The 72089-nt window shown below is 39.6% G+C and overlaps 1 protein-coding gene across 1 annotated transcript; it reads left to right on the top strand.

The window, feature by feature from the left end:
* The first annotated feature begins 49587 nt into the window (after positions 1-49587).
* On the top strand, positions 49588-69253 carry LOC148026916 (ras-related protein RIC1). Its single transcript, XM_087691438.1, has 8 exons — positions 49588-49752; positions 51954-52026; positions 52108-52155; positions 52276-52323; positions 68200-68271; positions 68352-68507; positions 68592-68695; positions 68778-69253. Exons 1-8 carry the CDS (start codon positions 49739-49741, stop codon positions 68869-68871), a joined length of 609 nt encoding a protein of 202 aa, XP_087547564.1. The 5' UTR covers positions 49588-49738; the 3' UTR covers positions 68872-69253.
* The last annotated feature ends 2836 nt before the right edge of the window (positions 69254-72089 follow it).

Raw genomic sequence — 72089 nt, 5'->3', positions numbered from 1 at the left:
AATTATTAGTTTAATAAGAAAATAATATTTCTATTGGTTTTACATATTAAATAATTAATTTTATATTTAATATGAAATAAGTAACTTAAAATATATTTTTAAAAATTTTAGTTTAATAAATGATTGATTATTTATTTAATATTATGTTGTTGTACCCTATAGATTTTCTTTCAAAGTATGGAATGGACAAATAAGGCTAAGTAGATTCATAAGTAGAAATTGTGGTTTGCTAATATTTATGCACCAATTAGCTATGTGTCACTAAATTGATTGCTTATTATGCATTCTCTCTTTAATAAATTCATGTCAATAAATTAATGGCTCGCTTTTCTTTAAGTATTGATGATGATCTAGCATGGCCATGAGACCATTTAGAGACCAATATTCCTAGTGCATGACTTAATGGGGTGATCAGAGCACTGTGACGGGGATATCTGGTACAGGCAGTACAAGTTATGAAGGGGAAAAGAAGTGTCTGCCAAGTGTAAGAGTGTACACAAGAGTTACACATAAAAGAAGATGGATTAAGTTCTAAGAAGAGGAAGTGCATTAGCATTGTGTGTATGTATTTATGTGTGCACACGGGGACACCTGGGAACGTTTACTTGTGTGTAATGAGCATTGCATTCATTTGGAGTCATCCTCTCTCTTACAAGTTAAGGTTTAAGCTCTTTTCTTTCATTAAGAAAGACAAGAGAGGTAATTCTCTCACTAAGAAAGACAAGAGACATGATCCTCTAAAAGTGAGGAGAGAAGTGATTTTCTCTTTCTAAGGTCTAAAAAGACACAAGCTTTTGTGTGGAAGCCAATCTTAAGGTTGAGGCCCAAGACAATTTAATGAACTCTCCTTAAGGTGGTTGCATGGACCACAAGTTAAGAGTACAGTTTGAGAAGCTGTTATTTTTAAAAGAGACAATGGGCCATGCGGGTTATTGGAAACAATGAGATATACAACTTTCGTGTTGGACATTTTTTCATCCGAACAACGCACAGAGAGATATCTCGAAATTAGTGCTCTAGAATAGGTCCTAGAACAACCACATCTTGCATGAAGATCAACTCAAGTCTCTCTCCAAGAAGAGAAGCTCTTGAAAGCCTATAAAAGAGGAAGCTCTCCTTGGGTGTGAGGGAGGTAAAGGAAGCATCACTTTGCATGCATCTAAGAGGAGAAGCGAAGGTGCAAGTCTTGCGGAAGCTCTGCTGAAATCAAGTTCCAAGAGGAGAAGAGAAGGTGCAAGTGCTGCAGAAGCTCTACTAAAATCAAGTGCCAAGAGGAGAAGAGAAGGTGCAAGTGATGTGGAAGCTCTGTTGAAATCAAACACTAAGAGGAGAGCCCTACACATATTGTGTAGGAGAGAAGGAGACTCAAAAAGGATCAAAAGGTGTCAACTTCCACGTTGTGCAAGTGTTAGCCGGTTGTATACCGTGCAAGGAACCGTGATCTTGTTTCCAAGATCTACAAGTAAGAACTGGCTTATGTGTAATGGAGGAGCTTGCTCCTTGTCAATAATATAACCCCACAAGGGGGGAGACTGGCCCATCTTCCAATCCCTAGTGTGTTGCCAATTTCTCTACCTCTCTCTCTCTCTACATCTTTATTTTCTCTCATCTATTCTCCCTCTGTGCCAGCATAATATTCGCCATATATATTTTGAGTATATAGGAAAGTCTAGCATGTATCTCAGATCTTATAATAGTGGTATTAGAGCAAGTCTATTTTCTTTTCTCAAAGTAAAGGTGATCCTTGCAATAAGAAGGTAAACATGGCAACTGATGAAGTGCCTACAAGTGAGCAATTACAGGCTCAATTGACAGAGTATCGTAGCTTGTTGAATTCCCGAAGTATGTCACTTGATTGCCAGCTTAAGGTCAAGGGAAGAAGCTACTTATCAAGGACCGAATCCTCCAAAAGATGGTGATACTGGAAGAAACACCATTGCACCAATTGATGGTGAAGGTGCAAAGCATCCAATTGTTGAGAAGCTTCCTAGAAGGAAGAAGGACTCTCGGGTCAATAAGAGTAAAAAGATCTCACCTCGAGTGAGGCAGATAAGAATGGAGTCATCTCCCTCAGCAACCAGATACTCCCCTAATTACTCAAGTTCCTCCTCCTCCTCATCAACTTCTAGTTCATACTCTCTTGGTTCTAAGTCTCGTATAATCCACAAATGGACAAAGAGGGACCATAAGAGGAGCAAGCTTAAGAAGACTAAGACTTTCAAGTCTGGGGATAAGGACATAAAGTTTGACTCTTACTCCAGTAAGAGAGATCCTCCTAAGGTGTTAGCCTTTATCAGGAAATTTGAAGTTGTTTTTTCTAATGGTAATTTCTCAAAAAAGTCCAAGCTAAGGCATGTAGGCATGTACTTGAAAGACACCGCTAGCAATTGGTAGTTGACTCTCATTTTGGAGGGAAGGAAACCCATGACTTGGGAAAAGTTCAAGAAGAAGTTTTATGCTTAGTTCTTGCCTCTTGAATTTGAGAATGATGTCAAGAAGGAGTGGAATTGGCTAGGCCAGAAAAAGCATGAGAAGGTCACTAGTTATGTGGACAAGTTTTGGTCTACTTTTCTCAAGGTTACTCCTTTCATGGAGATCAGCGATGAAGAGAAGAAAAGGAAGTTTGAAGCTGGCCTACTCCCTCATTTACACAGAACCGTGAAGGTGTATCCACATGAAACCTTATCTCGCATGATGGAGCCTGCCATCGTAGCTGAAAGTTTGCATACACTTGGTACATCTCAAAAGTTGGAGATGAGTTCTTATAAAGCTAGACAAGAGCAGCTCTATGATCAACCAAGAGATAGGACTAATCAAAGAAGACCTACCTTTACCCATGACTAATCTTCAAAGCTAGAGGGTAACAAGAAGAAGCGCAAGTATCTCTCACCCTCTGAGATACAAAAGTACAAAGAGGAAGGAAGGTGCTTTCTTTGTGGTGAGTTAGGGCATATGAAGCCTGATTATTCTCACAAAAGGAAGGAAGCAAATGTGGTTAAAGATCCTCCTCTGCCATCCTCAAATTCTATTCTAGATGTGCAAGCTATCACTCATTCAAATGAGAAGAAAAGACAACTCTTAAAGGGTTGGGAGACCCTCAACAATCAATGAGTTTTGATACTCTTTGATCTAGGTTCCATAGATAATTTTGTGACGGATAGTGTTGAAAGGCTACAAATTCCACCCGATCGATTGGGAACACCAATTGGATCAGGTTCGGCATTTGAAGGACTTACAACCAATTCTACTCCTATCCAACAGAAGTTGAATCGTAGAATTGGGGTTTACCGCTGTCATGCCACTACGTGCACACTGTGTAAAAAAATATAGAGTGTGGCTTCCTTTTAGATTTAGAGAGCCAATGCCATTTTAGACATTAGTGTTAGTGTCCATGGTTCAAAAATATTAGATTTTAGTCAATTTTTGATATTCTAGATATTATCTCTTGTAAAAAATTCCATAAAACTATAGACAACTTCTAGATTAGGATGACATGTAAAAGAAAGCATGTAGCTTTCAGCTAATTTGAGAGGATTTTATGTAAAAAGAGAGATTAGCAAAATCGCGCGACACGCGATCGCTGTTTTCAAGCAGTGAACAGCACTCCGAAAATGGGAGATGAAGGAGTGATCTGGCACGATTCTGGCCAGGTTTCCTGGTATTTAACCCCCCTTTCGGAGCCATTGGAAGCATCAGATTAGCGATCTGAGCAGCATAGAGGAAGGTATTATTTTGTACACATTTTTGTCTATTAGAGTTATATTTTCTCATAATGCTGATAGAAACTGACAGGCTTCATCTCTATCAGTATTCTTATATATTTTCTAATTCTTTTTGGGAGTATTATTCTACATCTTCAATCTCTTTGAACCCCTTCTCTTCTGTCTACTCCTCTCTCTTGAATCTACCTACACCCTACTGTCTCTTATCTTCAAGAACTTGGCTTGAAACCTTCAACCCTTCTCTTATCTCTACCATCTCCGAAGTCTAAGCTCTTGAACCCCCATATATTCTTTTCTTGCCAAACCCCTGTGGAGACCTTCAACCCTACACGCTGCAACATTGGTGAACCCGACGTGAAGGTTGGTGTAAGAGAACTCCAAGATGGGGGATTCTTCAGGAGATACTCTACAACAATTGGTGCGCATACTGCAGTAGAATCAGCAACAACAAATCCAAATGTTACAACAACAACAACAAAGGCAAGTCGAAGAGAAGATTGATTTCACAGCTATCAAGGCCCTAGAGAAATTTGGGTGTGAATTAAAACAATTTAATGGTCAAAATGTCTTTGTTTTTATTCGTTTATATGTTGAAAAAATGCTCTTCTTTGGTGTACCACAATATGCATGGAGCCGTTATTTTGCCAGACTAGCTAAGCATGGTCTTCAAGAAAGAATCCATGGTCTTTTTCAACAAGATGTGGATTGGGCTGCATTCAAAAAAGCCCTACGCGAAGAATTCTTCTTAGAAGACTCTAGCCTAATGACAAAGAAAAGTTTCACTAAATGGGTTGAAAAACCAAACAAAGGTTTAGCTGCAACAGCTCTATACCATGAGTTTGAAAGTAAATTTGGACAACTTTATGCTGAAGACCAACAAAGTATGGAAGGTAAGAAGATTGAATTATTCCTTAAGGCTACAAATCCCATTCTGCAAGAGAAGCTTGATGATTGCCTAGAAGATGCTACCTCTGAATCAGGAATCAAGACTGCATGGATAGATGTTATTGATGCAGTTAACATGATTGCTCGAAGAGAGCGAATGCGACTAAGATTAGGCTCTACTTCAACTTCAACAACTCCATTGATGGAGCTTGTTCCACCTTCAAGATCCCCTATTCCTTTGACTAATCAACCAACTCTTTCTTCTTCTGTTCCTTCTAAAAATGATGTAATGGATGAACTCATTAAAAGCATGCGTGACCTTCATGTGAATCTTACAGAAATTAGTTCCAAAATAGAGAAGCTGGATGTCAAAGTTGAAGAGCGAGGATGAGCATCAACTCAAAGACCCATGAGAGAAGGATTTAAGAGGCACTGTATTTGGTGTGACAGCCAACCACATGATAAGAGGGAGTGTTTTGCCTTCCGTGTGGATGAAGCACAAAAGCTCGTCTTTTGGAAAGACAAAAAAATTCATGCGGCTGAAACTGGTCTTCCACTGGAGCCAAATTTTGGCAATGGTGGAATGAAGAAAAGATTAGAAGATTTAGCTGTAAAGAATGCCTATGCAGCAATTGATGCAGCTACCTATGGGCTGCAAATTGAGCCAATTAAATCAAGTTTGAAAGCATGTAAAGCTGATGTGAAATCTAAAGTATGGATGCAGGCACTTGATCAAATGGAACATGATAAAGCAGCCAAAGAAGATTTGGCTAACGCTAGTCAGTATATTCGAGGAATAACTGATTGGAAAGAACCGGTAGATTCTTTTTCTGCCTTTGCACAATTGAATTCTAGAAGAACGAGTCTTAGAAGAACGAGTCCTAGAAGAACGAATTCTAGGAAGCAAAATTGAATTCACCTTAGGAAAATTTCTTGGAATTGCCAAATGTGAATTCCATGATGTAATTATTAATGTGATCAAAATGAAAAGACAATATGTTGGTGATGAAGAAACAGTGCATGCTTTTTTGCAAGTTCTTCGAGTTTTTGTGCAGGATTAAGAGAAGCTAACTTCACAAGGAATTCAACTTGAAGCAATTAAAGAATTAATTGCAGCAATTGAAGCTGAAGATAAAGAAAACATGAATGCAAAAATTAAAGAAGTGAAAGCTGAAAATGTAATGGTCGGCTGGTCCAAACCAGTTGAGCAGCCCACCTCTCAAAAAAAAGGCCGTCTACAGCACATGCATGAGGAAGAAGAGGCTCGGTTCATTCCAAGCAGTCACTATTCTCGTACGCATTGGGCAAGAGCAACAATGGAGACAGTCGTCAAAATTGGAGAAAAAAAAACACCATGTGTTGCACTCTTAGACCATGGCTTGGAGATAAACGTCATGGCAAGGAGCCTCTATGAAAGTGGCGGATGGCCCATAGATGTTGATCCAGCTTGGCAAATGAGAGCTACAAACAACTCTTATGGAGAGTTATATGCTACATGTCCTAATGTGCAGGCAACTATTGGAGACATAAAAGATAATTTTCACTTTTTTGTTCAAGACTCTTGTAGTTACCCTATCATTCTTGGGCAACCTTACATTTCTGAAGCCCGCTTGGAAACAAAAGCTCTTGATGATGGTTCTTCCTATGCTCAAATCCAAAGCAAGGATAATGAACAAGCTATCCAATTTCTTACTCTGTGCGTTAACCATCATCGAAGTAGGCTGTGTGGATCCAAATATTGTGGCTCCTATGGTCATTTTTACGGTCCCACATGTGCCTTGGAACCTCAAGCCCATTCCCGTTCCAAGGGCGCATCTACCCAAATTATTGGAACTTCTAAATGAGAAGATCAAAATGAAGATTTTAGAACCTTCTTCGGCACCTTACTCAAACCGATGGTTTACTGTGCCTAAGAAAAATGGATCTTTATGATTCATTCAAGATCTACAGCCTGTCAATCGTGTCATGATCTGAAATGTTTGTTCAGGTCCAATTGTTGATGAGTTTGCTGAAGCTTTTTCAGGTAGAGCAATTTATTCTATGGGCGACCTATATTCAGGATATGACCAATTTCAGCTTTCATTAGAAAGCCGAGACATTACCACAATGAAGACACCTCTTGGATTGGTCCGCATGTGCACTCTACCATAAGGTGCAACAAACTCCATAGCCCATATGATGAATACCATGCACAAAGTCTTAAGGGACTTTATTCCACAACTTACTCTTCCATTTCTTGATGATGTACCTATCAAGGGATGTGAAGTCAATGAAAAGAATGAGGAGCTTGACAAAGATGGTTGCGGAACATTTGTAGTTAACCATATTCATGATTGTGACAGGATTTTGACAAGGCTAGAAGAGGTACATCTTACCCTTTCTAGAGCTAAGTCGATTTTTGGAGTAGAAGACGTCCTCGTGGTCAGTCATCTATGTGGCCCCTATGGACGCAAACCTTCTCCAATCAAGATAGATGCCATCAGTAGAATGCAAGAAAAATGCACAAATGTTTCAGAGGTAAGAAGATTTCTTGGCGCATGTGTATTCTATCTCCTATGGATACCACATTTTGCTCATGTAGCCGAAAATCTTTATCAATTATTAAGAAAAGGCCAAAGATTCTCTTAGAATAAAGAGCATACCCTCACTATGCATAAATTAAAGAAGCTATTAATTTCAGCCCCCACTCTCAAAAGGGCTAACTATTCAAATGGTCAACCCATCATCCTTACTATGGATACAAGTCCCATTGGGATAGGATGGGCTATTGGCCAAGAGGATCTTGAAGGTAACAGGTATGCAATTCGTTTTGGAGCAAAAGTTCTCAATGAACGTCAAAGAAGGTATGCACAAGTAAAAAGGGAATTGTGGGGAGTTGTAACAGCATTAAAGTGTGATTGTGAATACTTTATAGGTGCTTCCATAGTGGTAGAAACTGATTGTCTTCCACTCTTGGACATGATTGCCAACTTCTCTACACCCGATATTGCTATGCTAAGATGGACTGCATATATTAAGTCTCTCAATCCCGAATTAAAGCATATTGCAGGAAAGGCGAATCTAGTTGCTGACATGCTATCATGTGCAAGATATGACAATGAAGAAGAGCTGATGGAAGAAGATGAAGCTGAAGAATCTATACTTGCTTAATTTCATTCCATGGCTATTGGAAATACATTTTCAGTTACTGCATATATTGGTCCAAAGCTGAAAACAACAGGATGGTCAACTAGAAGCCAGCATGCTCATTGCATTGCTCAAGTTCTAGTTCATTTTCTTGAAGAAGATTGGCTAAAGGTCGGCCAATATTTGAGCACAATGAAGAAGAAGGAGACTTGGACTGATGAGGAGTTCAAACATATCAAGAGGAAAGCTTATGGCTTTTTTCTTAAAGAAGGACATCTATGGAAGCACGCAAAGAAGAAGAAATGAGCACATGTCCGAGTTTTAGGTAACAAAAGATTGCAACAATAGGTAATGAAGGAATTTCATGAAAGCCTGTGGGCTGGCCATAGAGGCATATGGGGAACCTTTAGTAAAGTCAAAGAAAAATATTGGTGGAAAAACATGTATCGGGACATAGCACATTTTGTTGAAACCTATTATGTGTGTCAAATGTATTCTATGGTCAAGCATCGAGATGGGTTACAACCAACTTATCCTTTGTCTATACATTATAGATGGGTTATTGATCTTATAACCATGCCTACAGGAATATGGAATATGCGGTATTTAGTGCTTGCAAGAGAGGATCTAACCAATCAAGTTGAAGGCAAAGCCTTAACAACCAAATCCACTCAAGCTGTTTGTCATTTTTTGCTTGAAGAAGTGTTTTGTAGATATGGTTGTGTGGGTAAAGTAACTGCAGATAGAGGAGAGTTGGATGTTGATGAGGCACACAACTTATTTGCTCAATTGGGTATTAAGTTGGCTTTAACATCATCCTACAACCTTGAAGGCAATGGAAAGAGTGAGAGAGGTCATCAACCTATTCTCAAAGCTCTAGCAAAGTCTTGTAGAGAAAAGATCAAAGAATGGCCTAAAATGCTACCTTTTGCATTATGGGCTGACCAGACTACTCACAGTTCAGCTATATGCCAGCTGAACTTATGCATAGACAACAACCAATTATGCCAATTGAAGAATCTATTCTAACATGGAGTCTTCTACCTTGGGAGGAAGGCATCAATAGAGAAGAGTTGCTGACTTTGTGCATATGGCAGTTAGAAAGAAGGCTTAAAGATGTTTAAGCAGTTATTGAGAAGCTAAAGACAACAAGACTAAATAACAAAAGAAGATTTGATAAGCAACATCGACTTCGGCCAAGAGGAATTCAAGAAAATGATTGGGTTCTTGTCTATGACAGCAGCCTAGACAATCAATACAGTGCTTCTAGGAAGATGGTAAAGCATTGGTTTGGCCCATATGTGGTAAAGGTCATTCATGACAATTCCACATATTCATTGGTTGAATTGGATGGAACAAGCATGAAGATACCCATAGCTGGAAAAAGAATCAAGCTCTTCAAACGAAGAGAAAGTTCAACATATGAGCTAGAAGACTTGAATATAATTCAAGAGCATGAAGACATAGAGGAAGAAGAAGAGGCAGAAGATGAAGACATTGACATGGCAGAAGATACTTCTTCGGACACTGCAAATCCGTAAGACTTTGGCACATGCCAGAGAATGTGCAAGTTAGGATGGGGTGGATGTCATGCCACTATGTACACACCGTGTAAAAAAATCTAGAGTGTGGCTTCCTTTTAGATTTAGAGAGCCAATGCCATTTTAGACATTAGTGTTAGTGTCCATGGTTCAAAAATATTAGATTTTAGTCAATTTTTTATATTCTAGATATTATCTCTTGTAAAAAATTCCATAAAACTATAGACAACTTCTAGATTAGGATGACATGTAAAAGAAAGCATGTAGCTTTCAGCTAATTTGAGAGGATTTTATGTAAAAAGAGAGATTAGCAAAATCGTGCGACGCGCGATTGCTGTTTTCAGGTAGTGAACAGCACTCCGAAAGTGGGAGATGAAGGAGTGATCTGGCACGATTCTGGCCAGGTGTCTTGGTATTTAACCCCCCTTTCGGAGCCATTAAAAGCATTAGATTGGCGATCTGAGCAACATAGAGGAAGGTAATATTTTATACATGTTTTTGTCTATTAGAGTTATATTTTCTCATAATGTTGAAAGAAACTGACAGGCTTCATCTCTATTAGTATTCTTATATATTTTCTAATTCTTTTTGGGAGTATTCTTCTACATCTTCAATCTCTTTGAACCCCTTCTTTTCCGTCTACTCCTCTTCTTGAATCTACCTACACCCTGATGTCTCTTATCTTTAAGAACTTGGCTTGAAACCTTCAACCCTTCTCTTATCTCTACCATCTCCGAAGTCTAATCTCTTGAACCCCCATACATTCTTCACTTGCCAAACCCCTGTGGTGACCTTCAACCCTACACGTTGTGACACCGCGACCAAGAATCTTTTCTACTTGCACCCATTGGTAACTGTGATGTTATCTTAGGTATGCCTTGGCATTACAAGATTAGACCTCTTCCTAATTTTATTAAGAAGACCCTTGCAATTCAAGGGTCAGAACATAGTATGCATTGCTGATGCTGGAGATTGGCATGTGCCAATGGTTAGTCATGTTAGCATTTCTAAACAAATGAAGAAAGCTATTTCTGCATACATGATTTTTGTGAGAGAGTCAAAAGAAGCTAATGACTCAAGGGCACTTGATGCCTCTAATGAACACACAATATCAACTAATGCTTCTAAGTCTCAGACTTTAAAAGAACCCCTCCTTTTACTTGATCAAGCTAGATATGATTTTTTTAAACAATATGAAGATTGTTTTAGTGATTCACTCCCAGGAGAGTTACCTCCTAAGCGCCCAAAAGATCACACAATTGATCTTATCCCAAGCAATTCACCACCTAACCAACCGCTTACCGAGCAAGTGCAAGTCAATAAGAGGAGATCTTAAAACAAGTAAATGAACTTTTGGAAAAAGGGTTAGTTCAACCTAGCTCTTCTCCATACTACTCTCTAGTCTTACTTGTTCAAAAGAAAGATGGTTCTTTACTTATGTGCATAGACTACAGATCTTTGAACAAGATCACAATCAAGAATCATTTTCCTATCCCAAGGATAGATTATATCTTGGATAAGTTACAAGGGGCTAGTATCTTTAGTCGCATTGATCTCAAGAGCGGCTATCATCAGATACGAATAGCACCTGAAGATGTTCATAAGACAACTTTTCGTATAACATTTGGACTATACAAGTCTTTAGTCATGCCATTTGGTTTGACTAATGCACCCGCCACATTCAATCAAATGACGGAGAGAATTTTTAGACCTCACTCAAAGTTTACAAGTGTCTTCTTTGATGACATTCTAATATTTTCACGGTCTGAAGAAGAGCATAGAAAACATCTATCTACTATTTTTCAAGAGCTTCGCAAGCATATTCGCAAGCATAGACTACATGCCAATGCTAAGAAGAGTGAATTCTTCCTTTCAGAAATTCATTACTTGGGCCATATTGTTTCTCACAATTTGGTGAGAATGGATCCTAAGAAGATTTGAGCCATTGTTGAATGGCCTACACCTACTTCAATACATGAAGTTAAAGTTTCTTGGGCCTATGTTCATACTACAGGAGGTTCATACAAGCTTTTGCGTATGTTGCATCTCCTCTACATGACCTTACTAAGAAGGGAATGCCTTTTCGTTGGGGATCAAGGCAACTACAAGCCTTTGAAAGAATTAAGTTTCTTATGACTTAAGAACCACTTCTCATAGTTTTGGATCTTCAAAAACCTTTTGAAGTTCATTGCGATTCTTCTGGGGATTGCATTGGAGCTGTGCTTAACCAAGAGCATCATGTAGTAGCATTTGAGAGCCGATGCCTCAAGGATCATGAGCTACATGCTCCAATATATGAGAAAGAGTTTATGGCAGTGGTACATGCTCTTGAAGTATGGAAACACTACTTACTTAGTGCAGATTTTGTTATTAAAACAAATCACCAAAGTCTATGGCAGTGGTACATGCTCTTGAAGTATGGAAACACTACTTACTTAGTGCAGATTTTGTTATTAAAACAGATCACCAAAGCCTAAGATACTTCCTCACTCAGAAGCTCTCAGAGAAACAGATGCGCTGGGCAAATTTCTTATCTATGTTTCATTTTTGAATCCTTCATACATCTGGAACTAAGAACGTGGTAGCAGATGCTCTATCATGGCGACCTTGAGTAAATGCAATCACAACTGTTTACCATAACGAGTTCATGGATTTACCCAAAATGTATGCAATTGATTCCAACTTCTCAACCATATGGGACCAACTTAACTCAGGTCAGTCAATTACACCTTACTCAATTCAAGATGGTTATTTGTATCATCATCAAGCAATTTGTATAGCATTATCAGTGCGACACAAGGTAATGGATGAAGCACATGCATCTCCATATGCTTGACATAGGGGTATTCTGCCCACTACTCAAGCACTGGAAATATATTTCTTTTGGCCCACTCTTAGAGCTGACATTGAAAGATATGTCCGCGAGTGCAAGATATGCCAAAAAGTAAAGTATGACAAGCATAAACCACCTGGTCTACTGAAGCCATTACCTATTCCCAATGAGCCTTGGGAAAGTATAGCCATGGACTCTATCATGGAGCTTCCTCGCACACAAGCATGTGACAATGCAATCTAGACAATCATTGATAGATTCAGTAAGCAAGCTCACTTTGTACCTGTGCGAAAGACAATCAAAGCCAATCATATGGCTAAGCTATTCATTGCTCATATTTTCAAGCATCATGGCATGCCTAAGTCCATTATAAGTGATCAAGATCCCCACATGACCAACCTCTTTTGGCAAGCTATCTTCGAGAACCTCAAACAAAGTTAAATTTTTCATCCTCTTATCATCCTCAAATGGATGGGCAGAGTGAAAGTGCTAATTCTACTATTTTGGACCTTTTGAAATCCTATGTCTCTAATAATCAAAGAGAATGGGAATTCGCCTTTAATAGAGTTTGCATACAGTAATACAGTGCACTCTAGTACTGGTAAGGCACCCTTTGAGATCATCTATGGTAAGCCTCATTTACCACCCATCCTTCTTACGAAGGATAAGATCTTTGCGGCAGATGAGTTTGTTAGAGATATTGATACAGCTTTCACTCAAGTAAAAGCTGCTATCCAAAGAATACAAGAGAAGCAAAAATGTGAAGCTGATAAGCATCGTCGTAAGTTAGATCTCAATTTGGGACAACATGTTCTTCTTAAGTTTGAGAAGGCTCGCTTAAAGAAGCAGAAAGGTCAAAAGGATAAAGTGGTTAAGCTTTCTAATCACTATTATGGCCCTTTCAAGATCTCAAATAAGATAAACGATGTGACTTTTTTTTTGGATCTACCAAGTTATTGGAACATTTATAATGCTTTCCATATAAGTTTGTATGTACCTATATCGGAGAACCTCCAATGGAACCAATCAAGGAAGATTTACCTGAAATAGAAGAAAAAGAAGAGTTCCTTGTGCCTGAAAGAATTTTACACCATCAATACAATACTCTAAGGTCAAGTAAGGTATTATGAAAGTATCTTGTTCAGTTTAAGAATTATCCCCCATTGGACGCTCAATTTATGACTAAGAAAGAACTACAAGACTTTCCATATCTTCTTAAGGACTATGTATCCCCTCTACAGTTGAGGTCAACTGTTTAGAAGCTAGAGGGATATCACTAAATTGATTGCTTATTACGCATTCTCTATTTAATAAATTCATGTCAATAAATTAATGACTCACTTTTCTTTAAGTGTTGATGATGATCTAGCATGGCCATGAGACCATTTAGAGACCAATACTCCTAGTACATCACTTAATGGGGTGATCAGAGCACTGTGATGGGGATATCTAGTACAGGCAGTACAAGTTATGAAGGGGGAAAGAAGTGTCTTCCAAGTGTAAGAGTGTACACAAGAACCAAGGAGTTATACATAAATGAAGATGGATTAAGTTCTAAGAAGAGGAAATGCATTAGCATTGTGTATATGTATTTATGTGTGCATTCGGGGATGCTTGGGAACATTTACTTGTGTGTAATGAGCATTGCATTCATTTGAGGTCATCCTCTCCCTTACAAGTCAAGGTTTAAGATCTTTTCTTTCATTAAGAAAGACAAGATAGGTAATTCTCTCACTAAGAAAGACAAGAGACGTGATCCTCTGAAAGTGAGGAGAGAAGTGATTTTCTCTTTCTAAGGTCTAAAAAACACAAGCTTTTGGGTGGAAGTCAATCTTAAGGTTGAGGCCCAAGGCAGTTTAATAAACTCTCCTTAAGGTGGTTGCATGGACCACAAGTTAAGAGTACAGTTTGAGAAGCTGTTCTTTTTAAAAAAGACATGGTGAATCCATTTTTAAAATGTATTGCGATAGAAAGTCGATCTCTAAAAACAGGCCACGAGGGTTATCAAAAACAGTGAGATCTACAACTTTCATGTTGGATGTTTTTTCATATGAACAACACACACAGAGGTATCTCAAAATTAGTGCTCCAGAGTTGGCCTTGGAACAACCACATCTTTCATGAAGATCAACTCAAGTCTCTCTCCAAGAAGAGAAGCTCTTGAAAGCCTATAAAAGAGGAGACTCTCCTTGGGTGTGGGAGAGGTAAAGGAAGCATCACTTTGCATGCATCCAAGAGGAGAAGAGAAGGTGCAAGTGCTACGGAAGCTCTGCTGAAATCAAGTTCCAAGAGGAGAAGAGAAGGTGCAAGTGCTGTGGAAGCTCTGCTGAAATCAAGCACCAAGAGGAGAGTCCTACACATATTGTGTAGGAGAGAAGGAGACAAAAAGGTGGATCGAAAGGTGCCAACTTCCAAGTTGTGTAAGTGTTAGCCGGTTGTACACCATGCAAAGAGCCGTGATCTTGTTTCCAAGATCTACAAGTAAGAACTGGCTTATGTGTAATAGAGGAGCTTGCTCCTTATCAATATTATAACTCCACAAAGGGGGGGACTTGCCCATCTTCCAGTCTCTAGTGTGTTGCCAATTTCTCTATCTCTCTCTCTCTATCTACATCTTTCTTTTCTCTCATCTATTCTCCCTCTGTGCCAGCATAATATTCGCCATATACATTTTAAGTATATAAGAAAGGTGAGCATGTATCTCGGATCTTATAACACTATGTGCAATCCCTAAGGTGATCGCACTATCTCGGAGGAAAAGTTTATGGACTACATCATTACTTGTGAAGCATTCAAAGAATTTGTTTTGGTTTTTGTCAAACTATTTTAAGATATATCTTGTTGCTTTGAAAAACAAATGATTTCCTAGTTAAAGGTAGGTTTTTTTCCCCTATTCTTGTTTGAGCCTTGGAAATCCCCGAATGGGGGATAATTTTACTTATTCTAAAAGATTGTTAGATAAGGGATGGATGCACAGGTGGATCACCTCCACGATTGCACTAGGGAAATAGATGCTAATAAAGGCAAGGAACCCAAAAGGGCACTGCTACTCGAGATATAGTAGCCAAAGGTTGAGTAGTGTGAAGGCCACCCCACAGAGTGTTGGTTTGCTCCTACAGCAACTTGCAAGTTTCGAAGGATTTAGACACCCCACACTAGGCCTCGGATGGAGATGGAAAACCTCCATGGCCTAACATCTATGGACATTGGAAGACCTATTACAGATAAAGGGTGGATTATGAATTGTGTTTATGGGACTTGGACATGTGTACCAAGGTGTTTGGACACAAGTCCTAGTATAGGGGATAGAATGCTAAATTAGTGTGCACCTTGGAGAAGGTGCAGAAAAATACATTATTATTATAGGCTTCTTGCTCAACTGGTTGGCTAATCTCACTAAGTATCCAACCCTAGGGCAAAGATCATCTTTAGAAAAAGTGACAAGGAATGAGAACATGCTTGACCCTAGACCAAACTCATTATGTGATACTAGTTCTATACACCCTAGGGCATCCATGGCCCTTGGGTCAAATTGACTTGCAAACTTAGAAGCTTTTGATGAAGTTAGTCATGCACTCAAACTCTATTGATATCCAAGGCTATATGCTTGCTCCTAGCTAGAAAGAGTAACTAATTAAAAAATTATCCTTGGCCCTAGGGCCAAACTCACACTTTGATACTAGCTCTACATAACTTAGGCTCTACATGGCTCTTGGGGAAGCTGACTTGCAAATTAGAAGATTTTGAAAGAGCTAGCCCTAGGTTTCATGTTTAGCCCTATGGCCAAGCTTAGTCAATTCCCAAGGCTACAAGTTTGGTCTTTTGGCCAAGCTTAATCCTAAAGAGAGCCACTAGGAAAAAAGGGTGAATGCTCCAAAAGTAGCAAATTATGAGAATGTGGAACTCCTCACTTTGAAATTCAATCATTGTGTTAAATAAAAGGTAATAATTTGTGTAATTATTACTAAATAAAATGTCCTATGTGGTTGTGTAAACTTGCATGGTACTTTATCATTATGAAAAGTAGTTTTAGGTATGTGAATAATTGCTTGCTTATTTGGATGGCCTTTTGATTCTTGGTGTGACACCAAACACCTTGATCATGATGTTGGCCAAGATATGAACCCATCATTAGTTGCCTTTGAACAAAGTCCATACTCAAGTTACTGAAAGATGTAGGCAAAAAAGTGTGGATGTCATCTATTGCTCTTCACATATTTGCACTTTCTCTTTGAGAGGTGGAGTTGGTTTTAACAACTATTTGAGAGTGTTCATTTTTTGGATTTGAAGGGTTAATAATATGTCTAGTATGGCTTTGTTAATGAGTTAGGTAATTCCAAGCATTCTAAAAGTTTTGGATAGACTCCATATGTCTTGTAAAACACCATTGATAGATCTTTTTGTTACCACCTTGTCTAATAGTTCTCCATTCTAAGTCTACTAGTTATCTTATCATTGAGCTACTGGATGATGATGGTTTCAATTTCTCATGATGTTCCAAGCATTCAAGACTAGTTGATCATGGAGTTGGATTTCCTAGTCTACTCTTTAGTCACATCAACTGAGCATAAACTAAGAAGTTCTAGATAGCCATATGAGTCTCTTGAATCTTCTTTTACAAGGTTGACTTTCATCATACACCCTAGGGTATTCCTTTGTCTATAGTCCTTGTAGGTACATTTCATCATTATTGAACATTAGGTTGCATATGTTTTCTTTTGTGTTTTTCCTTTTGAGGCTCTAGGATATATCAATGTTTCCTTCTTGGGGTTAGTGTCTTTAAGTCTCCTCATTGATCATCACAAGTTTACATTTTAGTGTCTTCTCCTTTTATGAATTTTCATTTTCATTTCCCCATAATATGTGATCTATTGAACATAATTCTCTATGATATTCATGTGTTTGATTAATTTTGTATGCATCATGCATCTATACCAACCTCTAAATGTTCAATGACTCCTTGATTAATCTAACTTTAGTTTTCTTTGCACAATTTTGAGGAAGTCTCTTTAAGAGTTGAAAGAAATTGGTCTTGCTCGATAGTCTCGATCAACACTTTAGGTCAACCAGTGCAAGCATTGCTTGATAGAAATTTTGAATGAGTTGGTTCAATGTCAGAAGTGGTGCTAAGGTCAATTTTCTTAGTAAGTCTCAAGAGAAATGAGTGAGTAAAAATCACTTGACCTTGGTCCGAAGAGATAGCACATAAACTTAGTTGGTATACACAAAGTGAGTAGTAGCTCAATGACCTCACAAGTTCCAATCCATGAATATAATCAAGTTCAATTGACCTTCAATCAGTATGCCCCTTAGATTCTAGTCTCTAACTACTTTTGACTTTTTTGTTTCATGGCCTCAAGATATTCTCATATTGCCTTAGTGCATGACAAGAAGTCCTTAGAGACTTGGAATTTGAGTGATTGATTCAATTTTGCACCTTAATCCAACACCCACCCTTGTGGTATTTCATCCCTTTATGGGAACTTGCTGGGATTGGTGGTTTTAGCTAGTGAGAGTCACTACCTAAACCTCTATACTAGGGTGTTAGGTGCCTCCTCATGCTTTGTCATTTGGTTGGCAGTCTTCCAAGGAGCTTATCCTAAGGAACTAGCAAAAGCACAAAGGGTAGACATCAAGAGGCCATTGCATATAGCTCACCAATCCAAGAGAGGAGGAATCGATGGAGGAACTAAAAAGAAAGCTCTAGTTGGCTAGGGAAGGCCTCCAGAACACCTTGGTGCCACTTCCATAGCAACTAGAATACGAGACCTCTCGAGATGAAGTGGTTCAACAACTTGAACAAGAAGGTCTCACAAGGAATCAATTGGTAAGATTGGGCTTTGTGATTCCTAAGGATCATACTCTCCCATTAGGATGTGGAGGATGTTCTTGAACCATCCCAAACATAGTGACAACCCAAGCACTCGTTTGAGAAACCATCCTCTTCAAGTGCTCATAGAGACCCAAAGCAATGAAGGTAAAAACAATTAAGTGAGGTAGAATTAAAGTTGAGGGCCAACAACCCACAACAAGTGCCTAAGGTGACCTTTCTAAGGGAGCCTTTGGAGGTCAGCGTGCAATAGGAGGAAGAGCTTTCAACCCTAGAAAGACTAGATCCTTGGGATGCATCGATGACCTACATCTTCAACAGGATAGCTAAGCTCAAGCATGTAATACTGATGAATGTCATGAGGCAAGTGATTGAGATTGGGGTCGTGCTAGGGACATCCAAACTATCTTAGAGGAGAAGAAGCAAGATATTGGAAGAACAAGGTATTTGAAAAACCTAGACGTGCTTGGTGTTGATTCACAACCAGCTTCGAGATAGGCTATATTGGAGGAAAGTGATGAGACTTGGATGGCTTTCTATGGAGCATTACCTAAAGAATGAGGAGATATTGTGTACCTACCCTACCCACAAAGGCATGGAGTGGATTACAACCCTGAACTACATGGAAAACATCACTTTCCCTTGATATTCAATGTAAAAGCCAAAAACCCTAAGGACAACATCAAGTTCCAAGAGCAGGATCTCACTTCCTCATTCAAAAAGTTTGTAGACATATTCCAAATTTGCGTAGACCCAGCTTTTGTGGCAAAGTGTAATTATCTGAAGCTCTTGATGTTGTTGTTGAGTCAAAAGAGAGTAGTAGAGGGAGAGGGTCTATGTCCCTTATTTTTTAATGTAAATGCTAGCATAGACGAGTATGTCATGGCTAGGCTCATACTCAAAACTACTATGTTGCCTACCTTATCTTGAAACCACCCCTTCTTGCCTTTAACAATAGTGAACTCCTGTGATCTATTAAGGGATACATGATGAGTAAATTTTTCCTAGAAAAATCTATGAAACCCCTACCCCTATCAGCCCAAGATCAAACAAGGGGCAGGGAATAGTTACGTATTATTACCCCTTTAAAAAAAGAAAAGAAGAGAAAAGAAAAGAGAACCTTCACTTCCCCCACTTTTCCTCACATTCATTCAGGGTCCTCAAGGGCAAGACATCCCAAGAAATTGGCATACATGTCTTCCTAAATATCACCTCATTGCACCAAAACTTCTTATTGATTGGGTCCTCAACTATGGGACAACGGACCTAGGGAATCTCGATTCTCCTAGTGGAGTCCCATCTCCTAATCGGCATCCACCTACTAACACCACACAACCACAACTTTTCCCTATAGGTATCTTGAAGACCTACAAGCATAATCAACAACCACCCTTTCCTTTAGTAATAGGAAACCTCTTACCTCCCCATGTAGGTCCCAAGCACTTTCACTAGTACCAAGGGATTGGCACTTATCTAGGAGGGGGGTAGTGCTAACCTTTTTGCAAAGAAGCCACGAGAAGTAGGAAATAGCAAGCTATTGGAGTACACTAAGGGAAGCCAAATATTAAAAAAGAAAGACGCACAAAAGTTGAGGAGCATTCAAGAGTGATGTCCTGAAGGAATAATGATTGCATCCAATGGCAAAAATTCAAAGCCTGGAAGAAGAACGTTCATTAAGCTGGACAAAATAAAAACAAAAACAACATAAAAATGTCAGGCACTCTAGAAAAATTAGGAATGAAGAAAGAGGACCAAATAAATTTTGAAAACTCATTTTTGAGCATCGGGCTTACTCTCGTGCAAGTTGTAATTAATGTGCATGTAATGGCATGTGAGTGAGTGAGTTTGGGTAATCAGACATGACATTGGGCTCGAAGAGTGGGCATTAAGAGATTACGAGACCTTGAGATAAGAGGTCTAGACCAAGTTTAAATTCAAAGGCCACATATATATATGGTGGAAAAACTTATTGTAAATCGTTCCTACAACTAATGCAAAGCAAGCTTATCTCTTTCTCTTGCACTATCTTTGCTTCCATCTCTTTGTGTCGCCATCTCATGCTTGTAGAAGTTTTGAGAGATAGGAGAGCTTGTGAGCTTGCTCTCGGTCTTTGCTGCATTACTCCATCGCTTCCCCTTACCTTCTTGGGATCTTCCCAAATTGCAGGGTGGAAAGGTAGAGACTATGTTGCAAAGACAGAGAGCTAGAGGGGTTTGGGAGAGAGAGAGAGAGAGAGAGAGAGAGAGAGAGAGAGAGAGAGAGAGAGAGAGAGAGAGAGAGAGAGAGAGGGAGGGAGGGAGAGAGAGAGAAGGGGAGGAGGAACTCGTGGGAGCTTGGGGGAACAAGCGATAGAGACCATATCCCTGTGCGTGAAGGACGAAGGGCGAGAAGTGTGGAGCTTGTCATAGTGTGCATCGGTGGAGTCATTGAAGCTTGGGAGCTCACACAGATTTCTAGACATCACGAAGGTGAGTTCTCTTGCATTGACTAATATTCTCGAGTTTTCTTCTTGCTTGATAGCCTGCGAATTTGTATTCATGGCAAGTCAAGAGAGTGAGACGAGATGGTAGGAAACCTCATGAAGTGAGAGATAGTGAGCGAACTTGACTAGGGAGCACATGATTGATATGCATCATTCCATCTAGATACGGCACGTAGGCGAAGTGGTCCTACACCTCTCTCTCAATTCATTGCTCCCTCTCTTGCTCTCCCTCCCTCCCTCCCTTTGTATTTCTATTTAGTTCTCTTTTTGCCTCTCACTCTCTATCCACATATATCCCTCTTTTGCTCTCTTTCTCTTTTCTCTTTGTCTATTTCACTCTTCCTCCCTCCCTCTCATTTCTCTCTATCTTTCTCTATCTCCATGTCTTTCTCTCTCCCCCTCTCTCCTTCTTTCTCTCACTCCCTCTAGCCCTTTCCCTCTATTTATTTCTCACTATCTCTCCATCTGTGTGTGTGTGTGTGTGTGTGTGTGTGTGTGTGTGTGTGTGTGTGTGTGTGTGCACTTTGCGCTCTCTCCCTCTCTCTTTCGTTCTCTCTCATTTGTTTACTATGAATCACGCTCGGGTTTTTGGAACTTTTTTTCCCGTCACGATATGCATCGCAATATGCCACTACAAGATATAGACCTTATACCGACATTAAAAGCAACGAAAATGTAAATAAAGAAATTTGCCCCGTTGTCGCAAAAAGCATCGTTATTGGCAACGCCATAGAACAGTCGGTATCAACGTCATTATTAGCGTTGCTATTTGCGTCGTTATCAGTGTCGCATTTTGCATCGTTATTAGTATCATTATTAGTGTTGCTATTTGCGACGCTGATAACAACACTTTGCAATGCCAATAACGATGCGTGTAGTAAATTTGCGACGCTAATAGCGATGGTAACAAGGAAAAAAAAGGGCCATACAAAATAGTTTCTGCACTATGTACAATGCTCGTGTAAATAAAGACAAAGTGTACTTAAATCATAACATTGATACATGAAATAAATACATGATCACATAATGAAAGTGACTGGTATAATCATGGCACGATATCAGTACTACATAGAAAATGTCTACACAAATCAGGTGACCAAAAAAGAAGGATGTGTGAGCTCCAAGGATCCAAGGGCAAGCTATACATCATCGCCATTTGAAAGCTCATCCCGCCGCAAAGGAGCATCGAACGGACTCTGCAAAAAAAGAAACAACTACACATCAGTCCACCATACAATAATGCATTCTAATTAAACATGGTAACTACAGACAAGAAAGATGAGTGACTTATAGGGCCGCTGCATCTATACAATCGGTTGATCAATGCAGAGAGACCGTGCCTCTTTGCATATCAAGTCTCAAGGCCGATCGGATTGCGATTTGTAATGGAGTGCTGCAAAGGAAACAAAATACTAACTGTTAGAAACACGATTGTCAGTTCAAAGGATATTGCAAAAAAATAAGCAAGTAAAACAAAAGAAAAACTTACAAAGTCCTCCAGATATGTCATATGGCCGCCACTCCCAAGATGATGGACCACTCTGGCCTCTAGTCATGCTCTCGCCGTCTTGCGTTGCTGACTCCAAAGTCCTGGAGAATCTATAGCCTCCTCCCTTAGTCGATGCCAGTCGTCCGTGTCTAGCCACTCAGGCTTTGCAGCCCCACTCTTGAGTGCCTTGCGTGCGTTCGATCGTCTGTATAACATATATGCACGCATGCATTCCATCATCCAGCCCGTAGGAAACCTATTTGTTGTGGCTGGAACTGAAAACTCCTCATGCAAGGATGCTACTATATAGTCCTTGCTCCCCTCCTATATGTTTTTCCAATGATCTAAGACATTGTGCTGAAAAACTTATTGATCATCTGTGTGACACATATGCATGCATGCACTCCATCATCCAGCCCGTAGAAAACCTATCTGTTGTGGCTGGAACCAAAAACTCCTCTTGCAAGGATGCTACTATGTAGTCCTTGCTCCCCTCCGGTATGTTTTTCCAATGATCCAAGATGTTGTGACAAAAAACTTGTTGGCACAACTCTCTCATGCGAACCATCACCCTCCTCCCCTCATCATTCATGATGATTGCTCCTAACCTATCATCTACAAGATAGGTATACCCCTCTGGGGTATGCCTAAGATGGGTCCTCTCCCACCTGCGACCACACTCATGGGCATATCCAGGAGACTCATGTACATCTGGTGTACAGACTAGGGTAGTATCTATCAGTGTAGCACCCATACGGATGCCACCTGTGGATGGCTGAGCAAAATCCGGAGTAACTGGAGTAGACGTCCCCACAGGTGTGACAAATCCTGGGGATGACGCAACTCCAGCAGAATGACGAGACGGAGACACCGCGTCTGTGCCTCTACAGCAACCACCTGAGCCATGCTCTCTGGAACTGCCACAAGACCAAGAAGTAGTACTTGTATCCCGAGTCGACCGCGGGCTCACTCCCTCCATATCTCTGCAGCATCCCCCTGACTTTGAAGCACTCCCTCTCTCTCGCCCAAGTATGGAGCGTCGACCTCGTCTGCTCGAAGCTGAAGCATCTGATCACGCCGAAGTAGATCTAATAGAGCGGCCTGACGATGTCCGAGATAGCTCCTGGTCTGCCATGTCTCTAAATCTCACCATCTGATCTGGAGACATGCGCATGAAGATATCCTACAACTCATCATAGCTCATCCCTTGACTCATCTTGATGATCTAAGTATCCATGAAGGTCACTTGCATAAACAAAAAATGATGCTAGCATAATCAATTTAAATCATACAAAGCACGGTAATATAAATCTTTAAAAAATGATCTTACTTAAAATGCATATCTTATGTACCCTTATAAGCGATTAATCAATGAATTGAGTAAGTGGATTCTCCAAGTATCCAAGTATGAAGTATCATATTGTCACATGTCAATCTCCTGACACAACTCAACATAAACTGGAAGGTCGATAGACATGTCACCACAAAAGGATGAGTCCACCTCATTCTCAAAGAATTCTTGGACTTGTATTTCCATCATTATTACCCGATGTTGGCTCCTCTACATGCTCCAAGCTTTCGGTGGCCTCCACCCCTTGCAATATCGACCCCTTTATTTGCATATTGTCAAAGATCCATGCAACCATCGCGTTAACATGAACCACGGCATCTCCTCCATGCGCTCGGGATATCTAATCGCTCGATGGCATGTACTACATCGAAATTCAAATCGCACTTTCTCTCGATCTTGCCTACCTTGCTAGTACCTGGCGAGCCACATCTCCATAGAGGCATGGTGCAACATACAAAAGTGAGTCACTTTCTCCTCCATTGCAACATCCATTCTTTTTCCTACCCCATTTTCAACCACCACATCTCCGGTCAGTCTATCATCATCCTTCAGCACAACCATAGCATATTGTTGTCTGGATCCATCATTGGTAGCAATTGTGAAATATGCACTAGCGCCTCAAACACCAACCAACCTTCAGCCATGCTACCTTCTGGCCGAGCTCGTTGTCGCACAAAGCCTTTCAGGGTTTTCATGAAGTGCTCCAAGAAGAACATCCATCACGTATGGATAGGTCCAGCAATCTCCACTTCATCTACAAGATGCACAAGAAGGTGGATTTTTATCGTGAGCATGCTGGTAGGCACGTATTTCTCAAAGAGACAGAACGTCTCCACTGCTCCCCGCCTCATGGACTCAATAGAGGACGTCTTAATCTCCTTCTGTGAGATCCATTGCACTAAAGTCGACAACCTGTAAATGGCTCTGTGTATTTCTAGAGTAAGGCATCCTGCGATCGCGATCGATAGTACAAACTACCACAAATGAGAAAGCATTATGAACAATGACTACACTCCAAATAGCAAAATGCACACGCCAATTACAATCCATTCGTAGTACAAACCTGACATATCTTATGCTAATCATGGGATTTTAGCCTTGATAATTGGTCGTCTTTAAAAAACGCAGACCTAAGAGAACGCATCATACCCGTCGGAGTGCAGATAGACTTGACTATTTGCTTCACAATGCGCTCTTCTTTAGTAAACAAAACCCAAGGAGCATGAGGTAGTTGCACACGACCATCAGCACTCGACTGCGGCCAAAGCGCCTCCATCTTGTCTACCTCCTTCAAATCCATTCGTGCCCCTATAGTATCTCTCTTTCCTGTGATGTGGTCCCATAGTAAGCTGCCCACGTTCTTGAAAATATGCATGGGATCCAAGTGGTTGATCTGTAAGTGGATCCAATATGGCAACTTGTAGAAAACTGAGAACCATCGCATTCCGTTTGGATGTGACTCTGCATGGACCATTTTTAGCTCAGCTTGCGGCATTCATACATGTTGGAGGTCGTCCAAGAAAACTTTCCCTGAGTTCATGATCCTCTGGCAAGAAAGCGGCGTATCCTTGATATACCATCTTCTTCATGGTTCCTGACCTTCGGGAGTCTAATTGTGGCCCGCACAATGGACATGCATGATAACCTGAGGTAACCAGACCTGTCCTAATACCTCTATCCCGTGAATACAAACTTGAACAAGCTATGATAGATATTACCAACGAGAATGGAAGCCTATTTACCTGAGCACTCTTCGAATCCCGGAAAGTTATGCATCATCCACATGAGAATGGCTCGAATATTGGCGGACCGTCGACCATCGCGCTTGCTTATGTCTTGCACGGTGACCCCCTCCACAAAATCTTAAGCTCATCGACTAATGGACGATACATGTCCATATTTTTGACTTTGTTGCGATCGGGGATGAGTAAGCTAAGGATGAGATGTCCTTTCTTCGTAGAAAGCCATGGAGGCATATTGTAGTTGACAAGGACTATAGGCCACACATTGTAAGAAGTTGGAGTGCAAACCAAATGGGTTCACACCATCCATTGCAAGATCGAGACAAAGATTCCTTGGCTCTCGAGCAAAACTGGGAAGGTAGAGTCAATGTGGCTCCATGCGCGTGAATCCGCTAATATTCATTGAAATCCATCTATGGACCTATTCTGCGCATGCTACGTTGTCAAGCTTGCCATACCAGACTTACGAAACATGTGGTTTATGCAGGGGATAAGTGAAAAGTGTCTAAGAACTTTTTGAGGGATGGTTTGTCCTTGCAAGTCCTGTTGATACCTGTGAGAACCACACTTTGAACATGTCTCCATAGTCTCGTATTTTCCTCGAAACAGTATGCAATCGTTGATACATGCATGGATACTGTTGTAGTCCATGCCAAGCTTTCGTAAAACATGTCTTGCATCATCACAAGACTTAGGCATGGTATTTGCAGGTGGCAATATATTATACTTCAGTAACCTTAAAAAATCATAAAACACCTTGAAAAAGCACAAATGTTTTTTATGATAGTGCCGAAAAAAATCAACGAAGCGTACGTACAAGGTACCTGAACAACTCGGTCACACTCCCATCGCTTCACCCGTATTTTGCTTGCACACTTAGGAGTGCAAGTAGTGTCTTCAGGCGAGATACTTGGCACCCATCATATTATGGTATGGATGCTTCCTCTCTAAGCGGATCAGAAGTGTTGACATCCATGGGAATCAATGCATTGATCATTGCCTCCATCTCAAGCTCCAAGATTGTAGGTAAGTCTAGAAGGCTATCTGTCTCCTCTAGTATTGACGGTATAAATTGGGTAGTACCTTCCAAGTGGTGGATTGGCTCAGGCATTCCATCCATCGCATGCCCACAAACTCTTCTAATTGGCCGCAAAGGGTGCACTCCTCCTTGGGACGAGACGTCACCTCCCTGGATAGAAAATTTGCCAACCACACCCAATCTTTTTGTATACGGTATTCAATTAGCTTGCGAGTACAATGCATGATTGATATTAACTTTTCTTACCGTTTGTTGAAACTCCAAGATCGCCTATTCAATTATCTCAGATTGAAACTTGCCGAAGCGTCGTACGTGTTCTATAGACAATTGACATTTTTGTCTAATTGCCAGCTTGCATTGAGAGCAAGGACATGGGACACACTGATTAAGATACGCCTTGCGATCTTGAACATCAAGACCTTCATCGTTTTCCATTTTGTCTACGTTACGACAAACAATTTGTTTTTGTTATCATTCTTTTTTTCTTTCTTAAATTGTTTGAGAAGGGATTTCTCCTCTTGTAACTCAGCAAAAATTAATGTATGTAAAGTCTCCACCCACCCACTTACAAATTAACGTATGTCGGAGTGTTTCCCATCTCGTGGTGTTGCACCGGACCTTGCCACCACTCTCTCTTTGTTTTTTATCCATTCATTATCTCCTCTCCTTCCATCTCTCTCTCTTTTTCTCTTTCTTTATTATGTTGTATGTTTATTCCCTCTTTCTCGTTCCTTCTTCTTTTTTCTCTTCCTCCATCTCTCTCATTTTCTTTAACAAAACATATCTCTCTCTCTACTACTACAACAACAACTACCACTACCACTACAAATAAGAAAAGAGAAAAAAACTAATATTACTACCACTACTACAACAACAACAACAAGTAAAAAAACTAGACAACAATAAACAAGAAAACAAAAAAAATCATTACTACTACACCAACAATAACAACAACAACAACAACAACAAACAAGAAAACCACTACTACTACTACTACAACCACGACTACAACGACTACGACTATGACCACGACCATGACCACGATCACGACTACGACTATGACTACAACTACGACTACGACTATGACCACGATCACGATCACGACTACGATTATGACCACGACCATGACCACAACCACGACCACGACCATGACCACGACGACCACGACCACGACCAAAACCACTAGACAACAATAAACAAGAAAACAAAAAAAAAACCATTACTACTACACCAACAACAACAACAAACAAGAAAACCACTACTACTACTACAACCACGACTACGACCACGATCACGATCACGACTACGATTACGACCACAACTACGACTACGACCACGACCATGACCATGACCATGACTACCACGACCATTACCACTATAATAAACAAGAAAATAAGGGAAAAAAAAACAACAACCACCACTACTACTACTACTATCACGACGACGACCATGACCACCACCACCACTACCACTACCACTACCACTATAATAAACAAGAAAAGAAGAAAAAAACAACAACAACAATAACTACTACTACTACTACTACTACTATTAGTACAACAATAAACAAGAAAAGAAGAAAAAACTATAACTACTATTACTACTACAACAACAAAAAATAAGAAAACTAAACAACAATAAACAAGAAAAGAAAAAAAACTATTACGACTACTACTACTACTACAACAAACAAGAAAACAACAACCTCTCCCTCCTTCTCTCTCTCCCTCCCTCTCCCTCTCCCTCTCTTTCTCTCTTTCCCTATTATGTTTAATGTTTCCCTCTCATTTTCTCTCCCTCCCTCTCCCTCTCTCATTTCCTCTCCCTCCCTCTTCCTCTCCCTCTCCCTCTCTTTCTCTCTCATTTCCTCTCCCTCTCCCAATACACATGAATTTTAACAAAAACAAGTAAAAGAGAAAGAGAAAACACAAAAGCAAAGCAAGAAGGAGCAATGCACTCATCGTAAAGGCTCAAAGTAGGGTTTGGCGGCTCCTCTTCACCCTCCGTACACCTCCTCCTCTTCTTCGTGAACGGTGGCGGCGGCGGTGAAATGCTTTCTTTCTCCCTCTTTCTCTCTTTCTCTCCCTCTCCCTCTCAAATGCAAGATGTTCGCTCTCCCTTTCATGTATGTGCACAAAATAACGTGCTCGAGTTTTGGCCCGCGTTTTTTCGTCTAAGTACCATCGCAATTTGCGTCGTATTTGCGACGCTAATGGCAACGCTGCTATTTTACGTCAAAAACTAATGTTGCTATACCTCCATGTCCTTGTAGTGTGTGTCGCAATATCTATCACAAATTGTCCCTATGTGCATCGTAAAGCGTTGCTATATATATGCCACTATACACAAATAATGATGCATATAGCAATGTTGTTAGCGACATTGCCAATTCCCATTGGAAACGGCTATCACTATGGTTGTGCTTCCTTATAGTGTTTGCTAATAATAGAGTTATGCTTAATTTGCATATAGTAATAAAGGGCTATTCCCACTTGAGGATGCCTAACCTTTATAAGTTGAAGATATACATTTATAATAAATTTTCTAATATAAGTAAGGTAGCATTGCTAATATAACCCTCCTAAAAAACAGTCTAAAATAATGTGACCTTACAACAAGTTTAACTTTCACTCAAGCATGTCCAAAATCAAATGTGTTTAAGAATTGAACATTCTAAGGCTCAAAATTTTGATTGAGCTTTCATGAGTTATTTAGAATGTAGATATTGATTTGTCACCATATGAAAACAAATATGTATCAAAAAGGAAAATAAGTCCAACAATGTTAGGATTGAAAGAACTGGCAAAGTATTTGAGGGAATAAGGGAAAGAGACTAATGATGTTAGGACGATGAGTAGTCTGAGTACGTGAAAAATAATGGGAACTAAAGAGGTTAATGTTCTTAAGATGATGAATAGATTAAGTATTTGAAAAATAAGGGAAAGTGTTAGTTATTAAGTGTCCATTTGAAGTTTCACTAAACGCAATGTCAAAAGTAAGGGAAGTAGAGTTAGTAAATGTCCATTTGAAGTTGTGACTAGATGCAATGTCAAAAGATAAACAAGTCAAATTTGTGGTTACCCTACACTAGATGCATGTTTATGATGATATCAAGGAAATGGGCATGTGAGGATTTTAATGTTGAGTGTATGCATTGGGATGGTTACACCCATCATAGTCAGTTGTAATGCATTTGTTAGTGGAGCAATCAAGTACTAATTTTCTTTCTAAAACATGGAGAGGTGGAGAGTTTCCCTTTTGAATGATAATATTGCATCACTTGGGTGTGCTATAATCCTTTAAGCTTTTCTCTTTTCCTAACACTTGTGGAATGTGTAAATTATCATCATATGCACTAAGTAGCATTGAGTGAGAGAAAGAGGGGGGGGGAAGGGGGGGGGCATGGTTATCCCCAAGTACAATTGACACATAAGTATTTTACCCATGTTAATGACAAATTTAGATCGCCATTATTTTTATAGCTTAGGGTATACACATAACACTACCACCTTGATCATTGTGGGGCTCGTGTGCTTGTGTGATTTAGTTAATGCCCATTACATGTCTCAAAAGGTGATAGAGATATCAAAGAAGTCCTTCACATATTCTATTGAAAAATGGAAGCAGTGGCATGCAAGGATCCAATTTACTAAGAGTCATTTTACTAGTTAGGGCCTACTATGTCTTCAAATGTATTGCTTGTAGATTACCTCTATATTGTTTGCAATTGAGTGGTAATTTTTTTCATTGAAATAATAGTTGTAATGTAAGGTTAAACAAGATTAATTTATCATTTTTAAGTGCATTGCTTTTTACATGCTAAATGTGGATAGTTCTATTCTAATTTCTTTAGTTCTTATAGCTTCACATCTTCAAAGCTCAATCAAGCATACTTCATAATTTTAGATTCCTTATTGTCTTCTTACATGTATCCATGAGAGGACTTGTGTATATATTGACTCAATTATGTTGATACTCTCCACCATACCCCCTACTCATGATAAGACTTGTGAGCAATTTAAGACATTGGAATAAGGTAAGGGAGCTGATAGTGTGGTAGCTATCAGCGTAAAAATACTATGAAATGTTGTGTTTTTGCCAAAAAAAATTATATAGCACCTTTCATCTAAGCTAGTGCATGATGGAGGAAGTCTCGAGTTCAATGGGCAATTTGAAAATTGTGTGTAATTAAAACCGAGTTAAAACAACCTATTGAACAAAGGCACATAATGACATTGCAGTAAACGAGAGAGCTTGCAGGCTTCATCTCAACGAATGGAAAGGTGGCATGACATATGGCATAACCACTTCTCCTTCCACAATATCATACTACTAGCTCTAGAAAATGACATATTATAAATGCCATAGTATTGGAGGTCGCAACCTTATCGACCCCCTTACTCTATAATCAATACCAAAAAGTAGAGAATAAAAGCATGTGTGCGTGCACACACATACACAGACACATTCAAAGGAAAAGACATTCTATCTTTACTTGGATTTGCAAAAATAAATTGTCCATGAGGGTTTCTCATTATTTAATGAGGAGAAAATTTTAATGTAGTCTTCAAGTTTTCAACCCTTCCAAACTCCACTATAGTTTGTCACAAATGCTCTAATTTGGACAAAAAGGTAAGAGAAATAAATAATGATGACAAAACTTCTTCTATAAATAAAGGCCACTACAAGGTTGGTTCGAGGATTGTAAAGTTGACATGAGAAAACTTGCTAAGTAGCCAATGCCACGAGGTCATAAGAAAGTATATGAGAATACTTGCTAAGTAGCCAATGCCACGAGGTCATAAGAAAGTACATTCAACATGGAAAAAATGTCTTAAATATTGTAACCATGAATTATCATTTTTGTTTCAAAAAAGCAATGCATTTTGACATATTTTATTACAATGTGGAACATCGCCACAACCCTAAAGTGGGTCATTTCATCTCATAGGATAGCACGTTGCAGAGCCACTCAAATGTAAGGATAGAACCTGAGACCTCTCAAAATGCATGCACCCACCCCCAACCATGAATCATCCTTCCTTTGGGAATGTCAAAAAATTTTCATAAGAACATTATCCAACACTTTTTGTCATCATATCACAATTAAAAAATCTTCACAATCATATGATAATTAACTACCTAACTTAAGAATATTTAGTTTTTCAAACTCATTTGCATATGGTAGAAGCACCTCATCACAAAAATACTCATGGAATCAAGTTTGGCTTTCAAGATAGTTGAGTGATCTTAGACACAATGCCCAAGTACAATGTTACTCTTGAGATAGCCCACACATTCATAATGAAATAAGTTAAATAATAGAATAAACAATGAATAAAAAATGGATAACTTGGTTTGAGACAAGAAAGTACACTAAACTTGATTTGGGTATGCATTCCTATGTATGTGGTAGGCCTAGTCCATGCATGTAATAACTATTATATTAGAAGTTCATAGAAGCAAGGCAAATGGTCGAATGTGCTTTTTTGAGTGCACACACTTTTTCTACCTATTACACATTAACCTATATTTGGTTTAAAAAATATGTTGGGAGTAAAGGCGCCTATGCTTATGCCACTCTGTATTTACTACACACACTATGACTGCACACCTATACACTACATGTGACTAGCGCCCATCACTATCACTTTATGATTTATTATTTCAATGGTTATTATTTCAATGGTTATTGAATAAGGGAAGGCCGACCACACATTGTGACAATTGGAGTTCCCACATCTTGTGTCTCTCTCTCTTGCTCTCTTACTCCATCCTCCATAGCTCACATCTCTCTTGCTTTGCTTGCTTGTGCTTTCACTCAAGCTTCACCCTTCAACTAGTATCAAAGCCAACCATTCGAGGAGCTTCACTAAGCATTCCTTCAGCCTGTGAAAAAAGCTTTAGCTTGAATGTTTCATGGTGGTTTAGCCCTTTTCTTCCCAAGGTATTCATTGTGCTCCTCCTACTTATTCCCACCCATTTAGGCTTGCTCTAGGGGTTTAAAAGACCTTGTTTATCATTGCTCAAGGCTCAGTAGTGAGTAGCAAGACTAGCAGAGTGCTCAGTATGACCAGCATGATTTGTGCTTGAATTTCAAGGCCTCTCTTTGACTTGCAACAATTAGTTAGTGACTCCCCACTTTTCTCCAGCACTTGCCAAAGGCTTTGGCACCTTCCTATCATCAATATCTTACACTTGAACATTGTTTAAGCTCACAAACCTCTATTCTCCATTGTATATAGTAGCAAGCATGCTATAATATAGGTCTTAATAGTGTTTGCTCAATGCTTGGAGCTTCCGTGCACCTCCATTGATGACCATTTGGTACATTGAAGCTTAGAGGATGTTATGGTGAGGCATTAAAGTGCTACTAGATTGCTTTGTGATGCCAGGAGACATATTTCATGGTGGATTCCGTGCCACAATGGATTCCATGAGGTTTTATGGTGGATTTCGTAAACTTTGTTGACCGGGGCTCATACACTAAGTGGATTCTTTGTGCAAGAAGTTGATGGGGACACCTATCCTTTTCGGGCGTTTCATTAATTTAGTGTGTACATGGGTGATTCCATAGCGGATGATTCTGCAAAATACATATTAAATCAATAAACGTTTATGATTTTAGAGTGCGTACTCGTGATAATTTAAGGTTAGGATTGATTTTTAACCAATTGATTTATTTATGTAGTTGAAGACTGCTAGGTATTCACTTTTGTTGGTTTAATTGTATTATTTTACTAACGATTGTGAATGCTTCAGATGATGTGTAGAGATAGCAGCAGTGGTGGAGGAAAGCATTGGAGGATAGCATGTATTCGAGTTATCACTTATATTTTGATGGGCGCATACCTTAGGCATGGCGCCTATATTTTGTCGCGGCTATTTATTAAGGCGTTGGATATTTATTTATTATTTTGTATGTGCATGGGCGCACGATTATGATATTTGTATTTGGACATTGTATTGGGTATGCCTGACTCTTCCGGCGCCTGCCCATTAGCTTTATTTCTATTTTGTGCTAAAGCAAACTCAAAAGCCAAAAGCGTGCTACTTTGTAATTTGGGCTATTATTTGAGCTTAAAGATGATTAATACATTAAATACATGCTTTATGGAGCGCTCACACAAGGCATGGGGGGAGATTGCACCCAATTGATCTCTTGTTCATGTCGTGCATGTTTTCTACCTTGAGTTTTATGCAAAAAGTAGAGTTCTTTTGTTCTTGGGGACCTTCCGACGCTCATACGCGAGCATACATCATCCGATCTGTGCACCAGTGGTATCAGAGCGAAGCTGAGATCGAGAGCTTCCAATCGCTACCCATCTTACGCGAAGACGGAGCTCCTAGAACGATCGAGCTCTACAGTCAGTTTCATCGCGAACGGTCGATAGGGGTGGATTCCTGGCAATCAAGAACCTCTGTCTAGAGCCTCTGATCGCGAAGGACTGGCCTAGGAAAGAGGAGGACCACGTCAATATCTCCCTATTCAAGTCATTTTTTCTCAGACAAAATAGATAAGCTCCAATAATTATCAAAGCTTAAGCTTAAGTTAAAAGCTTAAGTAAGCTTAAAAAGCTTACTTAAGAGCTTTAAGCCCACAAATTCGACGTTTTAGTAATTCGACATGTACTAAACTGATTCGCGGTGGAAAAATCGGGCCCCCCCTCTCTAAAATCCATCGTCAGTTTTCATCCTACTCAAAAGCTTAAGTCATATAAGCTTTACAAGCTTCAATCACTTAAATCCTTCAAGTTTTGTTACTCTGCAAGTCACGAAGGTCTAATAAGTTCCCAGAATTCAAAACTGACTTATTCCAAAAACTCCCATAAGGACTGTTCCTGCGCAGAAGCACTGAACTGCAAAGTTGTTCCCTGGAAGACTATGTTCACATACGCAGACTTACTGAACCAGTTTCGGCACACGCAGAAGGTCATACACAGATTTTACGAAGACTTTAAATCCCGCAACCGCAAAAGTCGAAGACCGTGAAAGCCAAACAAAAATCTATAAGCCTTGTATACCCGACTTTGAGCTACGCTCATCTCGCTAATTGGATTTTGAGAGTGTGAGGTCTTTTGAATTTTTACAGGATGACGGAACAAAATATGGATTATTTAATGGCTGAAGGCGATCTTCCTGAACCTACCATGGAACAAAAATTGGATTTAATTATGATGCAACTGGATGAAGAACGAAGAGCCCGGCAAGCCTTGCAAGTTCAATTGGCCAATTTACGACGATCAACTACCGACAAAGATGGACCACAACCCAAAGATCTTATCCGACGAACCATCGATGCGACTCTAGAAGCTCAATCCATCCGCAAAGAAACAAAGATAAGTAAAAGAAATTTCAAATTCCGTACTTCCAATGGAACTCGAGATGGAAAGACTGTTCTTGCATTCATCAGTTAGTTTGATGATTACTTTCATGAAGAGACATACGCTGAAAAAGATAAAATTAAGTGTGTCACTAATCATTTAGTGGATCGAGCATCTCTTTGGTGGACCATGGTTCGTAAGAGCATAGATTGTCCCACTACCTAGGAGAACTTCAAAAAGAAGTTTATGCAGAATTTCCTTCCTCCACAATTCCATGAAAAAGCCATAAAGCAATGGGACCTTCTTTAGCAAAGAGATCGTGAGCCTATTTCCCAATACACTGATTGCTTTTGGAATGCATTACTCCAACTACGCATGCTTGAAGACATACCTGAAGCGACTCACAAGCGCAAGTATATGTCTGGATTACTTGGGCATTACTACGCTGAAGTCAATATGTTCAAGCCTGCAACTCTTGAAGATGCAATTTCTTTAGCTCATGATACTGAAGACAAGATTCGAGGAAGAGACAAGTGTCCACAACAATTTCAAGCAAATGGTAACTATGGTTCAAAGCAATTCAATTCAAATTTTAGAAGATTCAATCAAAGTCGATTTCCTTCATCATCTTTCCGTAAGTCTTGGACAAAACCACCTTCTTTGACATCAAATACCAATCAAAACCCTAAGCCATCCTCACAGCCAAATCCTAATATTTCTAGACTTCGTGCCATTGCAAACAATGTATCTAAAGCCAAACCTATAGTGTGTTACAAATGCCATCAACCTAGACATCTAGCAGCCAATTGTCAATCGAAGAAGCCACCAGTCCATATCAACTATCTTGGAGCAATGGAAGATGAAGAACATGAGGAAATGCCTGACTTTACGGAAGATAAGAACGACATTGCTACTCCTTTGGATACTTTACCAGGTATGCCAACTCCACGTTCTTTGTTGACAATGAAATGTTTAGTGCATGGAAAAGAAAAGATTATTTTGCATGATGATGGTAGTACACATAATTTTATTTCTGTAAAGTTAGTGAAAGAATTGAAATTACAAACTGTTCCTACGCATTATTGCATTAAAGCAGCATTCTTAAGCACAAGGTATAATGGAACACAAGAGGTGTATGATTTAGAAATTCAAATTGGTGAATACACTGAAAGAAGGAATTTTCTAGTTGTACCATTACAGTCCAGTGATATTATCCTAGGTATGCCTTGGCATCATCAGCATAATCCTGACATAGATTATTCCACACATTCAATTAAATTTCATTTTCAAGGAAAACGCATTACATTGTATGGTATGCCCGCATCCAATAATTTTCCACTGTTTACTCATACTCAAGCTAAACGTGCATTATGCAAAAGTAGTAAATCTTATCTAATTTGGGTGAATGAACTTCAAGTTAAAGAAAAACATATGTACCCTAGGCATAAAGAATTCCTTGCATAATTTAAAGATTGTTTTGCTGAAGATTTACCACTTGAACTACCTCCTTCACGTCGTGAAGATCACAAAATAGATTTAATTCCTGGTACACAACCACCATGTAAAGCACCATATAGGCATAACCAGATTGAACATAAAGAAATTCAAAATCAAGTTGAGGAATTATTAAATAGAGGATTAATTAGACCTAGTAGTTCTCCATTTGATGCACCTTTTTTATTGGTAAAGAATAATAATAATACTTATCGCATGTGCATTGATTATCGTGCCCTAAATAAGATTACTGTAAAGAATAGATATCCAATTCCTAGGGTAGATGATCTTATGGATAAACTACAAGGTTCTGCCATATTTGGTAAAATAGATCTTAAATCTGGTTATCATTAGGTGAGATTAGATAAATCTGATATATTTAAAACTGTATTTAGAACACAATTTGGTCATTATGAATTTTTAGTGATGCCTTTTGGATTGACTAATCCATCTGCTACATTTAGTAGAATGATAAATTGCATATTTTTTAAATATCAGCATTGTATTATAGTATTCTTTGATGATATCTTGGTATTCAGTAAAAATGAGAAAGAACATTATGAACATCTGTCTTTGGTTTTTGAGCTATTGAAAGATAATCAATTGTATGCTAATCCAGAAAAGAGTGAGTTCTTTCAAACAGAAATTGAATATTTAGGTCATATTGTATCATCAGAAGGTATTGAGGTTGACCCTAAGAAGATAGAAGCAATATTGAACTGGCCTATACCCAAAAATGTGCATGAGTTACGTTCTTTTCTAGGTCTTGCTAGTTTTTACAGGAAGTTTGTGCGAAATTTTTCATTACTTGCTTTGCCTTTGACTAAACTTTTAAAGAAAGGTATTGTTTATCATTGGTCTGATAATCAACAGAAATCTTTTGATTTATTGAAACATGCATTAACCCATGCTCCTGTATTACAACTACCTGATTTTAATAGACCATTCTTTTTAGTAGTTACTGATGCTAGTGGATCTGGAATAGGAGTTATGGTGACAGATTCTGGTGATCCCCTTACTTATGAGGAGGCCATGCGCAAAGGTGATAGTCACTCTTGGAAGAGGGCCATGCATTTTGAGTTTGATTCACTACAAAAAAACCATACATGGGATTTTCTTTCTTTGCCCAATGGAAAACATGCATTGCTATGCAAGTGGGTATATATATTAAAGAGTACCCTTGGACACCCCAAGCTAGCATATAAGGCTAGATTGATTGCTAAGGGTTCTAAGTAGGAGCATGGTGTTGTCTTTGATTAGGTATTTACTCCTATTGTCAAAATGACTACCCCATGCTTGTTGTAGGCCTTGGTTGCTCAATAAGATTTGGATCTCTATTAGATAGATGTTAAGATGGCTTTCTTTTATGGAGACTTGCATGATGAGTTATATATATAACAGCCCAAGTGCTCTCAAGAAAAGGGTAGGGAATACCTAGTGTGCAAATTGAGAAAGGGCCTTTATGGTCTTAAGCAAGCACCTAGGAAATGGTATCATAAGTGTGATACATTTATGTAGTCACAATCTTACTCTCATGGTGATATGGATCTGTGTCTCTACACAAAGAAGTTTTGTGATGGTAGCCTTATTATCTTAATACTTTATGTGGATGATATATTGATTGTTGGAAGATCTCATTTGATAAGCTAGAGGCTTTGAAACTTAGCTAAAGAAGAGATTTGAGGTTAAGGACATGGGGCATGCTACCTCACATGTTCTTCGGATGTGTATAATGCATAAGTAATTCTAGTTGTAAATTGAAACCATCCGAACTTAAATATTCCACATATGATAAATAATTATTAGCTGTTGTACAAGCTTTAAGACAATGGAAACATTACTTAATGGGTTCTAAGTTTATGATTAAGACTGACCAACAAAGTATTAGACATCTCCTTAGTCAACCCCAAATATCTGACCGACATATTAAATGGGCAGCTTTTATTCACAGTTTTCATCCCCTTATCCAATATCAACCAGGAAAAGAAAACGTAGTAGTCGATGCTTTAAGTAGAAGACCGACTATTCATAATATCTCTGTCATATCATTTGATTCTCTAACTCCTATGAAAGATACTTATCATCAGGACATTACTTTTCATGCTGATTTGAATAAATTAGTTGGAAATAACTGGATTCCTATTGGTTCACTATCTTACAATGATGGATTCATGTTTTATGAAAAGAGATTATGTGTTACAATCCCATTTAAATCTTTTGTTTTGAATGAAATTCATTGTCCTCCATATCAAGGTCATAGAGGTATCATATCTACTTTGCATACATTGACTGAAGATTTTTATTGGCCACATATAGACACTGATGTATCTAACTTTGTTTCTGAATGTTTGGTTTGTCAAAGAGTTAAGAGACATCATGGTAAATAGTATGGTTTACTAATGCCTTTATCTATTCCATCACGACCATGGGAACTGATTTCTATGGATTTTATTACTGGTTTACCTAATACTAAAGCTAACCATGATATGATTTGGACTGTAGTAGATAGGTTTAGTAAACAAGCATATTTCATTCCATGCAAGAAAACTTTAACAGCATCTCAGGCAGCACAATTGTTTTTGAAAACTATTTTTATTAATCATGGATTACCAAAAGTTATTATTTCTGACCGTGATTCTAGATTTTGTAATAACTTTTGGATTACTTTGTTTGCTAACCTAGGAACAAAGATTGATTTCTCATCTACATTTCATCCTGAAACTAATGGACAAACAGAAGCACTAACAATACTATTTTAGATCTTTTACGTGCTTACACTATTTCTAAACCACAGACGTGGGATACACATTTACATTTATTGCCGTTTGCATATAACAATACACCACACACAGCCACAAAGAAAGCACCGTTTGAAGTGATTTATGGTTATAGATTGTCTACACCTGTTGCATCTTTATCAAATAGAATTCAGAGTACTGATGATATTGCTAACATGCACACTACTATTTTTGATGAGGTTAAAGACATGATTGCCAAAGCCCAGCAATCATATACAAAACAAGCCAATAAGAAAAGACAGGCCATGAATTTCAAAGTTGATGACTATGTTTGGTTAAGAATAGAAAAACGTAGATTACAAAGTGTAGATAAACACCCAGTTGTGAAATTAGCACCTAGATTTTATGGACCATTTAAGATCATTCATAAAATCAATGACAATGCATTTAAGTTAGAACTACCACTACACTGAAAAATTCACAACACCTTTCACATTAGTTTATTACGACCCTTTAGAGGCCAATTACCTGTACACCCTGTTTATGAAAACCCGCCTTTGTTAGATGAAGAGACTGAAATCCTTGAGCCTAAAGCTATCATAGATACTGACTTTATGACCACTAGAATTGGCCGTAGATATTCTAGATATTTGGTCAAGTTTAAAAACCATCCTATTGAAGAGACCCAATGGATGCACGCTAGAGACTTAAATGCTTTCCCCACTCTGTTAGCTCCACATTGAGCTAATAGCAATTGAGGACAATTGCTATCCCACCCCGGGTGTATGATGCCAGGAGGCATATTTCACGGTGGATTCCGTGAGGTTTTACAGTGGATTCCGTAAACTTTGTTGACCGGGGCTCATACACAAAGTGGATTCTTTGTGCGAGAAGTTGATGGGGACACCTATCCTTTTCGGGCGTTTCATTAATTTAGTGTGTACATGGGTAATTCCACAGCTGGTGATTCTGCAAAATACATATTAAATCAATAAACGTTTATGAGTTTAGAGTGCGCACTCGTGATAATTTAAGGTTAGGATTGATTTTTAACTAGTTGATTTATTTATGTAGTTGAAAATTGCTAGGTATTCACTTTTGTCAGTTTAATTGTATTATTTTACTAACGATTGTGAATGCTTCAGATGATGTGTAGAGATAGCAGCAGTGGAGGAGGAAAGCATTGGAGGATAGCGTGTATTTGAGTTATCACTTATATTTTGATGGGCGCATACCTTAGGCATGGCGCCTATATTTTGTCACGCATATTTATTAAGACGTTGGATATTTATTTATTATTTTGTATGCACATGGGTGCACGATTATAATATTTGTATTTGGACATTGTATTGGGTATGCCTGACTCTTTGAGCGCCCGCCCATTAGCTTTATTTCTATTTTGTGCTAAAGCAAACTCAAAAGCCAAAAGCGTGCTATTTTGTAATTTGGGCTATTATTTGAGCTTGAAGATGATTAATACATAAAAGACATGCTTTCTGGAGCGCTCACACATGGGGGGAGATTGCACCCAATTGGTCTCTTATTCATGTCGTGCATGTTTTCTACCTTGAGTTTTGTGCAAAAAGTAGAGTTCTTTTGTTCTTGGGGACCTTCCGGCGCTCAGTACGTGAGCATACAACATCCGATCTGTGCACTACTTTGAGCTCAAATGGGTCAGTTTATGTAAGGTTTTATCGCTATACACTGTTTTGGCAGCAAGCATTTAATTGGGAAAGACTTATATTTTGAAGGCTTACCTGAATCCTTGGCAATGATATATGTGCTTGGACATGTCTATGGTGCATTTATTACAACAGTGTTGTAATTACAGTTTTCAACATTGTCTTGGAGAGCAGACATTGTACTTCGTCAATATATTACTTGTACTAAGTGGATAGCTCTATACTATGGTATTTCCTCCTATTTTACCCTTGTTTTGGCTGAGTTTTGGGGCTAATTTGCAGTCATTTACATCAACCCATTCTCTTGGATTTTGCATTGATATACTAACAATATGGATGGCCCTTTGAGAATTATAGTGCTCTTTTCAATATTGAAAAGATTGATGGCATAAACTTCACCTATTGGAAGGATATGCTAGGTATTGGTCCAAAAGAAGTAGGTTAGTAGGCCATTGGAAACTAAGAGTGTAAAGCCCGATGGCTTGAAACAAGATGATTGGGATGAGTTGCATGAGCTACGTAAATCCACCCTTATACTATCATTGTCTAAACAAAATTATTTCAATGTTGTTGCACTTAAGGATAATGCCTAACAATTATGAAATAAGATATGCAATATTTATAACAAGCAAAGTCTTGCATCACAAATGTATTTGTTAAAACAGTTTATGGACCTTCGCATGAAGGAAGGGACTAGTGTGTTTGCATATTTGAATGAAGTTCATTTTATTTTCAGCCTGTTAACTTCACAGGGCATTGAATTTAAGGATAACATGTATCCCTTATTCTTGTTTGTGACACTTACTGAGTCATGGGACACTTTTCATAGAACCATGTGTGCTAATATGCCTAATGATGGCTTAAAAATCCAAGGTGTTAAGGGTGCTTTACTCACAAAGAAGATAAATAGAAAGAATATAGATGCTACCTATATTTCTTATGCATTGATTGTTAGGGGTAGACATGATGGTAAGAGCGATAATGACCATTGTGATAGAGATTCACAAAGGTCTCAGTCTTGCAAGCAGTCTCATAGTAAGTCCCATGGTCATAAGTCCTCTCTTGCATGTCATTACTATGGGAGGCACAATCAATTTGGGCACAATCCCATAAGGTGTGACATGATAAGTGCAAAGAGAAAGGCAAGGGCAAAGTGCAAAAAAAAGTCTAATGATCGTAATGAGATCGTAACATTGTCCCTAGTAAGTCTAGTGTAAAGATTGAAGAGATAAATGTAATGTAGCATGTGTTAGATGATGAGTATATCTTAGTAGCTTCCTCTCTTATTACTTCTTAGTTGACCAATGCTCTGTCTACATATTCTTAGTATTGGCTACTCAATTCATGGGCTTCTTTTCGTGTTACCCTGCATAAGGATTGGTTTTAGTCCTATCGCAGCATGACATGTTCTGTGAGACTAGGAAATGACATGGCATTGGATATTTTTGGCATTGGGGATGTATGACTACAATTTCCTTCAGGCAGCTCTTTTACTTTACATTATATATGTTATGTATCGACTTCAACCAAAATCCTTCTATTTGCTGGAAAATTGGATTATGCAAGCTACTATGTATCTTTTGGTTTTTGTTGTAGGTGTTGTTTCTTAGATGTTGAGGATACAGAAATGCATGGCCTTATCCACTACTAAGGTAGAGCATATTGCAACCACTAAGGCTTGCAAGGAGGCCCTATGGTTAGGACATCTAGACCTTGGTATTATTGTTACTTTTACATTGCATTCAGATTCTATAAGTGCTATTTAGTTGGCCAAGAATTTGGTCTTTCATGTGGAGACAAAGCATTGAGGTGTGCTATCACTTCATTAGGAAGGTGGTAGAGGACAAATCTGTTGAGCTTGTCAAGATCTCAATTGACAAGACTCCTTTAGATCTACTTATTAAAAGTCTCTCAATGAAATGTTTTGCCTTTCTTATGAAGATGATGGGAGTAAGATGAGATGACATCTATTCCTCGTCCTTTTATACTTTATGTACATTTGTACTTTGTCACTTTTTTCATGGTCTCTCCTCACTATAGGCACATTTGCCTTTAAGTGGGAGGTTAGTGGGGGTAAAGGCATCTATACCTACAATGCCCTATATTTATTATGCACATCGTGATTGCATACCTACACACTATAGGTGGCGGGCACCCATCACTATTACTTCATTCTTATTCTTTCAATGATGACTATTGAATAAAGGAAGGCCAGTCACACATTGTGACTGTTGCAGTTCCCACATCTTATGTCTCTCTCTCTCTTGCTTTATCCTCCATAGTTCATATCTCTCTTGCTTTTGCTTGCTCATGCTTGCACTTGGGCTTCACTCTTCAAATTTAAGATGTAGTAGAGTTGACATGTCCTTCATTTGGTGAATGCCTATAACAAGAAATTGTAGTGCATTCTAAAGTCCTTAAAGACTTGATAAATTTTTAGGATATGCATCCAAATGTGAGGTTATGGTGCAAAACTTGTAGTGCATGCTAAATTTGTAAGAGGCTTTGTGGATTTTTAGAATATGTATCTCAGTAATGGTCCAAGTGCGAGGTTGTAATATACTTTGATAGGAAGGGATATAACTTGACCTCCAATCATTATATTGTTGATCATGCAACTAGAAAATTATTGTCTACTTTTTTGTAGTTACACAAATGTATACTAAGATGTCCAATTGGCTATTCATAATATTTATTGTTGAGGCATAATAGATTTGGCCATCTAGCCTACTATCTACTTTACAAGCTTAGTATCCTTCCAAATGCTTTTCATGTCTATGATAGTCATTTGTCCACTACTATGACGGTTAGTCTCCACTAAGAGCTCAATCTATACATTAAGGTCCTTGCAAGTGCTTTTATTGTCCAAGAATTGTGAAAGAAAAGATTCAAATAAACTCTAATGGATTGGCTTTAAAAAAGTAGATGCATACTTTGATGAGCACTTAGAGGCCTTTCAGCTCTCTTGTAAATGCTCAATACTATTAACTTATAATAGTGCTTTGCCATTTTTTGACACAATCTTATTATTTTAGGTCTCTTATAGTTTCTCATACAATTATTCTATATTGCATGAAACTTTATACAAATCTTTGTCATTTTTAAACAAAATTTATTATTTTAAGTCTCTTATAAACTATTTACTAGGCACCCCACACCTAGGACTTGTACAAGCATAGGTCTTAAGGGTGCCAAGCAATGGTTTGAAAATCCCCTTTGTTCCATGTATGTCCCTTTTAGGGTACTTCCACTAGTACCCTCAGCCCCCGGTAATGAATAAGTAATTATTCGCCCATAATTAGATTTGGAGTTTACATTATGCATACTAAATATTTTCTAAACATGTATTGCTCAAGACATTATCTTAAAATGTATATGTAACTTAAAGCACAATTCATATAGTAAAATTCATATACACATCTCTTTCGACTTGCTATTCGAGTGGAAACTTTAATGAGCACTAAAACACCTATACTACATTATTATATTTCAAAGAATAGTATCACTTATGCTTTCTTGATATTTCATAGTATAGTATCATTCACGCTTTCTTGATCAATGGATTTCAAAGTAAATGGAAGAAAACCATTGAACGAGCAAGGAAATTGAAAAATACCAAAATAATGTGATTCTATTTCCATACAAGTCTGTAATATGAGTCGAGCTTTTAGTCCTCGAATAGATTTGGAAAGAAGGGAAAACATCTACTTTCTTATATGAGAGTCTTCAAAACATTGGATAAAAACTTGTATGATTTGCATCTCAAACATTTGATGTGTGTGCGCGCGCGTGTGCATGCACGCATATGTCTACATGTGCGCCTACATGCATGTGTATGCACATATTTATGCAACTGTGCAGCTTTATGTGAATAAATGTTGGCGTGTTTTAAGCACACAAGGAGTAAGCACACAAGGAGTGTGTGTATGTACTTGGATACAACCAAATCGTGGGTAGTACTCAAAGTCAACATATCCTTTTATGCTAATTCTAAGACCCTACAATCAACACATCCTTCTATCATAACTATAAAAACCTACATTCAAAACCCCTCCCCCACCCAGAAAAATAAATAAATAAATATATATATATATATATATATATATATATATATATATATATCTCATACCAAACCATAAGCCTAAAAGATTCAAGCAATTCCATTTTTGTAATCCTAGCCTTAATGCCACTATCCATTCTCAATAAAAGTGGTAAAGTCATATGATAATAATTGATGTTTTTGCTCTTCCCATTGTAGATCCCTCTATATCTATGCTTACAACCATTGTGACAAAATACACCAATGGATTGAGTAAACTTGATACACAATATACCAAATTTCTCAAAATCTACATCACATATTTAAATATTTCCATTCAAAACCATATTATTTGACATGTTCCAAGTATTCTGAATAAACATACACAAAGTAGAGCCAATATACATGATATGTTTGTAACAACTATACACATATTAATCAATATGATTTGTTATCATAGGGAGGGAGGGATAATGCTATAGAGTGGTAGAAAACAATGTTCAAAGGAGGGATAAGTTTCATCTACTCTAGCTCACTCAAGAGTAGGCACCCAATGGAGATGAATGGGTTGAGATTGAGAGAAACTACCAAGGCCTATCTTAGTAGGCCAATTTTGGAAAGCTATCATTACTATGCATGCTTATTTCACTGATTCTTGCATAAAGGATGCCATCTCCTCCCATAGTTGTGACTTGGGCTGGCTTAGTGGAACTGTGGCTGTGTAACGTGTCCACTTGTACTTTCAGGGCACTCTTAGCAGTCCATCGGAAAGGATGTCTAAAAAGCTCCGCCCGGCACTCCCATGGAATGTTACGAGGTTTGCGATCTAGGACTTTCCGCGTCTGCCACGTAGAGAAAGTATTCCGGCCATTCCCACTTAGGATCGACATGAATTAGGGTTTTCCTGATTGGTCATTTCCTACAACAACTAGCGTCAGACCCAAGCGAACTACTTTACGCAGAAACGCCAGGTCCGAAGCTGATTCACGCTGCACTTGGTTCAAGGAGAATGGGAAACGAGGCGGATGCAAAGCTCAACCTCTCTGCCATAAGGTATAGTCCCATTCCATTCCCCTAAAACAGCATAAATCGGGTTCAAATATAACTCTAGGTCAACGCTCTTGTTGTTCGTATTCTTTGACGATCTTCCACCTGTCCATCGTGATTTGAGAAAAGTTACCGGTGAGCCGAGACCACCCATCCGTAGGACGGACCTATAGACCATCCTCCGCACTTTCCTCGGGTTGTTTTAGTTATTTAATTACCTAACACATTAGTAGGACATGTAACAATCAGCTTCTTTAATTAACCCGTTAGGCACTGGTTCTTTCACATAATCTTATCACTTGACATAGAAAAACAATATCAGACAAGTTTCTTATTAACATGTTATCATATTTATCTTTGAAATACAAAGAGTCTAGCTCGTAGGCTTATCCACAATCCGCTTGAAGGCTATCCAGCAATCCAAAGAGATCACTAATCCAAGTTTCCGCCCGTAGACTAGTATGCGGGCCTCGAGATCCAATCCCGAGTCACGTTAGCCTCTTGTGCAGGGCTCGGAAGGCGAGGGATTTACGGCCAGAGCCCCCCTGGCACCTAAGCGTCCTCCTGCTCCAAGTAGCGCTCAACGGAGAGACCTCTCACGGTGGGTTCGGTCCACTTGCCCGACGCGGTTAACAACCCCCTTGGTTAGGGTCAGGTAGGTAGTCGGGGGTAATTGAAGCTGCCTCTCCCTTCAGGACTTCAACCTGAAGTATAGATATCCATTTATCTTTTAATTCATTGATTTTAAAAAAAAAACCAAACAGTGCTCTAAAATCTATAGCAAGCACAAACATTTCCATTGATCGTTTTTTTGTCGACAAACTACTAACGAATGAATCCTTTCTTTTGAATGCATCCAACATTCAATCTGGGATGACTTGCAACCTGGCAAGATCCCCTATATCCTGGGTTAGGGCGTACCCTATTAACCCAACTTGGTCAAACCTTAAGTTCATTGGTTACTTCAATTTATCGACTGGTCTTTAGTTTCCAATCAATCTTCTTTACTCAAGAAAGACCACTAAATTAGGATGATTATTCATCCTCTTGCAAGATAACTTGTGTAAGGACATGCCAACTTCATTGTGAGAACCTGGCCATTCCCTTGTGATTGGGTCACAATGTCATATGATTCCGCACTTGTTGCGCAAGTGTCGCATCGAACTATGAGACAATGGAGTCACGAAACAATCTGTTTAAGGTTACTAGGCTGACGTTGTTAGACCTAGGGTTTCCAAGTTTCATCTTGTAAGATTCTTAGGGACAAACCCTAGCTCACTTCCCAATTTCATTTCACTGTCCCCTACATTTAGTGAATGTGGGCAAGTATTTAAGGTATAGGAGTTTCAGTTTTAGCGATACGTAACAATTAGGTCACGTGTTAATTTCCTAGTGAATTTCTTGGAATTCAACTCTTTCTAAACGAGTACTCCGCGGTTTAGGTGTTTTAGGTTCATACCAATTTGGTTAACTCTAGAAAGTAATTACATGATCATTTCCACATGACTCGTTGTCTATGCGTAAATTAATTTTTCAACCTTAACTTATCGATTTAAGGTCAGGCATAGGTTAGGTTAATTCCAACTAATCTTCCTATATTTTGCGAACAAAATTCATGCTAAACAAGCAACCTTTTACTTGATAATTTATGCAGTTGATAAACGATATTTTCCTAGAGTTTATGCATCGTAAGAATCATTTCATGCTTGCACTTTCCGTGATGATTCATTGCGAAGAGGATATGGGTTAATAGTGCGATACGTAGTTTATACATCTAGGCTTAAACGAAGTATACTATTTTAATGGACAATAATCTAGTTTATAATTCATTTCAATGCATAAAGCTATTTGCTAGAAATGCGTTTATGCTTTCTTTAATTTGCATGTTTCATTTAAAAGTATTGATGACTAAGTTCCTCCGTTGTGAGCATCTAGGACAAAAATATATCCTATTTCTAACAATTAACCTTGCGTGATTGAATTACAAAAATATCAAATAAAAATTAGAAAGGAAAACCTGGGCTTGGGGTAAGATATCCACGTGGATGTTGGGAGATGATCCTCCCGCAGCTACGCCTTGGACTTTCTTAGGAGGCATCGCAATTGTAGTCTTTCGGACGTGGAGGTAGCTTTACAACTCCTCTTTGGAATTCCATCGTTGCTCCCTTGCACCGTCCGTCGAAAGTAGTTTTAGAAGGCTTCCTCCTTGAAGTAGGGATTTCAAAAGAAGGGGTGTTTCAAAATCTTTTGCGAATAAGACCCATTAAAGCCATGGGAGGGGCTTAATGGCCTTATAATGATCCGCACAAACGGGGAATAAATAAAGTGTGGAATCCCTTACGAGGGTTTTTGAGTGGGAAAGGGAGGTGTTAAAAGCCCTCAACACTCTCTTCTCTTTTACGAGTGGGGGAAAAAGAACAAAGCTCCAAGGGTATTTTGCATGGGATTTCAAGAGCACAAAGGAAGGGCTTAAGGGGGTTTTTACGATAGGGGGTTTCAATATGCCACAAGGGAAGGGAGATAAGGGAATTTAAACACACGGGGGAGGGGGTTTCAAGCCCAAAGGGAAGGGGCTTAAGGGTTTAAATATGGGGGTTCCAAAATGGCACAAGGGAAGGGGGCTAAAAGAAAAATTTAAAACATGGGGGGGAGGGTGGTTCCAACTACCATGGAAAAGGGGGCTTAAGGGGGTTAAAACACGGGGGAGGGTGAGTGGTTTTGAAGCCCAAGAAAAAAGGGGCTAAGAAGCCCCCCCCTTTGGAAGCTTCTAAGCTTCTAGAAGCTTACGTGGAGGGAGGGGGGTATTAAGGCCGTCAGTCGATGGCAAATTCAGGCGGCAGTGGCGGTTCAGCAGCCCTCGTCCGTGCAGAGTGCTCCCTCAAGCCCTCTCTCTCTCACGTCGACTGCTCAGAGTGGCGGCAGCACTTCCTTCGTCCTCCTCCAAGCGGCAGCAGCCCAGGGTTTAAATAGGGGAGGGGAGGGGGATCTTCCCTCTCCTAACGTGTCGACAGCATGGCCATATCACACCTGCGAGCTCCACTGAGGAGCTTTCGCATCCTTTCTATTCCCCTCCCCTTCCAGCACGACAGTCGGCTGGGGAGGGGAATAAGAAAAAAAATTTGCATTATCCTTAGGAAATTATAAAAAATGCTATATCATTATCCCCATTACTTAAAAGGGGGTTCATGCAATTTGCAGTGTTTGGTATATTACACTCTAGCATTGTTCGCAGCTACATCATCACTAGCACATCCACCATGGGCCACAACACATGGTTGCCTATGAGGCCTCAACATCCTATTGCCCCTGCTATGTCTTCCACCATCACCATCAAGTCCAATAACTTGTCGATGAGTGTAAAGGCATCCTCATTCTTGAGCTTCAATAGCCCATAGTCAACTGAGATTTGCCTTAAAGATTGCATCTAAGAATATCTTCTATGGCTTCACGTCCAGATGCATCATGCAAACCTTCTATAGGAATGCTAAACACATCAAAGAATATCTTCTATGTCTTCATGTCTAGATGCACTGTGTCGACCTCCCAGAGAGAGAGAGAGAGAGAGAGAGAGAGAGAGAGAGAGAGAGAGAGAGAGAGAGAGAGAGAGAGAGAGAGAGAGAGAGAGACCCCACCCACATTTGCTAGAGTATCATTGGAGGACCCAAGAGGAAATGACAATTGTCAATGTGACTGAGCTGCATCTTTAATGTTTCCCGTTTTGAGCATCCCCTCTCTTTCTTAAGAGAGGCAAGCAATGAACAAATTCTTTTTTTCTTATTGGAATGGGATGGGATGGGATTATTGGAATGCATGCCACCTGAGATTCTGTCAGATTTGGTGATAGGCTTGGAAAATCTCACAATAAGAGATAGTATAGATACAACTATTTTTGTACAGTATTGAAAATGTATAATTATTTTCTATACGAGTAAGTTAGAAGAGATCGAAGCCATTTCATATAATTATTTTGCACATTGTTGAGAATCTATAACTATTTCCGGTACAATGCAATTATGTATAATTATTAAGAGAACCAAACGTGACAAAATTTAATCATTTTTATGACTTTAGGTTTCGTGTAAATTTTATGATTATAATAATTACAATTATAATTATAATTATGATGATGATGATTATTGTGTTCATGTTTGGGCCTCTTATGTTGGGAAAGAAAAGAGAAGAGAAGACAAGTATCCTTGTGCATTTCTGTTTCGTCCATTTTCGCCCCCATTTTGGTTTGCGGCGTGTTTCCTGTGCCAGGCCTGCGTCTCCTTCTTCTTCCCGCGACTCTTGATCGCCAGGGAGCCGCGACTGCGCGAGCGAGCGTCATCGTCTCCTTCCCGTTCCTCCATCGCAGCGTCGCTCCTTCCCGACATGAATCCTGAATAGTGAGTCCTTTCTCTTTGCAGGCTATTGCTTGAAATTTTCTGCTTTTGCGGTTATGGTTGACTGAACTCGACTTGAAGCCGCATACGGTAAAAATTTCATGGAAGGATCCGGGGGTCTGGCTGTCCGTAAGAGTTTATAGATATACCGTGGCTTGGAGAGAGTCGTGGGTGGTAAAATCCATGTAAGGATCCTGGGCTTTTGCTGTTGAGAAGAGCCTACAGAAGCACCGTGCCTTGGATTCGGCCTCACAAATCCATGTAAGGGTCCAGGGCTTCTGCTGTTAAGAAGAGTCTACAGAAGCACCATGGCTCTGATTCGGCCTTACCAGACCTTTAGAGAAGAGAAGAAGAGTGACCATCGTATATCATTGTGATGTCAATTTGCAGGGTTCATTTCCAACAACGATGGGGCTTTCATTTGAACATTGTTTGGCCAGAATGAATTCTCTTCCTTCTCTGTGCAGTTTGGCTTTGGCCCTCGACGTCCTAGGATTTTTGCATCATTGTGAGATGGAGGCGGCTGTTGTATTACACCATAGTTTATCCCTCTGCATGTCTTTCATTGTCATACATCCATGATGAATCTGCATCCATTAAAAATCCAGCATGAATGCCTCAAAGTTGGTTGATTGCGCTAGTTTGTCAATTCTTTTTCAAACTACATGGCATAAACATTTCATACTGAGGCCTGGTAAATGACCATATGGTTTGACTTGAAAGAATGCCATATAAACAAACCTCAAAGTCGTGACAGTATGAAAACCTTAACTCCAACACTTGCCCAGGATACTTTTGTGCTCATTACACACACTTAAGTTTAGTGCGCAGTCTGCAGTACATGTTTTTGTTTAAAGCAGCTATCAATGGTATGGGTTAGCATTTGGCAAGGTAATTGGTGCCCTTGCATTGGTGTACTTTCATTGCTAATTGAGCATATTGAAAGGAAGTGCAGCTGATTTGTCATAATCCACATCAGTACGAGGGCAAAATGAACGAATCATCTTGATTCTTGCACTTGTTGCATCATCATGGACATAGATAAACTCTTGCCTTTGCATGTTATCTTCTAAGCACGGAATGCATTAGCCAAATTGCCAATACGTATAAAAAGGCAACCTATGTACATTCCTTCAACATGGATTATACTACTACCTTTTTGGTGGAACCAGGTCTCACCTTGCTCTGTTTGTAGTGCGAGGTAACCAATGACTTGTAATCCAAGTGTAAGGAGACAATCAATGATACTTGTGTCTTCCTCACATGTTTGGAATGTTTGAAACATTATAAGTTGATCAAATTACCAATCGCGTGCTAGGGTGGGGCCGTGCTCTCAACTCCTCTGTTACACTCAAATTAGTCAAGTGCTCGGATGCTTGAAGTCATACCAGTTTAACCATCTTTTGATAGAGGAGGTAGATTGGAATGATGAAAGAGAAAGAGTCTGCTGTGTGAGAAAGATATTAGATGGAGACAGAACTGTTGAAAACAAGATACAGAAACAAGGCAAAGAGCAACACAAAGGAAGGACAAATATTCATATGTAAGATCTCTGAAGTTCTGCAAGTGTGCAGTATCCTTCTTTTTAAGTTCTATTAGAAGCACCAGAGACTTGTGCCAGAAAGCACATTGTTGTACTGAGCATGGCCTGAGTGGATGTTCTACATCACCTTTGAATATGCTGATCTGTGTATATTACTTAATACGGTTGATAACTTGTATGAAGCATTGAAACAGTTCAATAGAGAACTTGATTAATAGCAACTAGATTGAGATTGGGACTTTATAAAGTATTCATTACAGTGGATGATGAGCAGCCATAGAAGCAAGTGCGTTGCTCAATTTTTAAATAGATATCAGAGGTTGCCCATTTCAAGAGTGACTGAGTAATTGCTTTATTTCGTGGATTTTTAAGACTTTTGTGACACATCCATGATGAAAGTGAAGTCTATATATGTACAATTGTTTATATGCACGTACGTGCGTGCATACAGGCATATGTATGTCGATACACGTATTTATGTATGCATGCATGTGCCTATCAATGTGTGTCTGGGGTGTGTGTGTGTCTATGTTTAGAACTGTCATGTTCCTTGAACATAGTTTCAACAATTACTGGGGGATTGTTGAGAATAGGGCTTCAATCTGTTTAGGTTTTGTGAATGAAGATTGCATCTTCAATAACTTGCTTAGTCTTTTTGCAGTGATTATCTGTTCAAGCTTTTGCTGATAGGTGATTCAGGTGTTGGAAAGTCATGCCTTTTGCTTCGTTTTGCGGTAATATGTCTGCTGTTGTGTTCTACAATATTGCGAGTAGATAATTTCAACATGTATGAACTAATTCTGATTTCTGATCAGGATGATTCATACTTGGAGAGCTATATCAGTACTATTGGTGTTGACTTTGTAAGTGTAGATCTGAAAGAGTTTTTGTTATGTGCTTTAGTTTGTTGATGAATTTATTGCGCACATTGAATGTGAAGTTTCAACAAGATTTCCTGTGATGAATTACATTGGTGGTTACAGAAAATTCGCACAGTAGAACTGGATGGGAAAACGATTAAGCTGCAGATTGTGAGTTCTTACTTCTAATCAGTCATGTGTTTTTGTGAAATTTCTCCAATGACTGTATTGTAATGTTCTTTCTTTGTTCGGTGCAAATAGTATCTTGCTAATTTCAGTCAGGTTGGGATTTATTTGAGAAACATATTATGGCATTGTTTTTGTATCGTTTTTGTTGAGCTAGTAGGTATGCTGCAGCCTCAAAATGACCCTTCAAATGGGTGATTGGAGCAGCCAGAATTGTTCAGGAAATACTACTTTCATATCAACTTTGTACATCTTTGTTTGGGTCTTGTTCCTGAACACTATTAAGTTGTTTGTATTAGATCGAATACTGTTCATCAGCCTCAACCCTGTAGTTTCAGGAGCTGAATAGCTTATAGTCATGCAATTTTGCAAGAACAATAGCTGCTGGTTCTTATCTTACACAAAGAATGTGATTGCAAAACTCATTGGGTGTGGTCATGAGAGTAAGGACAGGATAGTCCCAAAAGTGATGGCTTAGCATTGTCATTACTATTTTGGCTCATAATTGTGAGGATGTGGGTTCAAGTCTCGTGGGGTGCTTATATTTTAGATAGCCTAGGTTCAAAGCCATGAAAAGAACTTTGATGTGACTAGGTACTAATAATCAGAATGGCTTACTTGTGCCAGTTAAGTGGCTTTTAATTTAAAAAAATTATTGCAAAACACTTGATATTACATAAGAGATATATCAGCTTCACTTTCCCTTAGATTAGCCTACTAACAATGTCTTGCATTGTTAGAAATTGGTTTCAATTTCAGGAATACAACTAATGCTAGAGTGGGAGCAGTCTTGCCAAGTTGATTACATATCCTAAGATGTAGCGACCATGCATGCACAATAGTAGTTATGGGACCAGCAATATTTCCCTTAAAGTCCAGATCCATGGTCATGCCTGTTCTTTTCATTCTATCTATTGGGTATGCTGTTGTGTCCACATAGTTTATCTCTTGGGAACACCAGATTGCAGCTCTTAGTTAAATCTACCCAGAGAGGATGGCTTGCTATAAGGCAAGTCGTATATTTTGTTTCTTGTTTTCCAGGTAGTTCTGCTTATCTTCTTTCCTTAATCAGGTTCTCTTGCATGTTCCTAACAGTAGATAATAAGCCTCACTTTCAGTTGCAGTGGACTGAGTTTACATTCCAATATCAGCTGATAACAGCTTCAAATTTGTTGGCTGTTGATTATTGTAAGCTGCATCTGAACATTTGTTCAGTAAGCAGGTGCATCAGCGCTGTGGCTTAGTTGAATGTTTGCCCTGATCTCAATGTACCAATCTATCATGAGTTCTTAAGTACACTATTTTCCTTTGCAGCAATGTTCTTGGATTACTATTTTATATGTTCTCCCATATCTTAGACTGTAGAATATGCTTTATTATTGCAATTAGGCCATTTAGATCATTTGCTTCTTGTGTGTCCATGATCTTGTAACATCAACATGCATGTTAGGACTAGTATAACTAATAGAAGACATGGATAAGTACAACTCATATTACAGGCATTTTGAGTCCAATGACCACCTCCAAAGAGTACATAACTTTTACTGAATTGCAGGAAAAAGCTTTAGAGGAACAACCCTTGTCTTTGATAGGTTTCCATCAATGCTTACATGTCACTGATGCAGCTCTCGCTGATCATTTATTTTTCATATGTAGGCAACAAACGAATGATTGATCGTTTATCAAAATCTAAAGCTGTCAGACATATTTGTGCGCACTGAACTCTTGCCTGAAATGATACTAGCAATGTCATATCTTGAGATTGAATGCAAAGACATTGCCATATTTTGACAGCATTGATGAGCAAGTTAACTATCATTTCCCATAACAAGTGACTTAAGAGGCAACTTAACATCATCAACTAACATGTGAAGTTATAGAACTGTGATACACCGAGAAAGTCCACTTAGTTGGCAGTTGGCCTATCAAATAAGTTGAATTTGAAAGCTTCGAAGAGTCAAAGTTTGCAAGTGGTAGTCCAATTGACAGATATCAAGTATCACTTGTCAAGTATTGCTGTGTGTGGTGGATAGGGAGTATGATGGAAAGTGTAGCTCATTTAATATGGATAGTTGAGCATGCAAATTCTAAGTGCATGAAATTGATATCTCCAAGCAACTCTTTTCTCAGCTGCAATCATGTGGGAGATGTCATCAATTATCTTCTTGTGACAGTTCTCTTAAAATCACTGGAAAGCATTTGTCGATTAAGAATAACGAGACAAATATTGTCACATATCAGCTCTTTATGCTCAAACTCTGGAAGCATGGACCCAAGGAAAACTCATGGGTCTTATAAATGGGGGTGCCTTGCTAGGGTTGTCTCCCTATGTACAAATCCACTCAAAACATGATAATAGTGAGCTAGAGATGTGCAGGTTAGTTACGTGTTATACGCGCACTAGTGAAATGTTTATACTTATAGGTGTATATTGTGAATTCTATTGCACACATACATGTGCCTAGAGTAAATTCTATTTGGCTAAATGATGTCGAGGCTAAATTTTAACAGTTTTAGTAGTCTAACAAGAGCATACATCGTGCATTGGAGCATTGCCTTGTGTTGGCTGTCACTCTCTTTCGTTAAGTGTGGGAGACATTGTGAAGAAAATACCTTGACATAGAAACACAAATAACACCATACGACAAAGCACCGACTGATAGAACACAGTTAGGGTCAGGGTAACTTAGAGACAATGAACACAAAGGATGAATGAAACAGTACAACTATTGAATATACAATGCTCATGCAACAAACACACTGTAGTGAACGAATACTGTACCTTGAACTCTTGTATCTCAAGGATTAGGGCAGGGGTAATGAGCTAGGGAGTGTGTCGTACTCCGAACGGATCCCAAATCGCAACAAGGTAGCCTTTAGATGTCGAACACCAGCAAATGCAGTTAAGGAAGGTTGGATTTGTTGCAGACAGTAGTGCAGGAGAGAGAAAGGCTAAAAACCTCAGGTGAGGAGAGAGAAACTAAAAACATTGGCTGCAAGAGAGATAAAATAGCAAATGAAGGTTGCAGGAGAGAGGCTAAAAACGTAGGAAAGACCAACAACACCAGTTAGCATGCTGAAATGAGCTCTGGATAGAGTATGGTAGGCTGGATACAAGTGCCAGATTGTTGTAGACAGCAATGGCCAGCCTGGACTGCGATGTCTTGCATTCGGGGTGTAGGCAGTAAGTTGAAATACCTGAAATCTGCAAAAACGAGATTAAAGATGAATGGAGGGTAGCATACTTTATTTATAGATAGTTTGGGCCCTTCCAAGTTTGTGCTTATGGGATACAAACACTCTCTAGAAATGCATTTTTAAAAAAATAAACAATGTTTCTCCCTTGATTAAACATGTTTTGGGACAGTTTAAGTGAAGTTAATGTATTTTTAGCTCAGCACCTTTTCTCAAGCCAAACAAGGATGCTTTGAGAAGTAGGCTAGCCAAGTCTTTTTTTTTTTCTTTATCTTTTATCCCAAGGCATCCCACCCCAAAGTAGCTAGAGCATTGGACAAAGGATGCACGTCGGCCACCCAGTGGCCTACTAAGACTACAGAGGTGATGGTTATCTTACCAAGGGAACCCAAGTGATCACCTTAGAGAGACCAAGGCATCAGACAAAGGGTGCATGCTGGTTGCCCAGTGGTCTACCAAGTCCTGCAAAGGTGGATGGAATCAATGATGGATTTTTAAAATTTTTTTGAGGGTTTTGTAGTTTTGATAGATTTAACATTAAGTGAGGGTTTCAAATCAGTTTTTGTCCTATTGAGTATCTGTGCTCCAAATAGAAGAGTAAGAAGGGACGGCCAAACCCAAGCTTTACAAAACAAGCATACTATCTCTACCATTATTGGGTGTTAGCGAAAAAGGAAAATGGTTAAGGTATGGGTGACACAAATATAGCAAAGATGTGAAGCAAGCAAGACAAGCAAGCTAGGGTGAACTGCCTTGGAGATTGCCATGTGCAATGCCACGAATATGGTGGATCTAGAGTCGATCATTCTTAAAGACTGAAAAGAGATAAATGCTTACATATGCACGTTTACATGAATAGAATGCCAATGCATAGGGTAATGCAAAGGGAGATGCAAGATGCCACGTCCATGCAAAATGCAATACAATGGTGCTACTTGGATAGTGCCCTCGCAAGGGAATTGTTTGCCCAAGTGCCTTTTTACAATCATGTTATCTTGACAATGTGGATGAAGTTACAAATGTCCATAATTACAATACAAAAGATTAAATGAATGAAAAAACTGTAAGCATCATTGCTGTCACTATTAAGAGAAATAGTCGTCCTCTCTTAAACTAGAAGGGAAAGCAAGATGGAAGCACCTTCTCTCTATCAATCTGAAGAAGTAGGGGAGGGTATATCCAAGCCAATTGTGGGTAAAAAGTACTAAAGAACCACTCGGTTGATATCTTCGGTCAAAATGTTTACAAAATTGTTTGATGAAGGCACAAACTCTAGGTGGATAGTGCCTAGCTCAATCTGCTCTCTGGAAAAGTGAAAGTGGATTTCCACATGCTGCGCCTGTGGTGTGATGATTGGATTGACTGTAAGGGCAATGGCACTTTGGTTGTTGTAGTAGACCATGGTGGGAGAGTTACAAGGGAAGTGAAGCGCTGTCAGTAAGCTCCTTAGATAGATGGCCTCGGTGGTGCCATCGAAGAGAGCCCTATACTCGGCCTCGGTCGTGGAAGCCACCACCCTCTCTTGCTTATAATTGGACCAAGAAATGGAAGCCGTACCCAAGGTGAAGAGATAGCCGCCATGGGAATGTAGGGTGTTAGGATCTCGTCTAGTTAGAATCAATGTACTCTTAAACCAAAGGCGCTCAGGGAGCTGTGTTGCGAACAATATAGAGCGTGCCATTTCCAAGACTGTTCGGTTACTACTCTCTACGACTCCATTCTAAGAGGGATAGTTGGTGAGGTGAGTTGACGAGAGATGCCATGTTGCTGTAGAAACTTAAAAAACTCGTGGGACATGAACTCATCACTGCTATCACTCATGCAACTAACGCGATGACCCATGCAGTTATGAACCAACAACACCTAAGTAGAGAAACATATGAAAGCATCAGACTTATGCTTGAGGAAGTACACCCACATGTATCTCGAATGAGCATCCACTAAAAAAAAAAAGTACGTGTCGTTCAAGGCAGCAATGGATGTGGATCCACAAAGATCAATGTGAATCAATCTAAGAGGCGCCGTAGCTGTTGAGGAAATGGGATATGGTGCTACTTCCCGAGCTGACATGCTCTACAAACATCTCGAGCTAGCTTCAGGTGAAGAAGGCCCTTAACCATCTCACAGTGAGAACTCATAAAGAGAGTCATAGCCAAGGTGGCCTAGGTGGAAATGCCAAAGACGCTCATTGTTCGTAGGCTCTCGAGATGTAGCTAATGTTTGGAAGTTATGGAACATAAAGCCTTCGGTTGTTAGCTCGGTAAGAAAATGGTTAATGTGGTAAAGGCCATTAGGTTGTGCCTCACTCTCAGCAATCACTAAATCAGTCTAAGAGTTAAGGACCTTGACTGTGGTCGTTGTAAAGAAAACTGCTCGCTCTAACCGGCGAAGCTGCTGAATAGATAACAAGTTCACCCCAAGTTGAGGGACATAGTATACATTGTCCAACAAAGCCAGATCCAGATCCAGATCCTTATCAGTGGCAAAACTGATGCAACCTTGAGCTGGGATCTTTGACTGAGGAGTTGTTTTCTACATGCATCTGCTGGGCTGCAAGGACTCGGGTATGGAAGATGTCCTCTATCGGAGTCATGTGATGTGTAGTTCCATTGTTGACGATCCAGATAGGTGTTGACGTGCTCGGTTGTGACAAGTGGGTCTTTGTGGTAATCTCTTCGGGAGTCAACTCATAGATTTGGACGACTCACATCAGATGCCTCCATGGAGATGATGCGGGCCTCTGCAAACCAGTAAGACAAGTCCTTTGGAGATGATGGTACATTCTACCACCTGGGTTTGAGTTGAGATTGGGAGTTTCTTGTAATTTCCTTGTCTGATTTTGATTTTGATTTAAAGTTTGATTTGGTTTACCCTTCCCTTGCTGCCCCTTATGACAATGAGCAACAAGAGCCCTCTTTGAGGGATTATTCATATGCAACTGATCGAACAACCGTGCATAATGCAATAGCTGCCATTCAAAATCGTAGAATGTGGGTAAATTGGATAGAGAAACCACTTGTTGCACAAAATTGAAGTATTTATGCGGCAGCTTGTTAAGAAACAATTTAGAGGACTTAGGAGTCCCTCTAGTGGAGAATTCGGTAAGGAGATGTCGATACCCAACCAACTTGACTTTCAAGTCATCTCTGTCAGAGATTTTGAAGTTCTGAAGCTCATGGTCAAGATTCATTCAACAGGTTCTATCTCGAGCGGCATAGCGGTCAGTCAAGTGTGTCCATTGCTTTGACGCTAAGCCAAAATGTTGAAGCAGAGATTGAAATTTAGGCAATAAGCCTTGAATTAGCTCGACGTATGATCTTGTATGGAACAAGTGCGGGATCGAGTTGGGGTTCCAACTTCTGCACAAGATCCCATAGGTTCTGTAAGTCAAGGACATGTTTCATCAAGTTCGATCAAGTTGTAAAGTTTGATCCGTTTGTCAATGAATGCATGCTTGGCAGAAGATGGGGTAGAATCATGAGGTTTTGGAAATGTGGGGTAAGATGGATGTGGTTGATAAGATGGTGGTGGTGGAGGTGTTTGATAAGGAGGAGGGGGAAGAGGTGGGTAGACAGAAATAGATTGTGAGTATCCAATGAGTGCCGATTGATGTGGAGGCATTGTAGTACGTAAGCCCTATCCAAATGTCGGTTGGGATGCAACATAATGACCAGAGGGTCCACTCGGTAATGCCATGGAAGCAAACTGTGACACCAACAAATTCACACTTGGGAGAGACTAAGGGGGATGCCCAAGTTGCAATGATCTCGAAAGTGTGTGAGGAAAAGGTGGAACACTCGGTAATGCCATGGAGACAAACTGTGACACCAATAGATTCGCACTTGGGAGAGACTGATAAGGATACCCAGGCTGCAATCATCTCGAACGTGTGCGAGAAAAAGGTGGAACACCACATGGTTGAGAAAGAGATGAGGTCCTAACGGTTGTGCTCGAGTTTGAAAAACCCCTCGGTGTGGTGAATGAGAACACATGTGATGCTACATGAGAGGCAACATGCGGTGCGCTTAATGGAGGCTAAAAGGATGTGGCAGCGGAATAAAAGGGTGGGATGGGAGGGAGATTAAATGGATTTGCGATGGATGTAGATGTGGGAAATAATGTGGGTTCCTTTTGTCCATTAAATGCATTAAATGGAAATAATGATGATGAAGATGCATCTACACTGTTTTGACCTTTGAAAACAAAATTGTATGAAGGAAAAGAAGAGGAAGGAGTACTCACAGTTTCTTGTTTCAAGTGCTTATCTAGTCTTGAGTTTTTAAAGAAATATCTGCCTTCCTCATTACTTATAAACCAGAAATTGTTTTGCATACGTCCTTCATCATGAAAATCATCCATACCAATAGAAGAGGAATCATCATTAACAGAATTTGAAATAATGAGGCAAGCCCTCTTGCTCGATCAAGAAGATGTAATCATTGGATACGAAAGTAACCATTTGAAATGGCCATTTAGGGACCTCAAGAATGCTTGATCAAGAAGATATAATCATTTGATAAGAGAGTATCCATCTGAAGTGGCCTTTCTTGAGGCTTGAAGAAATTGAATTGGTAGAAGACTCCTTGAAGCATGAATCAAGGATCCATAAATCCACTTTGAATAGAAGATGAAGTCATAGGAGATGCACTTGCCTTGGAAGGTTAGCAAAGTTAATTCATCAACATGCTAGCAACCTTAGAGTCAGAATCCATTTCAGTATTACAATTGCATTAAAATAGCACATTAATCATAACACTATCCTTTATGTAGAATTGAAATGGACAATAGGGCTTAGGTCGTAGCCCATGTTGAAATGGATGCCCTTCTCATTCGTATAGTTGCTAGAAACTTTCGAGAACTCCAAAAATTTCCACTTCCATTTCTCTCTTTGACTCACTATTTTACTAAATACTCATTTTTTGCGACATTGCTTTGCTTGGCATGGCTGTGGTGTAAAAAAAGCACACCAGATGTGTATGGCTTTGCTTAGCATGGCTATGGTGGCAGCATATGAATGAAGAAGGGGGATTTTGTTGACAAGGAGCTTGCCACCAAAGCTCATCAGAAGCTACACCAGGGGGCTTCGGTGTTGGAGGTAGCAAAAGTTAAGACCAAGGAGAATGAGTGGAGGTTTTGGTTTCATCTTCCTTTGTACTTTGCAGGAGCATACTTTCAATACTATAGCATAGGGAAAGAACAATGGAGGGCAAATCAAAGGGCAAGGATAGAGTGGGAAAGGGGAGGAGTAACCATGGTGAATATAGAGTGGGCTTCTCTTAAAAAAGAGGAATGATGAAGGCTAGGGTTAGAGGGAGAGAAAGGGGGAGCTTATGGCTATGGCAAGTAGAGTGCCACGAGGACGTGGAATTTTGAGATGCTTTAGTCTTGTTGATAACATTTGATTAAGTTATTAATCAAATGTGTAAGTTGTTTAGCATACGTGATGCTCATGGCAGTCATTTCATGGTAATAGGCTAAGGACCTCGAGGATGCAATAGGTGTCAAATGCAAAAGTTGTGATAAGTTATGCCAGTCGGACTTTGGAGGTTAGTTGGTATTAGTTTTGACTTGGGGACAATTATTTGGCCAATAAGTGTCGGTAGCGATACTAGGGACTGTAAAGAAATACTCTAATACAGAAACATAAATAGAAACCATAGGACAAAGCACAGATTGATAAAATAACATAGTTAGGGTTAGGGTAACTCAGAGACAATGAACACAGTGAATGAATGAAATGATATGACTATTGAATATACGATGCTCGTGCAGCAAACACACTATGCATTGAATGAATACTGTACCTCGAACTCTTGTATCTCAAGGATCAGGGTAGGGGTAATGAGCTGGAGAGGGTGTCGTACTCTGAACGGATCTCGAATCACAGGAAGGCAGCCTACGAATGTCGAATACCAGCAAACACAGTAGTGAGAAGTTGGATTAAATGCAGACAGCAGTGAGGAGAGAGAAAGACTAAAAACGCAGGCAGGACAGCCTGCAAGAGAGAAAAAGACTAAAAACGCAGATTGCAGGACTGTGATGATGTGGTAGGCTGTACGGCAGCAGGTCTGCACAGGAATAGCATTCGCTTGGCTGAAATCAGCTCCAAACTGCGTGAAGAGGGCTGGAAATTAGGCGCCAACTAATGGAGAGCAATGGACAGCTTCGACTGAGATGTCCTTCGCGAATGGGGTGTGGGCAGTAAGCTGAAACACCTGAAATCTGCAAAAACGAGATTAATGGTTGAATGGAGGGCAATATACGTATTTATAGAAAGTCTGGGCCCTCCCAAGGGTTTGTGCTTATGGGACACAGAAACTCTCTAGGATCGCATTTCTTTTAAATAAACAAGGTTTCTTCATTAATTAAGCATGTTTTGGGGTTGTTTAAGTAAAGCTAATGCATTTTTAGCTCAACATCCTCTCTCAGGCACCAACAATGGTGCCATGAGGATTGCTGTTTTATGTAATGCATGTCTCTGATAGAGATTTTTGGAATGAGGTGAATTGCACCAACCAAATGGTTGATCCTATTGTGCACATAATGAGGCTTGTAGATGGCATGGATCTATGCATTGGGAAGATCTATGAAGATATGGATCGTATGATTGAGAAGTTGGAGAGTTTGGAACCAAATGTAGATAGGTATGAGCAGATCAAGGAGTTATGCATCAGCAGATGGAATGAGTATGATTCTCCTATGCATGCTGCAGTATATGTGCTTGATCCTGAGTTTCAAGGAAAGATGCAAGAAAGAGACCTTGAGGTGGTCAAGGCTTGGAACACATTGCTGGCAAGGCTTTATCGTAGCCGTGAAATGCAACACAAGATTAAAAATCAGCTCAATGTGTATCGGTAAACATTAGGGATGTTTGGTACATAGGATGCACTAGAGGACAAGACAAATATTGGAGCTGCTTTATGGTGGGAGGACTACAGGGGGCAGAAGCTCCAGAGTTGTAGAGTGAGTCTGGCTATTTGTATTCTTAGCCAAACAATTAGCTCTTCTTGTTTAGAGCAACAATGGAGCTCATTCAATCATATCACTCAAAGAAGAGAAATTGTCTTGGTACAATGAAGACGAATGACCTAGTTTATGTGAGCTCCAATCTTCGCTTGCTAGCTCCTACATCAGTTGCAAAGGTTGATTCTTTTATACGTTGGGAAAAAGATGATGATGGTGATGGCCAGGATGTTGTTTAGTAGGATGAGCATTCAGGCACAGTGGAGCCATCTTCCATGAATGAGAGCACTTAGCGGCTAGCCTCTTGAAACTTTAGAGTATTGACTTGGAAATTGGAGCTCTTGTAACTTGGATCTTTAGACTTTAAAGTTTAGTGCATATTTTGTATCTTTGCAATGCACACTTGTTGGACTTATGCAACATTGTTGATTACAATGTTGAATGTGACAATCCAGTGCTGATTACAAAGTTTTGAATCTTTATTATCGTTGAAACTTGATTATTATGTCTCTAATTTCACGAATTATGGTTGATATCTCTGGATTCTAAGACTTAAGTGTTGATTCTCTCTCTCTCTCTCTCAGTGGACGATCTGTCGCATGCAACAGAGCCAACTCGACAACCACAGGTTCACCTCTCTCTACTGGCATGTTGGAGCAGCCATGTGTTGGAGAAATCTCATAGGATGGGATATGGAATTTTTTGGCGACACTTCAAGCATCAATCAATGCGCAGTATCAAGAAATCACACGCTTGGCTCTCCAGTGTCAAGCGTTGGAAAGCAATAATACACAGTTGAAACAGAGTGTGGAGGAACAAGCCAAGAGAATCACAGACTTGTAAATGAGTATGGTGACACACACATGCATGGAAACACCAAAAACATGTGCCAGAGTAGTAGCACATACTCCCCCAAATGGAGACATGCCGGTACTTCATGCAGAGGGTGGTGATGCAGTGGTAGATGATGTGGATACACGTGAATGTAAATAAAGAGAAAAGCGGGCCCAAAACTTGGTTATTTGGGGGTTGCCCGAAACAGATGATGAGACTGCACTGTCTCTTACTATGGAAGTCACAAAGTTTTTTGGTAAGCACTTTGCCATGGCAGATATACTTGTCTTTGGTGCTCAACGTATGGGCAAGAAGAAAGACGATGGGAAGGCAAGAGCCATTGTATGCACTCTATTGGATGCACGTAAGAGAACTATACTTTTAGACAATAGTCGAGTATACCTCAAGGGAACATATTTTTATGTAAATGAGGATCGCACCCCCATGCAACAGGAGGAATGTCGGAAGCAATACATTAAGCGAAAGAAATCTAGTGATAACACTTCAAAGGATGCATAGGGATGCGCGACCCATGGGAGTTGCGTGCTTGTGAAGGTGTTGTTTTGGAACTGCAGAGGGTTTCCATGGCATAAAGGTGAAAGCATTAATGTGGTTGGTGATGTTGACATTGTGTTCCTTGCTGAGACATGGGAGCGAGAGACATGTAGAATTTTGGATATCCCAGGGTACATAATTCATAGCGCATATCAGCCACATGTAGGAAAAAGAGGGCAAGGAGGAGTTGCATGCATATACGAATGTCATTTGGAAGGAATGATTGATGTATGTAAAATAGACCGACATAAGCAGTACATATGGATTATGCTTAAGCACACTACACCGATGTGCATTGTGGGATGTTATATTCCACATAAGGAGTCTCCCTTCTATACACAACATGAAGTGGATTCACAAGAACCTTTTGAAGATTTGAGTATGGATGCATGCACATATATGCAACAAGGACATGTGATGGCCTTAGGTGACTTAAATGCCGTATTGGAGTATGCAATTTCAGCCCATGGCACATGATGAGCCAGACAAGGAAGAGGTTGTGGATGTAGATGCACGTTGGTGTAGACAGTCTGAGGATACAGACATTAACGCTCATGGATGTGCTTTGATGGATATGGTTAATGGTTTGCGCATGCCGATATTAAATGGTATGAATTGTTTCCCCGATATTGAAGGATTCACGTGCTACTCAGCTAGTGGAGGTTCCAGTGTGGTAGATTATGCAATGGTACACATGAATGATTTATGTATAATCAGAGAGTCCTGGTTAGGTGGAAAACATCCAGAATTGGATCATATAGCTTTGGGCTTGACACTTGATATTTGCCACCACGTAGAACATACAGGGGACATAGTAGGTATTGGTGCATTCCGTATTGATGTAGACAAGAAACAAGCATATGTTGGTCACCTAGATAGTCTTATGAGCAATCTTACTAGGAGCACATGGGCTGATTTGAGAGATGCAATGTTAAATACGACTATAGAGGTTTTTGGGAAACCAAAGAGCAGTCACAAAAATGTCAAAGGATTGCCATGCAAGAAATGGTTTGATGATGAATGTAAGGCTACATGTAGAAAGCTGAAAATCCTCCCTAAGGGACAAGAACGAAGTGAGGTGGAAAAACGATATAGTACTCTCACACGTAAAAAGCGACGATGATATGTAGTGGCCAAAGAAAGTGAAGATGCTAGGCAATTTGAGAAATGTCCAAGGCAAGCATTTAGAAAATTGCAAACCAAACGGTCAAATGTTATGGGGGATTTTACTGATGTTGACATGCTATCATATGTTACTGAACTTTACATGCATAAAGGGGTAAAGCCCATCAAATGTGATGTACATACGGAGCCATTTAGTGCTCTGTTCACTTTAGAAACATTGGAGGCAGCCCTTAACAAGATGGCTAATGGAAAAGCATGTGATACTCTGTAGTTGAATGCGGAGATGTTGAAATGAATAACAAAGGAGACGAGACTGTTTATGCTGCATGTGATACATTATGGTTTTGCATGTGGTTTTCCCCAAGAATGGCAGGAGAATTGGATACAACTGTTGTATAAGGGAGGAGATTGCAATTTGCTCACAAACGACCGCACTATTATGGTCAATTCAGCCATGGCAAAGCTATTCAGCACTATCATGGAAATGCAATTGAGTAAATGGGCAGAAAGTAATAACAAACGAGCTTATGGACAAGCAGGTTTTCAACCTGGTCATAATACCATAGACCATTTGGTTACTTTGCGTATGCTTATGGATGAGAGTCGGCTTGAGGGAGCAACCTTGTATTGCTGTTTTGTGGATTTTAAGAAGACTTTTGACACCGTACCAAGGATTGGCTTATGGCAACAAATGCAAGAATTAGGGGTCCCAAATGATCTATGCATGGAAATTTACAGGATATATCAACGAGTGGTGTGCCGCCTTAGAGGTCGCAACGGGCTGTCACAAGTATTTGAAAGTAATATGGGAGTCAAACAAGGTTGCCCCCTCTCCCCTACATTATTTGGTTTATGCATTGATAAGCTAGAGGAAACACTTCTCACGGCTATGAATGAAGAGGAAGCCAAAAGTCCGCATATTGGTATGTTTGCCATCTTGCTCCTGCTTTATGCAGATGATGTGGTCTTCTTTACATATACTGGGGAACGTATGTAGCAGTTCATGGGGATTCTTGAACGGTTTTGTCAAGATAGTGGTTTGACGATGAATGTATAAAAAACAAAGCCAATGGTTGTGCGTACCAAGCAATCAAAACCCCACCAAAAGTACATTATGCAAGGCAGTATATAGAGGTAGTATCTACTTTCAAATACTTGAGATACCTGCAGACCACAGATAGCATACATGTGTGGACGGCGATTAGTCGCAGGGAAAAGCAAGTATTATCACTTTGAAAACGACTGCAACCGTATAGATACAAAATGCTGGAAAATATGTTGTATGATTTTTGATGTATATGTTCTATAGACGGTATTATATGGAGTGGAAGTGTGGGGGGGAGCATCTCCTCATGTGCATGGAACGACATTGAGAAGTTGCAAAAAGCTTTTATTCATAGACATTTGGGCATCAAAAGCACCGCACCATATGTACTTATGCTTTTGGAAATTGGCCGTCGGCCAATTGAGGTACATGCTATGATCCGAGTATTGAGATATGCTACCCGAGTACATCAAATGGATGACAATAGGCTCCCCAAAAGGGCATGGGATGCAAGCACATGCCTACAGAAAACGTGGAAAAGTAAAGTTCTTTCAATAGGATGGGTGCTGGATATGCGAAAATGGTTTAAAGGGTGGGGAGTGGATAGATATCTAGATATAACATTCGAAGGTATATGCATGGACGCATTTCAATCAGACCTCTTACGAGCGTATCAAGCAAAACATCAAAGCAAGGGAGCAAATGGCAAACTTGCTTATTACATTATGCATATCTATCCTTCATGTTGGGAATCCTACATGTAGGCAGAGGCACACACGCAACCATACATAGCCAACCCGCTCTCAGTGGTATTTAGATGGAGTATTGCACGACTTCGAACTCGATCACACACTTTATTGATCGAGACAGGTGGATGGAGTGGACAGGCAAGAGAGACGAGGTTATGCAAGCTGTGTGGACTACAGAGTGTAGAATCAGAGGAGCACATGATTATGACATGCCCAGCATATGCACACATACGGGCTGACTTTGATATCCCTTTACAGGGGCCACTTCACCAGTTTGTGACCACTACTCCTATATCGAAGTTAGGGGCTCTCATCACCCGCATGTTACACTTTCGGGAGAACCACGTTGCATAGATCGTTCTTTCTCTGTAGCTACCCTTTTCTACCATGGGGAGGAGAATCATTGTATATTTGGAAAGGTCCCATGGGTTATAATTTGGCCTTCTGTGGACGATAATAAACTACTCTACTCTACTCTACTCTTCTCTCTCTCTCTCTGTGTGTGTGTGTATATATATATATATATATATATATATATATAGATATAGATATAGATATAGATATAGATATAAGCATATAAACCATTCCCTCCGTTCTTGTTCCCGTTCCTTAACTTTGGGCGATCCCCCCGTTCCAGGGGGTCCTGTTCCTGTTCTTGGTAACTATGGACACAAGACTCAAGTCAACAAGCCTTGAAGGGAAGACTTTAGTTTGGTATTGTATGTTATGAAAAAAGACATGAAAAGACCCATGCACATGCAAAAAAAGAGAATATTTGGACCACCAGCAACTGCCTGTTAGCAAGGGCTATTCTTTCTCGTCAAGAACAGCCTCCCTTCAACCATCATGTAAGTATGCCCTAATGGGGAATGCTAACAAAAGCATTGCAACATTGTTTGGCCTTTTTACTTGAAGGACTGAAGCCTTCTTGCTCGCTTTTCCAACCTGTGTTTCTAGTGTGGATTGTTTATCCAGCTTTAAGCAGTGAGCATTCAAAGTGCACTTGGTCATTTAATTCAGCTTTGAATATCGATCATTCATTAGTGTACACTGTATGACTGGAGATCTTTTTTGGGAGACATAGAGATGCCACTTACTATCTACATATCAGATGCACGCACATCTATATACATAGCTCCATAGTTCGCGCACGCACACGCACACACACACACACACACACACACACACACACACACACACACACACAGACGCACGCACGCGCGCGCGCGCGCGCGCACACACACACACAACGCATTTCCAAATCCATGCACACTGGCAGTTGTGTATACATTCAGATATATAATGCTTGCGTCTACACCTTATCTGCATATCCATGTGTGTGCATATTAAAGCTTATCATAATAGTAATATGGTCTATGCTTTTTGCCTGCACAGTGGGATACTGCTGGGCAAGAAAGATTCAGGACGATAACCAGCAGCTACTACAGGGGAGCCCATGGAATTATTGTATGTGTTTGTTCTGACTTGGCATTTCTGCTACATAGTTGTTATTGAACTGCTGTTTTGTGACTTTTTTTGTTGGTCAGATTGTTTATGATGTTACAGATCAGGAAAGCTTCAACAATGTGAAGCAGTGGCTTAATGAGATTGATAGATATGCAAGTGAGAACGTTAACAAACTTCTTGTTGGGAACAAGTGTGATCTAACTGCAAAGAAAGTTGTGGACTATCAGACTGCCAAGGTTCTGCATGTATTCATGAAATCTATCTGCCGAAACACTAACTTAGTAATGATTTATGATGCAGTCTACTGCTGTTTGTGACAGGCTTTTGCCGACGAGATAGGCATTCCATTTTTAGAGACTAGTGCAAAGAATGCAACCAACGTGGAGCAAGCCTTCATGACAATGGCAGCAGAAATTAAGAACAGGTACCTTATGCAAATCTGTACTCATTTCTTCTGTGGTATGCTGAACTGGATCCTGGTTATTAATTTGTTGTTCTCTTGATAGGATGGCAAGCCAGCCAGCAGCAGGCAACAATAAACCGAAGCTTGTGCAGATGAGTGGGCAGCCTATTTCGCAGAAAAGTGGTTGCTGTTCTTGAAGTCGTTATTTTGCCTCCCACCAAGAGTCATGCAACTTGACAGTAAGGTTGAAAGGATCTTGCACTCTAGGAAGCCCCCCCTGCTGATTATCAGTAATGAATCTTATTGTCTTTCGGATCCCTAAAAGCATTCTTAAGTTGAGGGTCTCAAGGCCCACTTATTTGGGTGGCTTCCCAATTGTGTTTAAATTGTAGATGCTTATTATCAGCATTTGTTTTGTGAATCACATGTAAAACATGATTGTTCCGTATTTTAAGTTTGCTCTTTGTACTTGTGGAAGTGGTAGTTTGCTTCATTCCACCCATGCTATATGTTCTGTAATGAATATAGTCAAACTTTCCAGACCCATAAAAGCATTTTGAGATAGTCTCTTTCCAGACCCGTGAATTCTGGTATTATGTTGGAATTGCAAATACTTACTTGGTGGGGTTAGTTCTCTGAATCACTTGTAAATGAAACTTTTAAAATGTTTGACTCTTTGTACATGGAAGTGGTTGCTTGTTCCATTCTAGTTACAGGTCCCTGTTTTTGGTAATTTTTTGAGTTTTTTAGTCTCTTATCTGTATTATAACTACTCTTCTTCATGCCTTTATTGGAGTTGTGCTAGTGCAATGGTGCTTAAATTGTACTGATCAGTGCTCTGATTTATTGAGTCAATGCAAAGGTCTTTTTTCCCTGATTCATCCCTCTTTTGAAATGGCCACCCTTTTGTGTTGTATATGAGAAGGGCACATGTGATGTGTAGCTGCCAGTAGTTTTTGGTCATGAAGCAATGAGTGAGCTATCTGGTGTTCTTCACATGAGCTCTTATTTACCCTTAAATTTATGTAAACACCTCCTTGTAGGGCTTATGTTATGTTCATAGTTTTTGGTAAAAGAGCTTTGACTAAAGTGTGTTTCAGTGTCATTCTCTTTGGTCAAAGAGAATGTGATCAGTTTCATACCTGTAGATCTTGCAGCTTCTCCTTGCCAAAGTGTTACTAAGTCCGGCATAATATTTCCTTGAGGTGAAGCAACTGTGAACTCTATTTACCCTCCCTGAAAAAGGTGCTTTTGTCAATCTGGGTGTACAATGCAGTTAGAAGGTTTGGGACCATTGATAGCTGTACGGTCTGATATTATGCCAATGTATTAGGGCCTCCAAGCAGTTCTTAAAAAGTTTAAATGTGAGTATGATTTTGAGGCTGTTGAGTTGAGGGATTGAAGGGAAACTGTAAGGGACTGTTCATTGCCATTTGAAGCCCTTTCAACCTATTACCAAACCATGTCTAGCTGATTGTATAGATTGCTAGAGTTGAGGTCTTGAGAATTTTTTTTTCTCCGGAGTCTTCAAATCATTGTATGTTCTGTACTGGCTCCTGTGGAATGTGGACAATATCTATCAAATCCTAAAGAGTCTCTACAATGGTATGGCTAATAAGTCTAGATCACAACTATTTCTAGTAGTCCAAATATACTAAGCAATGTCGCTAGGTATGAGCTTCCATTTGGGATAGTGCCCTTGAGTCCACATTGACACTGAAAAATCTGGTGTGGCAATTTTGCTGAAGAGCTGACTTTAGATGTTGGATTCCCTTATATATCTCATGTCCACAAGCTCGGCCTGTATCTATGATTTGTGCAATTTGTGCATGTCACAATCGTAGACTCGGTTGTGCCTTGAAACATCATCCTAAGGGCTCTCTTTTGCATGTCCCTTGAATTTCAGGGTAATTCTATACAAATCTATATACAGTATCTTTGTCTTTTTTGGCTCTCCACCTTTAACACAAGGGATTGGATCTCTGCCATAACCAAGCCAAGTGCCTACTGTTGGGCACCTGTGTGCTAGTAACCACAAAGATAGTGAAATCTTTCTGGGTCTAAAGCTATCCTCCAATCTTGTCTAGAGGTCTGCAAGCAAAGACAGCAAGAAACCCTGCGCAATCCAGTGGTGAGTTGCTGTTGATGTCACTCAGGTTTTGCGCATGCCCTGATCCTTTGTTGAGAGTATTGTGCTCTGACTGATCCAAATTCTCTATCTTGAGTTTGCCATTTTCATGTATTGAAAAGGGAAATGCTCTTTGTTGGTAGCCACTACAGTGAGAAGAATGTCTCCTTTTTGTAAGAAGCCTTATATATATATCTAAGAAGTTCAAATTGGGGGTACCATCTCCCTAATGCTCTCCATGTCTAGCCCTGTTGATGCTGTGAATAATCCTTCGTCTCTATGACTAAGTTGGTAGCTCGAGAAAGGTAACCACTCCTATAATATAGAAGCAATGAAAGAGAACATCCCCCACTGTCCTTCAAATTGCGGGTACCACCTCCCTAATGCTCTCCATGTCCGGCCCTGTTGATGCTGTGAATAATCCTTTGTCTCTATGACTAAGTTGGTAGCTCGAGAAAGGTAACCACTCCTATTACATAGAAGCAATGAAAGAGAACATCCCCCAGGATAAGTGCGTTTGCTCTCGAGTGGTGTGGCCTTTGTCCTAAATACATGGTTGAAGAGATTGTGCCATCTCTTCAACGTTGGATGGAGCAATATCTTGAGGTCTTGCATATGTTGATCTCCAAGGTCGAATAGTAACAACATTAAAAATAACCTTAAAACCATTCCAGAGCTTTTAGTTTGGCTTTGAAACATTTAGTGTTAGTACTAGATGGCCATGGTTCTCAACTTGTAGGAGCAATGGTCTGAAGCCTCCATAGTAGTAATTATTTCCATTACTTCTTGCCTAGCATGCGCCTCATAATATGTCACAATTAGCTTCAAGAATGCTTTGTCTTGATTGTTTGGGTCTACGATCCCTTAAACATCTAGATCTAGGCTAAATGTTTATATATTGGGGTGCTTTAGCCCTTGGGTCACATCTCCACTTCACCAAACGACATTCTTGGTTAGGGGCTTAACAAGGCTGATGCATAACTTTGAAGAGCCTCAAGAGGTGACATAGTACATGGTGGCAAGTTGAACATGGTTACCCGCCATCACCACCTTCTTTGCTAGAGAGACTCTTGTTGTGCTCCAATATAAGAGCTTCTACTTGATGATCAAGAGTAAGTGGGCTAGTTGCTCCTATGAGGTGATAATCCATGCTCTCATGATAACCAACGTATCTTATTGAAGTGCCAAGAGCAACCCAAGTGAACTTATGTGGCCTCTAGTCTAGTTGTTGAGTGTCACAAACCCCAACATCCATAGGTTTAATGCTAAATGATGAGAGCTCCTAAG

This window comes from Lygodium microphyllum, chromosome 13, assembly GCF_053477565.2.
Source record: "Lygodium microphyllum isolate KBCC chromosome 13, Lygodium_microphyllum_v1.1.10, whole genome shotgun sequence".
In the NCBI taxonomy this organism is placed as follows: Eukaryota; Viridiplantae; Streptophyta; class Polypodiopsida; order Schizaeales; family Lygodiaceae; genus Lygodium; species Lygodium microphyllum.
Note: the sequence above shows the minus strand (reverse complement) of the source record. Positions and strands in the feature narration are given on the sequence as shown.

Excerpts from the sequence above, each read along its gene's own strand:
- LOC148026916 (XM_087691438.1), top strand. Across the intron at positions 52,156-52,275 it reads GTACTATTGGTGTTGACTTT|AAAATTCGCACAGTAGAACT; the intron begins GTAAGTGTAGAT and ends TGGTGGTTACAG. Across the intron at positions 52,324-68,199 it reads AAACGATTAAGCTGCAGATT|TGGGATACTGCTGGGCAAGA; the intron begins GTGAGTTCTTAC and ends TTGCCTGCACAG.